The 71,307-nt window shown below is 43.7% G+C and overlaps 1 protein-coding gene across 4 annotated transcripts; it reads left to right on the forward strand.

Annotated features, from left to right (window-relative positions):
• The first annotated feature begins 18,691 nt into the window (after window positions 1-18,691).
• Ddx6 (DEAD-box helicase 6) lies at window positions 18,692-55,445 on the forward strand. Of its 4 annotated transcripts, none has more exons than XM_059267721.1 (14): window positions 18,692-18,818; window positions 21,386-21,854; window positions 25,007-25,070; window positions 26,283-26,387; window positions 38,899-39,028; window positions 39,779-39,925; window positions 42,046-42,140; window positions 43,683-43,805; window positions 45,870-45,998; window positions 47,421-47,537; window positions 48,906-48,969; window positions 51,096-51,197; window positions 52,734-52,916; window positions 54,399-55,445. In XM_059267721.1, the coding sequence occupies exons 2-13, from the start codon at window positions 21,655-21,657 to the stop codon at window positions 52,907-52,909; spliced, it is 1,452 nt and encodes a 483-aa protein (XP_059123704.1). In that variant the 5' UTR covers window positions 18,692-18,818; window positions 21,386-21,654; the 3' UTR covers window positions 52,910-52,916; window positions 54,399-55,445. The 4 variants fall into 4 exon arrangements, with proteins under 4 accessions (XP_059123704.1, XP_059123702.1, XP_059123706.1 ...); XM_059267719.1 differs by lacking the exon at window positions 18,692-18,818 and adding an exon at window positions 18,897-19,007; XM_059267723.1 differs by lacking the exon at window positions 18,692-18,818 and adding an exon at window positions 18,912-18,982.
• Window positions 55,446-71,307: the final 15,862 nt, after the last annotated feature.

A 71,307-nucleotide genomic window follows, 5' to 3' on the forward strand; every position in this document is an offset into this window, starting at 1 on the left:
CCACTGCAAGTTTGAAGTTAGCCTGGTGTACATAGCAAGTTCCAGGCCAAGCAGGACTATGTAGCAAGACATTGTCTCTTTAAAAAAAAAAAAAAAAAAGATGAGAGTAATCAAGAGGTTAGCAATATGGCTTCAGGAGGGAGGGGGGAAGGGGGAGGGCTTGTTCTGCAAGCCTAGGGACCTGAGTTTAAATTTCTAGCAGCCACAGAAAAAGCCAGGCATCATAGCATGTATATGTAACCCCAGCTCTGGGGAGCAGACACAAGTGGATAGGGACAGAGGGGTGCCCATTGGTTAACCAGTTTAGCCAAAATAAGCTATGGAGCTCTGTAACAGACCCTGCCTCAAAAAACAAGGTGAGGAAGCAATTGAGAAAGGCAATTCCTACATCAATTGCTGGCTTCCAAAATCACCTACACAGGCAAGTGCATCTGCACACAGGAATAGCCCCTCACCACACACACACACACACACACACACACACACCAGTAGCTAGGCTGTGGTGATATATTGTGTACCCTAATAAATTTGCCTGAGGATCAGAGGACAGAGCCAGCCACTAGATTAGACATAGAGGTCAGGCAGTGGTGGCACACACCTTTAATCCTATCACTCAGGAGGCAGAGATCCATCTGGATCTCTGTAAATTCAAGGCCACACTGGAAACAGAGCCAGGCAGTGGTGGCACACACCTTTAATCCCAATACTGGGAATCACAAATGCCTTTAATCTCAGGAAGTGATGTCTGGGCAGAGAAAGGTACATAAGGCTGAGGAAACAGGAACTCTCTCTGTCACTGTGTGTCACGACATGGTGTGTGGGTTCTCACGGGTCCATGGAATGAAGACTCAGAGGCATCTTAAAAATGAATCTAGGGCTGGAGAGATGGCTCAGAGGTTAAGAGCACTGGCTGCTCTTCCAGAGGTCCTGAGTTCAATTCCCAGCAACCACATGTTGGCTCACAACCATCTGTAATGAGATCTGGTGCCCTCTTCTGGCCTTCAGGGATACACGCAGACAGAGCACTGTATACATAATTAATAAATAAAATCTTTAAAAAAAAAAAAAAAAGGGCTGGAAAGATGGCTCAGAGGTTAAGAGCACTGGATGCTCTTCCAGAGGCCCTGAGTTCAATTCCCAGCAACCACATGATAGCTCACAACCATCTGTAATGAGATCTGGTGCCCTCTTCTGGTGTGCAGACATACATCCAGGTGGAACACTTAATAAAAAATGATTTATAAAAAAAAAAAATGAATCTAGCCTTTCATGGCTGCAAAGGGGTCCAGCCTCGAAGGACTGAAGCACTATCCCCTGCCCTAGGGCATTTTTATTTCTCTCTAATTACAGTTTAGCCAGTTAATTTCCGAACCTTCAAAGCAACATAAAAGGAGCTCCCAGAGACCAAATGCCAAGTGCAAATTACTTGATTTCTCAGGTTCCTCGGTTTTCCAGGTTTCCTGAACCAAGTTTTGCATAGGCCTTTGATCCCTGGGAGACTCTTTGATCCTTGACTCTCAGACAAGATTCACATAGGGCAATAAGAGAAACAAAAGGTGTGGTTGAACAAAGGAAGGATTAGGGCTAGGTGCTACTCTCTGGAACCAGGCCAGGAGCTCAGCAGGAATACACTCACTACATTTCTCTTTAGGCTGAGGATTTCGTAGAGGTAAGAACTAGTGGCTGGCTGTTCTGCTTCTCTGATCAGCTTTCACTCTGATATCTGGCTCTGTGTTTTGTTTTTTTTTTTAAATTTTTTATTAAAAGACCATCTAGATTCAAATAACACTAGGCATAGTGCCATATGTCTATAATCCTAGCACTTGGAAGTTTAAAGATAGCCTCAGCTATTTAGTGAGTGTGAGTTCATGAGACTTTGTCTTTTTTTTTTTTTTTCTTCGTTTTTTGAGACAGGGTTTCTCTGTATAGTTTTGGTGCCTGTCCTGGATCTTGCTCTGTAGACCAGGCTGGCCTCAAACTCACAGAGATCCTCCTGGCTCTGCCTCCCAAGTGCTGGAATTAAAAGCGTGCACCACCACTGCCTGGTAAGACTTTGTCTTAAAAATAAAGCAATGCTGGGCATGGTAGGACATGCCTTTAATCCCAGCACTTGGGAGGCAGAAGCAAATGGGTCTCTGTGTCAACTTCATCTAGAGTTCCAGGACAACCAGGGCTGTTACACAGAGAAACTCTGTCTCAAAAAGCCAAAAAAACAAACACCAACAACAATAAAAACACATACCACACAATAAATATTGCAAGTATTTGATTACTGCTCATCTTTATGATTATTAATTAATTGTGAGATAGGTTTTCACCCTATTGATAAGTTTGAATCCTCCTGAAGGCCTCTCTGCTGACACAGCAAAACGAATCAGACCGAATTGGAAAGCCCAGGTTTAATGGGTAAAACACTCCTGGGCGATTCCCCAGCCCACAGAGAGGAGACTGGGACTGGAGACCAGAAGAACCGTGTGTCTTTTTTCTGCTTATATACCCTGTGGGAGTGGTCTTGAGCCTCTCTGGGGGAGGGCTGTGTTTGGTGGGCTTTGAAGAGGTGGGTTTAGGGAAAGAGATGGGAGGGGAGTTGAGGTGGATCTTCCACCAGCTCCTTCCAAACACCTATAGCCCAGGCTAGCCTGGAATACACTATGTAGCTCAGGCTTGCACTGAACTCAAGATACTTCTGCCTCAGTCTCCCAAATGCTGACGTACCAGGGATCAGTACCACACTCATCTTTGATTGATTTTTATTTTCAATTAATAAATGTATTCTTTGGGCTGGAAAGATGGCTCAGTTGGCTGCTTTTCCAGAGGACCCAGGTTCAATTCCCAACACCCATATGGCAGCTCACAACTATCTATAACTCCAGTTCCGGGGGATCTGAAACCCTCACACCGACATACGTGCAGGCAAAAGACTAATGCGCATAAAATAAATAAATCTAATAAAAATAAATGTATTCCTTAAGCAGCTTTTGGTGGGTCAGGCCCAGAGATGAGTTTTCTATACAGACCATATCTCCTTTCATCTTCACAGTAACTCCAGAACTAGATACTTGTTATGGTTTGAGTCTAAAATGTCCCCTAAGGTTTAATACTCAGTCCCCAGCTTGTAGCTGTTTTGAAGGCCGTGGAGCCTTTAGAAGGTGCCATGAATGATGGCATAGGTCCCTAAAGGTGGGATTCTGAGAGTTCTGCCTGCATTCCCAGCTTCTGCCTGGACTTCCTGTTTCCTGATCCATGTGGGAACATCAGTCCCCATGCACTTATCTCAGTGAGCCCTGCCAGGCTTTTCCTGCCGTGACGAACTGAATCTCTCTGAACCAAAACAGTCTTTTCTTGCCTTAAATGGGCTACAGAGAGCAAAAGTTACTAATGCAGTCCTGTTGTATTGATAATAATTTTTTTTTGGTGTGGAAATGGTCTTGGAAATATATAGCAAATTACCCTAAATCATCTAGCTATCAAATGACAGATTACAGACCCAAGTATAAGTTTCTGTGGCCACGCCCCCTGTACTTTCAACTGTTTGAGCTGTCACTGTCTCCCTCACCTATTCAATGTGTCTCAGAAAACAACTATTGCTCTTTTCTTTCTTTTTTTTAACAGATTTTTTTTGAGACAGTCTTTTTTTTTTTTTTTTTAAGATTTGTATTTATTTATTATGTAGACAGCATTCTGTCTGCATGTATGCCTGTGGGCCAGAAGAGGGCACCAGATCTCATTACAGATGTTTGTGGGCCACCATGTGGGCGCTGGGAATTGAACTCAGGACCTCTGGAAGAGCAGTTAGTCCTCTTAGCTGCTGAGCCATCTCTCCAGCCCCTATTGCTCTTTTCTGGACATCAGGCTGGACCTGGCTTGTCCCAGTTCTCTGACAGATGACCTCATTCTCCCCCACCCTTGTGTACAGGCTCAAAGGTGGGGCAGCATCCACATGGTATTGTGTAGTTGGTTGGTTTTTTTTACTCTTTGCTCTTTTTTCTTTACTTTTTGCTCTTTGGGAGGCCCACTACCCAGCTCCCAAATAACTCACACATGGAGACTTTTTATTACTTATGAATGCCTGGCCTTAGCTTGGCTTATTTCTTGCCAGCTTTCCTATTCTTTCTTTCTTTCTTCTTCTTCTTTTTTTTTTTTTTGGTTTTGTTTTGGTTTTTTTTTTTTTTTTTTTTTTTTTTGGTTTTTCGAGACAGGGTTTCTCTGTGTAGCTTTGCACCTTTCCTGGGACTCACTTGGTAGTCCAGGCTGGCCTCGAACTCACAGAGATCCATCTGCCTCTGCCTCCTGAGTGCTGGGATTAAAGGCATGCGCCCCCACTGCTCGGCTCTTGCCAGTTTTTCTTAACTTAAATTACCTCCATATACCTTTTGCCTCTGTGCTTTTACCTTTCTCTATTTCTACATATCTTTCTTTCTTCTTACTCCGTGGCTTTCTGTGTAGCTGGGTGGCTGGTCCCTGGAGTCTTCCTCCTTCTCTTGTTCCCTGATCCTCTCCTCCCAGATTTCTCCTCCTATTTATTCTCTCTGCCTGCCAGCCCCACCTATTTCTCTCTCCTGCTCAGCTATTGGCCATTCAGCTCTTTATTAGACCAATCAGGTGTTTTAGATATGCAAAGTAACACGGCTTCACAGAGGTTTAAACAAATGCAACATAAAAGAATGCAACATTAAAACAAATGTTCCACAGCATAAACAAATGTTTTTTTTTTTTTTTTTTTTTTTGTTTTTTGAGACAGGGTTTCTCTGTGTAGCTTTGCGCCTTTCCTGGAACTCACTTGGTAGCCCAGGCTGGCCTCGAACTCACAGAGATCCGCCTGGCTCTGCCTCCCGAGTGCTGGGATTAAAGGCGTGCACCACCACCGCCCGGCAAGCATAAACAAATGTAACACATCTTAAAGTAATATTCCATAACAGTATTACACAGCTTCCCCTCAAGTGGTGCTCTCATATTTAGCAAATAAAAATATAGGGAAATGATTTAAATTAAAATTTCAAATATGGGTAGGAGGGTTGGCTCAGTGGGTAAGAGTATTTATTGCTCTTGCAGAAGACCCAGGTTTGAATGCCCTGTTCACATGAGTCAGCTCACACCATTTATAACTGTAGTTCTGGAAAGTCCCACCCCCTCTTCCAGCCTCTGAGAGCATTGTATGCATGTGGTACACATAAATTCACGTAGGTACACATGCATACACATAAATCTTTTTTCAAATAAACAACAAATCTTTTTCTCGTATATCTCCATTCATTACAATTTAATTTTTTTATTTTTATTTTATTTTATTTTTTATTTATTTATTTATTTATTTTTTAGTGCTGCGAATGGAACCTTTGGCCTTACACATGCTGGTCAATCAAGTGTCCTATCATTGAGCTACATCTCTAAATCCCATAATTCAATATTTGAAACATATTTATACTGAAAAAAACATTATTTGTGTGGAATTCCAGTTTAACTGGGTGTCCTGCATTTTGTGTGGATGCTTTGCTGCAGCTCTGCCAGCTTCTCTGAAAGGTTGGTCGTTCATTCAAAACAGTTGGCCTTCTGCACCTGTGGGTTCCACCTCTGCGGTCAACCACCTGAAGTTAGGCATATTTCAAAAAGCAATTGCATCAGTACTAAACACCTACAGACCTTTCCTCTTGTTACCATTTCCTAAAAGTAGAGTACAACACCTGATTACATGTCACTTACATTGTATGAGATGTAAATGATGTAGAGATGACTTATACAACAGGATGTACATAGGCTCCACACAATAGTACGCCTAGGCACTGTGGAGATATATTGTGTACCCTAATAAAATTTGCCTAAAGATCAGAGAGCAGAACAAGCCACTAGATTAAACATAGAGGCCAGGCAGTGGTGGCACACACCTTTAATTGTAGCACTTGGGAGGCAGAGATCCATCTGGATCTCTGTGAGTTCAAAGTCACCTTGGACTACATGAGATTGATTTAGTCTAGGAGAGAAACAGAGCCAGGCAGTGGCGGCAAACACCTTTAATCCCAGTACTTGGAAATCACATGCCTTTAATCCCAGCACTAGGAAGGAAGTGATATGGCTGGGCGGAGAAGGTATACAAGGCTTGAGGAGACAGGAACTAAAGCCCTTTTTGGCTGGACCCCCTTCGGCTGAGGACTCCGAGACATTCAGTTAGAGGACTCGCGGAGTTGGCGAGGTGAGAAGTAGCTGGGGCTTGTTCCTTTGTCTCTCTGCTCTTTCAGCATTTACCCCAATATCTGGCTCTGGGTATTTTATCATAAGACCATTTTAGAATTTGTGCAACAAGGCACTCAAGTGTTGTCTGGGTTATGCCAGCACATGCCCTACAGGGGATGCTAAGAACTCACTGCTTTATAACTATTTTGCCCCCTTACTATTCCAAACGGTAACCCCACTCTGAGTATCCAACCATGCACTAACCCACAGCACCCCAGAATAGCACCCTGCCAAGTCCGTTCCCCCTTCCACCATCACTTTCTTTCCCTCTGCTCAGCCAAGATTCTTGAGAGAGTGACGTCATTTCTGTTCTAGTCATTTGAAAGACAGGATGATAAAGAGTCGTCACAACAGGGCTAGGGAGATGGCTTAGTGTATAAAGCAAGTGCGGAGCCGGGTGACACAGCTGTAACCCTAGCACCGAGGGGGAGAGGCAGGTGGATCCTGGGGCTTGCTGGCCTGCCAGTCTAGCCAACGAGTTCCAGGTTCAGAAGAGCCCCTGTTTAGAAAAATAAATGATAACGAAGGGATTGAGGGAGACATCCGTTGTCACTCCCCAGTCTCCACCTCTCCTGCAGGGGTGAGGGCCTGCACATGCACATTCCCCCACACCACCCCCACACAGAGTAGCAGTTTATAGCTGTGGTGCAGCTCAGTGGTGGAGCGCTGCCTAAGAAACAACAAAACCAAGAGGTATGCCGGAGGAGGAGGAACACAAAAGCGCCTTATTATATTTTATTTTTCACCAGAGCAGCTCAAAGGACTGTGCAGAACAAAATTGGGGAAATACGGCTGTGGAAAAGCCAAGAACTGGGTCATCTGCCCCTGGATGCACATCAAAGTCACCGATGGCACCAGTCAGCACGGCTCCCTTTGGGTACGTTTTGTGGATGAAGTCTAGCAGAACCTGCTCCCCGTGGCACTTAGGGAAGAGGAACGGGGCAGAGGCTTGGGTGCAGGTAGTGGGGGAGACAAGGTCTGCAGAGGCGTCTCTTCGGTCTAGGCAGTCAAACTATTCGAATGTTCAAATGAAGAGATCAAGCTGGGCATGATTCAATGGTGCAGCCTTTAATCTCAGTACATGGGAGGCAGAGGCAGGCAGATCTCTGTGAGTCTGAGGCCAGCCTGGTCTACAGAGTGAGTTCCAGGCCAGGTCACGGTGCACAGAAAGCAAAAAACAAAACAACACAAGTAAATAAATGAACAGAAATGAATAAATCAGAAAAGCTACACAATTTGCAATTTAGGATAGCTAGGGTTAGAGTCCTTGTAACTGTTTGGCTAGAACCTTCTAGGCATTGGGACAGAATACACTTAGTCTTTGCTCTCCTGAAGCTTATTCTCACAGGGCAGACAAATGACAAGCAAGTCAGCAAATGAAGAAATAAAATAATTTGAGGTTTTGGTTGTGATTTTTTTTGTTGTTGTTGTTGTTGTTTTCAAGATAGGGTTTCTCTGTGTAACAGTCCTAGCTGTCCTGGAACTCACTTTGTAGACCAGGCTGGGCTCTGACTCACAGAGACAGAGATCCGCCTGTCTCTGCCTCCCAAGAGCTGGAATTAAAGGCGTGCGCCACCACCATCCCACCAACAACTTGAGCTTTTGATGACGATTTTAGAAAAACCAAATCTCATAAGAGACAGACAGCAGGGTGAGGTTTGGAGTCTGTTTCTTTGATGAATGAGATTTATCTGGAAACCTAAAGACCAAGGAGTGGAGCGGGATGCTGCAGGGAAAGACAGCACGAAGGTCCCAGCTGAGAGAGCCGAAGTGTGAACAGGGCCCTCAGTGGGAGGGAGGCAGGAGACTCAGGAGGAGGCCTCAGTCAGAACACTACAGCAGCAAACAGGACGACTGTGTCCGAATGTAGGTGGGGACAGCTAGGTGAGAGGGACTGGGTGGGCTCAGGGCATTAATTTTTTGTTTGTTTTGGTTTTGTTGTTGTTGTTTTCAAAACAGGGTTTCTCTGTGTGACAGTCCTGGCTGTCCTGGAATTTGCTTTATAGAGCAGGCTGGCCTCAAACTCACAGAAATCTACCTGCCTCTGCCGCTGTCTCCCTAGTGCTGGGATTAAAGGTGTGCACTACCAGGCTTAGCTAATTTTTAATTTTTACATGTATGTGTTTTGCCTGCATGTATGTCCTCTGAGCCACTCTCCAGCCCCCAGAAAATATTTCAGAGATGAACCCCAACAGACTTAGTGCTCCAGGAGACTAAGGGGAAGGAATGAGTAGCTGATTCATGAGCCCCTTAAAGTAAACATGTACAGAACATTCAGCAAATGCCAGGGCTTGTGTATGCTGTTGGACACAAAAGTGTGTAAGACACAGAGGGAGCCAGTCCTCATAGAGGGCAAATATATAGTTTTACCCCGGATACCGATTGATCTGCACAGTAATAGAAATTTGCTCACTGGCTCTACAAAGGTGAGAGTGATTAACTCCTGCTTGTGTCCCTGAATGAAGTGATATCGAGGAGAGAGGTAAGGCTAGATTCCATAGGAGATGGGTCTAGATGGGAAGCAAGGAAGTGGAGAAACAGAATTCCAACACCTTGATTTTTCCCTTTGGGCTTGGGACACCCATCTGCTTGGAGGAGGTCACAAGTCACGAGGCTTAAAGGAATGGTGTGTCTTCTTGGCTGTGCTCCAAACCACTGATGTGGCTGAATTTACACCTTAAACATCTGGCTTGATGACCTGATCCTGGCTATGGGGCATTCTATGCCAATGTGAAGGCAGACATAGCTCCCAAAGTCTTTATCTCCCCAGGATATTTAATATTATTCTATTATTCATTCAGTAGCATTAGATTTCTTTTTACATGTGTTTATTTGTGTATGTATGTATGTGTGCCTTGGGATGCATGTGGGGGTCAGAGGACAATTTTCAGGAGTCAGTTTTCTCCTTTAACCAGGTGGATCCTGGGATCAAACTCAGGTCATCGGGTCATCAGGTTTGGTGGCAAAATGTCTTCACCTTTTGAGCCATCTTGCTGGCACCGTCCAAAAACATTTACCAGCACTAATTGTTTACTTGGCAGAGAATACGTAACTGATGATGTAGAGAGATGGCTTACGTGTTAAGAGCACGTAAGAACCCCGACCTCAGATGGTTCATAACCTGTAACAAAGGCATCTGACACCTCTAGTCTCCAGGGGCACATGTGTGAGTGCGCGCATGCACACACACTCACGTGGGAGCATACACACAATTAAAAATAAATCTTTTTAAAATGCCTGATGAGTGAATGACAAAAGCATGAATGGTTGAATGAATAAGTAAATAATTATAGCTTGTTGATGCTAGAAACAAGATTTAATTGAAAAGTTGAGAACGTCATTGCAAAAGCTAGCTTCACCTTTAGCATCAAACCAGCTTTGAAGCCATCTAGATGGCCCAGAGTCAAAATGGCCATTGCTTATACTGTGGCGTGCAGTGAGTCAGACTCCATGCTAAGCATGCCACATGCTTTTCTCGCTTACTTTCCTTACACTCCACCCCCCAGAAGCACGTGTATCAGCCTCATTTCACAGATGAGCGGACAGGCTTTGGGAGGGCTTATTACTCCGTGATTCTTCCCCTACTTCCAAAAGACACCGTTCTGCCGTGAAGACTGCTTGTCTGTTCGCACCTGTGTTCTAGCTACTGCCAAAGGCAGCGGCAGTGCAGACATCTGGGGCTCCCGCCTTGGGGGCTGGAACACCAAAATAAGTGTTTTCAGGTAGAGAAATGACTGTGGCACCTAACCAGAGTCCACCTTCATCATTTCGCTCCTTCCTGCAGAGTAACCAGTGAGCAACCGTAGAAAAGCTCTCCACAAACCAATTTACAAAATAGAACCTGTGTGGGGCATGGGGTGCCTGCCTGTGGGATCCCAGCACCAGCCAGCAAGGCTGAGGGAAGAGATCGTGAGTTTGAATACAGCCTGGGCTACAGAGTGAGACCCTGTCTCACATCAAAACAGAAAAAAAAGGGGGGGGGCTGGTCTGCTAAGAGAGATGGAGAACTGTAAGACACCACGTCTAGATTTAAAACAAGCATCAAATCTACGATAATCTGCAACAACACGGGAAACCCAGAAAAAGCAAATAAAGCAGTGTATAGGCCAGGTACAGTTCGACAAGGAGCTTGGGAGAAGACATGCCATTTGGAGCCATCTGAGAGAAGGGAGACCATCATCTGTTGAACTCTAAGAAAATAACTAGCCGGGTGTGGTGGCTCATGCATTTTTTATTTATTTATTTTAGATTTTTGGGACAGACTTTCTTGGTGTAGCTTTGGAGCCTGTCCTAGAACTCGCTCTGTAGACCAGGATGGTCTTGAACTCATAGAGAGCTGCCTCTTCTGCCTGCCTCTGACTCCGGAGGAGTGCTGGGACTAAAGGTGTGGCCATTGCCAGGCTAGCTCATGCATTTAATTCCAGCACTTAGAAGGAAAAGGCAGGCAGATCTCTGTGAGTTCAAGGCCAGCCTGGTCTACAGAGTGAGTTCCAGGCCAGCCAGCGCTGATAGTGAGACTTTGACCCCAAAGATTAAATAAATAAATAAATAAATAAATAAATAAAGCATATTTATTATGTGTTAGACATCATGAAAGACTCTTCAAGTACATTATTTTGATTAGTCAATCAATTCACCAAACATTTCCTGAGCTTCTACTATACGCATACAAGGCCCCTTACTGTGTGTCACTGGCAAAAGAAAGATCATCATGATTTTGTTCCTGTCCTCAGTGTGTTATAATTAAACATGTTAGCCAGGTGGTGGCAGCGCGTGCCTTTAATCCCAGCACTTGGGAGGCAGGAGCAGGCAGATCTTTGTGAGTTTGAGGCCAGCCTGGTCCTCAAAGCAAGTTCCAGGACAGCCAAGGCTACACAGAGAAACCTTGTCTTGAAAAGCCAAAAAAAAAAAAAAGAATTAAACATGTTTATGAACAGCTATGGCACAAAGCTATAAACACAGTAGGCCATATAACTTATTGTTCAGTCCACACTGGAAGACTTTAGAAAATTACCAGCTGCACTATTGACAATTGCCCTGGAAAAATCCAGTCTTCTGAGCCAACCTGCCAGGAGCACCTTAGCAATAAAAGAACCCCGTGTAGCAGGAATGCGGAGGAGCACTGGGGACAGATCAGCAGTCCTCAGTGGGAGAAGTGGATCTGAGTCGGGCTGGCCAAGCCAATAAGCCAGACATTTCAAATAAATGGCACACAGAATGAGGGGAGGGCACAACTTCAAATCCCATTATGTATGCACGCAATTGTGCCAGAATGCAGGGAGGGGCGTATTTGTGATCCCAGCACTTATGAGGCTAAATAAAGTAGGTAGACCAGGAGGTCACTGTCAGGCCTACTGAATAAGACTTTATCTTTAACAATGAGAAGAGAAAGGAAGGGCTGGAGAGATGGCTCCACAGGTAAGGGCAATGGCTGCTCTTTCACAGGATTCAGGTTCAGTTCCCTATGTCTATATGGGGGCTCACACCCACCTGTAACTCCAGCTCCAGGGACTCTGGTGTCCTCTTCTAGTCTCAGGCATGCAAATGGTGCACAGACATACAGACAGGCAAAACACTCACATAAGTAAAAGAACTCAATTTTTTTAATCATGAAAATAGTCTTAGCAGTAACTCAGAGCAGTAGGTCTAGTTCCACTTTTGGAGCCTCTTGCTTTGAAGAGAGATGGGGACTTCATTTTATTCTGTCTGTAATAGAGAATCATTTTAAGGCCTTTGGAGCTGGCTGGTGATCTGACTGGAAAATTCCTGTGGCTTTATGTGCACAATGGGCTAGAAAGGGAGAGGGAGAGGAAGTCCAGGAAGCTACCTAAAAAATCCAAAGAAGAGAAAAGAAAAAAGAAAAAAAAATACTCCTGGCTTGGGATGGTGGCAGCAATCATGGCCGTGGAGATGGGGGTGGAAGTGATAATATAGAGGAAAAGTTGCAAGGCTTTTCCCCACCTGGCATAGCTGCTGTTCCTGGGAGACTTTTAGCAGGGGCTGAATGAGGGAGGGAAGATTATTTCAGTTTGTTGATTGAACGGAGAAAAACCTGTGGAAAGTCAAGGGGGCTCAGTTCAGGGTCATCTGCAGTGGAAGAGTTGAGGGTCATCTGCAGAGTGAGAGTTGAGGGTCATCTGTAGAATGAGAGTTGAGGGTCATCTGTAGAATGAGAGTTGAGGGTCATCTGTAGAGTAAGAGTTGAGGGTCATCTGTAGAGTGAGAGTTGAGGATCATCCATAAAGTGAGAGTTGAGGGTCATCTGTAGAGTGAGAGTTGAGGGTCATCTGCACAATAAGAGTTGAGGGTCATCTGTAGAGTAAGAGTTGAGGGTCATCTGTAGAGTGAGAGTTGAGGGTCATCTGTAGAGTGAGAGTTGAGGATCATCCATAAAGTGAGAGTTGAGGGTCATCTGTAGAGTGAGAGTTGAGGGTCATCTGTAGAGTAAGAGTTGAGGGTCATCTGTAGAGTGAGAGTTGAGGGTCATCTGTAGAGTGAGAGTTGAGGGTCATCTGCACAATAAGAGTTGAGGGTCATCTGTAGAGTGAGAGTTGAGGGCCATCTGCAGAGTAAGAGTTGAGGGTCATCTGCAGAATAAGAGTTGAGGGTCATCTGTAGAGTGAGAGTTGAGGGTCATCTGCAGAATAAGAGTTGAGGGTCATCTGTAGAGTAAGAGTTGAGGGTCATCTCCAGAGAAAGCTTCAGGCCAGCTTGGGCTACCTGAGACCCTGATTCAAATAAAGGAAAGAATGGAGAAAATTTTGAGCATGAATCCAAGTTGTGGGGAGATCTGACAAAGTGAGATTCTAAGAACTAGAAGGAGTAACAGAGTATTTAAGAGAGAGAGAGAGAGAGAGAGAGAGAGAGAGAGAGAGAGAGAGAGAGAGAGAGAGGCTGGGCATGGTAGTGTATGCCTTTAATCTCAGTGCCCAGTGAGGCAGAAACACGTGAACCTTTTTGAGTTCCAGGATAACCATAGCTAAATAAATAAATAAATGCAATAAGAGATAGATTGGGGCCAGCAGAACAGTTCCTCGGGTAAAGGCGCTTTGCTCTCAGTAGATGCAAAGTCAGCAACTGGAATTTAACTCTGGAGCCCAGGTGAAAGTAAAAAGAGAGGACTGAGCCTACAGAGTTGTTGTCTGATCTGCACAAATGCACTGTGAACATCTGCACCCTGCATACACACAAAACAATATCATTTTATATATATATTTGAGACAGGCTCTCTCTAGTTTTGTAGCTCTGGTTTTCCTGAAAATCCCAATTAGACCAGGTTGGCAAAGTCTTAGAGATCCGCCTGACTCTGACTCCCAAGTGCTGGGAATAAAGGTGTGCACCACCACCGCCTGGCTTCAGGCCTCATTTTTAAGATTACAGTTCTACTTTCAGTGGCTGGGCATTCTTCATGATTGTTTGAGCGCTTTGCTGTCCACTCAGAGAAGAGTATTCAGAAACAGCATCTCGTCACAGGCTCAGGTACAGCTGGGACCTGGGACCCATCCCGGCATCCCAGCAACTCAACAAAGTCACAATGTTATTTGTCAGGAACTGTTCCAGAATTAACTTGGAAAGTCCCCAAGGGGACCAAGGCATCTGGCACGAGGACCCTGTCAATTTTTTCTTGATCTGAATAGACCAAAGTAAATTTATGCCTAAAAAGCTAGTTTCCAGATTTCACTGTCTTTTCAGCCACATGATATTTTCAAATTAATAGGTAAAAACTAGTGATGCATAGTAATCTTATGAAAACGAAAGAGCAAAATGAACAACAAGACCTCTGGGCGATGAGCAGACCATAACATGTGCCCTGAAGAGGCCCAAAGACACCTGGTAGGCTGAGCCGGCTAGCTGGTGGCCGTGAGGGGATGTTACCGGTCATAGAGACTAAAACTCTGCAAACTACATCTGGCTGTTTGGGGAAATGTGGCTAACCCCTTTCCATCCTTGTTTGTCCTATTGCTAAAGTACTTTTCTATTTGTTTACCTTGGAGGTGAATTTCTGAATCATTTTCCTAAAAAAAGTATCTATTTTATAAATGTAAAGATACTATATGCAGCCAGGCGGTGGTGGTGCACACCTTTAATCCCAGCACTTGGGAGACAGAGCCAGGTGGATCTCTGTGAGTTCGAGGCCAGCCTGGGCTACCAAGTGAGTTCCAGGACAGCCAGGGCTACACAGAGAAACCCTGTCTCGAAAAACCAAAAAAAAAAAAAAAAAAAAAAGATACTATATGCATTAGCAAATATCTCATTTTTAGTTTCACTTTTTATGTGTATGAGTGTTTTGCCCGAATGTATGTACAGGTGTGGTTGTGCCTGGTCCAGAAGAGGGTGTCAGATCTCCTAGAACCGGAGCTAGTCAGTTGTGAGCTGCCCATGTGGGTGCTGGGAATTGAACCCAGATGCTCTGCAAGAGTAGCAGTTGCATGGGGCAGTGGTGGCACACACCTTTAATCCCAGAATTTGGGAGGCAGAGGCAGGTGGAGCTCTGTAAATTCGAGGCCAGCCTGGTCTACAGAGTTCTAGGACAGCCAGGGATAGACAGAGAAACCCTGTCTCCAAAAACAAACAAGCAAACAAACAAACAAACAAAAAAGTAGCAATTGCTTTTAACCTCTGAGCTATCTTTCAAGACCCTCCTTTGTATTTTTTAAAATCACTTTTAATTTTGTATGTGGGCAGACATTTGAGGTTGAGGACAATGTAAAGCATTAAGTTCTGGTACTGGGGTCAAACTGAGGTTGTCAGGTTTAGTGGCAACATCTTTACCACTGGGCCATCTGGCCACAAACCTTTACCTGATTTTTTTAAAGATAGGATCTCACTGTGTAGTCCTGGCTGGCCTGGAACTCACTGTGTAGACAGGAAGGCCTCAAACTCCCAGAGATCTGCCTGTCTCTGCCTCCTAAGTGATGGGAGTAAGGGTGTGAACACAAGCCTGGTTCAAAAAAAGTATTTTTTTTCCAAAAAAAAGTATTTTTTAAAGATATTAATGGATTTAAGGATTCACCTTAAAAATAAGAATATGAGGGGGCTAGAGAAATGGCTCAGAGTTTAAGAGCACCAACTGCTCTTCCAGAAGTCCTGAGTTCAATTCCCAGCACCCACATGGTGGCTCACAACCATCTGTAATGAGATCTGGTGCCCTCTTCTGTATACATAATAAGTAAATAAAATCTATTTAAAAAAATAAGAATATGAGCTGGAAGTTTAGCTCAGTGCTAATCTGAACTAAGGAGAAAATATGCATTGTGACCATTTGACGTCACAACCAGTAAAATTGAACCCACACCAAAAGAGTCCAAATGGAGACTGGGAGGTGGTCATGTATGCCTTTAACTCCAGCACTGGGGAGGCAGAGGTAGGTGGATTTGTGAGTTCTAGGCCAGCCTGGTCTACAGAGCGAGTTCCAGGACAGCCAGGGCTACACAGAGAAACCCTATCTCTAAAAACCAAAAAACAAAGGTCTGTGGTGGTTTGAATGTCATTGGCCCCCATAACCGCATAGGGAGTGGCACTATTAGGAGGTGTGGCCTTGTTGGAGGAAGTCTGTCACTGTGGGGGTGGGCTTTGAGGTCTCATGCATGCTCAAGATACTGCCCAGTGTTTCAGACCTCTTCCTTTTTGCCTGCAAGATGTAGGACTCTTCAGCTATTATTCCAGCACCACATTTCCCTGCATGCCGCCATGTCCCACCATGATGATAATGGACTGAGCCTCTGAACTGTGAGGCACCGCAATGAAATGTTTTCCTTTGTAAGAGTTGCTGTGGGAAAGGTATATAGGCTTGAGTATACAGGAAGTAGCTCTCTGGAGGCTGAGGAGTTGGTAAGGTGAGGTTGGCTGTGGCTTGTTCTATTCCTCTGATCTCTCAGCTTTCACCCCCGCCCCAAAAAAAAAGAGTTGCTGTGGTCATGGTGTCTCTTCATAGCAATAGAAACCCTAATACAAGGTCCAAATGGTGCCAATTTAAGTGTGAACCTCCTATTCTTCCCACCAGAAAAGGGCTGCCATAGACAGCTAAGTAGAAACAGTATTTGACCACCTTAAAAGTAGGCCAGCTGTTGAAGGGCTAGCAGTAGGGCTCCTACTGAGAGGGGATAGCTATTTCATACAGCTTATTTCATTTCAATTGCCTCCTTCCTTTAGTTTTTGTCATTACTCGAACCCAATTCCCTTTGAAAATTTGTGAAGGTTAACACACACACACACACACACACACACACACACACACACACACATCTGCCGCTGCATTTTTTTTGGGCGGGGGCCTGGTCCCATACCTTGAATGGGTATAGGTAGGGGAAAGGGACCCCACAAGAGACAGAGAGACAGGCGTCCTTCCAAATCCCTACCACTTAAGAATGGGACAGACAGGGGCTGGAGAGATGGCTAAGCGGTTAAGTGCACCACCATGGGCTGCACTTGCGGAGGATCCTGGTTTAGTTCTCACTCACGTGGTGGCTCTCAATCATTTGTACTCCAGCTCAGGCGATCCAAGGCCCCTTTCTGGCCTTCTCAGGCCCCAGGCACACATACGATGCACAGGCATACACGTAGGCAAAACACCCATACACATCAAATAAAATACATTTTATATTTTTGGTTGTGAGCCTAGCCTTTAACAGCTGAGCCATCTCTCCAGCCCCAAAATACATTTTAAAAGAAAGAAATAAAAACAACTTTAGGCCCGGCAGTGGTAGCTCACGCCTTTAACCTTGGTACTCGGGAGGCAGGCCCAGGCAGATCTTTGAGTCTGAGTCAGTCTGGGCTACAGAGTTCAAGGAGAGCAAGGGCTACACATAGAAAACCTGTCTTTAAAAACCAAGAACCAAAAACAACGACAAGAAGGGACAAAAAAGGCCTCATACTTCTTCTTAAGGGATCATTTAGCTCACTTAGCTTCTCTCCAGGTGCGGGCCCTTGCATGAGTAGCCATTTTAAAATCTGTGTGGGAGATGTCATGCTTTAAAAACTCAGACTTGTAAAAGGTAAAATAATAATAATAATAATAATAATAATAATAATAATAATAATAATAATAATAATAAAGTACTTAGTGTGGTGGCACACTCTTGTAAATCCCAGCCATGAGTTCCAGGCTAGCCAGAGCTACATTGCAAGAAGCTGTCTTGCAACAAAGCACAGTGTTATAGAACTAAATCAGAATCACCAAATGACAACAGGCTGTTATTTGTTCGGGGCTTGCTACGGCAATGAGGTCAGCAAGCATCCACTGGCGTTTGGTAAAGACTTGAGCCCTCAAAGAGGGGAAAAAAAAAGTTAAGCGCTCTTGTAAAAGAAAAAATTGGGGTGGGAGGGAAGAAAGGCTTCAGGCTTATTCTGATTGGATGTTGTTGGCAAGAAAGCAGGAGGAGGGCTAGAAGCAGGGAATCATTGGTTTAGAGAACATATTTGGCTCTCTCTGATTGGCCTCAAGTTGGAAGCAGCGCCAAAAAAAAAAAAAAAAAAAAAAAAAATGGGAGCTGCCAGTTAGTGACTAAGTATTGACTGTCCGGGGCCGTTAATGTCGGTGTTTGGGGATGGAGTCTATTGTCACATATGGTTTGGCCATTGTCCGTATTTCCAGCCTACCAGCTGCGTGAGACTCAGGATTTTACTTTCCCTTTGGCCCAGCTCAATTTTATCTCTAAATGCTTGTTGTACTTGGAACAAGACGGCTTTTTCTGTTAAGACCTTAGGATCTGAAAACCATAGAAACAAATGCACAAGTATCTCTGCAGTGAGGGTCAGACAGGAGAAGCTACGGGTTTTCCATTTCCACAAGTGAGTCCTCGCTGGTAGAGGCGGGCTGCCTGCCCTTCTTTCTCGAAGAGTGTCACTGCGGGCAGGAACAAAGGGTCACCTCGCCTGCACTCTGGGCTTAAGTAGCCCACGACCGAGGGCGCGCTCCCGGCTCCCGCTGTTCCCGGGAGCGGGCTCGGGGCCAGTGCCCCTTCCTGCAGCGTCCCCGACAGCGTGGGCCCCGCCGGTCCCACTTCCGCGCGTCCCTGGGTGGAGGGTGCGCCCTGGCCTCGCAGCAGCCAGCCTCCCGGCCATCTCAGGTCAGCTTCCCGGCCCCGAGCCCGCGCAGGCTGCCCTCGGAGCGCGTCCTGGGTCGGGAGTCAGCAGACCTCCCTCCGGCCCCGACCCGCGAGCCAGCTTTGGAGGGACGACGACAAGGACGACTGTCCCCGGCCACCATTCACTCCCCAACTGTGTCTCCTCCGCTCTGCAGGCAAGGCCTCCCCGTCTGTCCGTCCGTCCCTCCCGGAAGGCAGCCCCATGTGTCCCTGAGCTCGGCCCCGGCAGAGAAGGGTCTCTCCCGACCCTCGTCCGCCGCACCTAGGAAGCCGTGACGCCGCGGTGGCGGCGGCGGCGGCGGCTGCAGCGGCCGAGCTCTCGCCATCTTGTAGGGAGGAGGAGCCGCGGCCGCCGCCATGCGGAGAGGCTGGGAAGGAAGGAAGGAGGGAGGGAGGCGGCGGCGGCGGCGGCGGCGGCGGCGAGCGAGGGAGGGGGCACAGGAGCAGAGTCAGCTCAGCCCCGCGGCGACTTCGGGGGCGCCGACACACGGGGCCGCGGCCGAGGTAGCGCGGGGTGGCGGCGGCGGCGGCGCGGGCGGCAGGCGGCGCGGCGGGGGCGGGGCGGCGGGCGGCGCGGCGAGGGGCCGGGTGGGGGCGGGCGGAGGTTTCCGAGGAGGAAGGAGCCGCCGCCATTTTGGGAGCTTCGAGTCAACAATAAAGGACCGAGGGTGCGGAGCGGGAGTGGCCTCGGTGGTAGGACTCGGGCCCGAGCCGCGGGGCGTGGGGTGAGGCGGTGTGGTCGGGGTCGGCAGGGCCCTGAAGGTCGCGGGGAGCCCCCTCGGGCGGGCGTCGGGGTACGCTTGGGGCGGAGGCCCGAGGCCCAGGCCGGGCCCGCGGAGGACGGGCGGGCGGGCGGGCGGCCGCTGAGTGGAGCGGGGGAGGCGGAGAGGAGTGGAGCCGAGGAATTGTGTGCGGCCCGGTCTGGAGGAGGAGCGGCCGAGTGCCCGGGGCCAGCCGTGTGGCCGCGGGAGAGGGAATGGAGCCGCGGCGGCCGGGACTCGGCTGCCCTGTGGGGGGCGGCAGGGCTGTGCTGTCCAGAGACCGGGCTAGGAGAGGACCCGCAGCTCCTCGGCTGCAAGTAGGCCTTGCAGGTCGGTGGGAACTGGGGGCTTTAGGGAGACTCAGAGGGAAGGAGAGGCTTTTTTCCAGTTTGGGGGTTCTCTTCCGGGCTTTCCGAGGGGAGTCCCTATTGTTTCCTACTCGCGGAGCTGGTTCCGGCTCGTGTGGCGCAGATAGGATTGCAGGGCACCAGACCCTTTTGCGTTTTGATGGGAGAGAACTGGATTTGAAGAGTGGGGTTGGGGGAGGGGGCGAGGAATTACTGCCCTACGGTTACCGGACTCCAGTCCTTGGCTTGGCTCTTCCCTTTCCCATAGCCCCCTTTTCCTTCAGAATAACCCTAACTTCCTGCTGAGGCTTTGAGAAATTGCGCTGCATTTGCAAACAAAAGCCCTTGTTGGAGCTGATGATACTGTCTTGGGTGTGAAACTGTCAATTGCTAACCTCGGTCTGGGAAGTGCTGTAATTAACTCCGCCAGGGGCTCCTCCCAGCTAAGGCTACGTGCCTTCGTGGATTTTTTTTTTTTTTAATGTGGGAATATAACTTGCAAATCTAAATTGGGAAAGGTAGGAAGAATATTTTCTCCCCTGAGATGTAAAGCTGCGTGCAGGTGTCATTTTAAAAAGGGAGCAGTCTCACTTTGGATTTAAGGCAATAGGAGATCTTACTGTGCATGATTGACAGTAATGATGGTGTCCTTTAGTATTCAGAGATTGCCCCCTTCATCCTCTTAGCACTTTGCAAACAGGTAAGCCTTCCTGTTGGACGTACCTGATACTGTTGATCATAATATGAACCTGTCAATACAGAAAATACCTGTTAACAGAACAAATAAACAACTTCATGTGATAAGCCACATTTGTGAGCAAGTTGATGTATAAAGTTTTTTGTTTCATTTTAGCAACCAGTATTTGCTAACAAAACTTGAGATTTCTTTTGACTTTATAATTTTGGATGTGGGATACATTGGTGTATGGCAAAAAAAAATAACCAGCACCGATTGAGCTAGTGTTTGGGAAGAGGGTAAAATGTAAGGGAGTTACAAGATAAAACCAAAGAAGTCGTGCTTGTGTTCTGGTCCTTGGCAATTCTTTATTTACTAAACCTTGAGAATTCCATTTGGAGAACAGTTTAAAATAGAGGAGGTTGACCAACTCTTTCTTAAAATAACTGTTAATTAGACTTAGTACTCTGGGTATTTGGGAGAATTTTATTAAAGTTACAATTTTGTTTAACCCCCTGGAGTTGCCCCTTAACTACAGGAAATTTCTTTTTTTTTTTTTTAACAATGTTATTTTAAATTAGGATATACTTTCTGAAAAATGTTGTTGAAAGGCAACACTAACAGTTTTTAGTTTGAGGGTTTTTGTTTCGTTGGTTGGTTGGGGTTTTTGTTTGTTTGTTTGTTTTTGTTTTTGTAGTTAGAGGGGGTCTTAGTTTTTCAAGCAAAAGATTTTTGACGTGTAGATTGCTCCATACAGATCTTTTGACTGCTTCATTTATTTTGATAAGGACAAAAACTTAATTAAAAAGACAGCTGTGGTTGAAACTGATAAATCTTTTTGTATTGTTTGAAACAGTTTTCTCATTTAAGATCTCGGTTGCTGTCAGAAATTAAATGTTAGTGAATTGTCTTGCCTTGTTCAAATTTACATTGAATAAATTGTTTCAAGTCTTAATATAATTAAATGTAATGATTTTTGGAGGTGGTAGTACTTGGAGAGAATTCATCAAAGAGATTGAAGACCAGATTGTTATTTGACAGTGAATTTGAATTTTATCCTTAGTATCTTTATGCCTCATTTTCTCTAGGCTGCCTTGATCTCAAAATTTTCAATATGTGAGGTTGGAATCCTTGTAGACTGGGTTTTTAAGGCAGTTTCTCACTCTGTCTTTCCTATCTCAACTAGTGATTTGGCTTATGTGTGGCTGTTAGGAGTTCTTTAAAAGGGAACAGCTTTTCACCCTGACTTTGCTGTTTGCTAATTTAATTTTTTTTTCTTTGTTTCAGATTGAAGTGAGTGAATTCAGATATAATTCAAGCTTGTTAGAGGGCTTAAAAAAAACGTTGATCCGGTGCATGAGAGCAAGTTAACTCCTGCTGCTTACCATTCAGAGACTCACAGGTGCTTGCCTGAAATTGCAATAAAGGACTCATATATTGAGCAAGACTTATTTATCTCTTCATTTTGGAGAGCCTCATAAACTGTTATTACAGTTTCTCTACTGACTTTGAAAAGTTTTGAAGTTTGAAAGAGACACCTTTGCAGTTAACAAAGCATGAGCACAGCCAGAACAGAGAACCCTGTTATAATGGGTCTGTCCAGTCAGAATGGTCAGCTGAGGGGCCCTGTGAAGCCCAGTGGTGGCCCTGGAGGAGGGGGCACACCGACACAGCAACAGATGAACCAGTTGAAAAACACCAACACAATCAATAATGGCACCCAGCAGCAAGCACAGAGCATGACCGCCACTATCAAGTAAGTGTTAAAGCAAAGCTTGGAGACCTACAGTTTCTGTGTATTTTTGTTGTTGACTGACTCATGCCTTAAATTAACCGTTTTGATTGCAGATGGAGGGCGGATGACTTTGTTATGGCCAGTAGGTATTTGTAATAGAATAATGTATTTCTGCCATAATTAATTGAGCAAATGATGAACATAGGCATCTGTAAATTACTATGTTTAGAAATAAATGTGCTGTTTGTTTAAATGTGAATAAAATGATTCCATTCTGGTTTTTTGAGACAGGCTTACTCTGAAGCCCAGGCTGACCTGGAAGTTGTGGCAATCTTCCTGTGTCAGTCTCCCAAGTACTAGGGTTACAGGTGTGAGCCACCACCACACCTGACTCTTTTTTTTCCCCCTCCTTTTTGGCTTCTAATGTTACCACTGCAACTTGCCCTACTTTATACAACAGTTAGAGAGGCTGTTTGAAAGTTTGAAAAATAAAATTTGTTTAAAGTAGCAAAAATTTTTTGTTTTGAAATTGTATGTGCATGGGCATTTTGCTGCATGTATGTCTCTACTGAAACGAGTTGCAAATGGTGGGGAGCCTCCTGGTGGGTGCTGGGAATTGAACCTAGGCCAGCGCTCTTAACCAGCCCCCCCCCCCAAAAAAAAAGCAAATTTAAAGGTTTTTTTTTTTTTTTTTTTTTTGTTTGTTTGTTTGTTTGTTTGTTTTTTGGAGACGAGGTTTCTCTGTGTAGCTTTGGAGCCTGTCCTGGAACTCACTCTAGCCCAGGCTGGCCTTGAACTCACAGAGATCCGCCTGGCTCTGCCTCCCGAGTGCTGGGATTAAAGGTGTGCGCCACCACCACCCAGCCTCAGACTTATTTTTTAAAGACCAGAGTCTCACTGGGGGTGGGGGAAGTGGGATGGGGCAGCAGCGGCAGCTTTAATTGTAGCACTCAGGAAGCAGAGGCAGGCAGATCTCTGTGAGTTCTAGGCCAGCCTGGTCTACAGAGCAAGTTCCAGGAAAGCAAGAGCTACACATAGAAACCCTTTATTTGGGGGGGAGGGGGGCTGTCATTCTAAAGATTGATTTATAAGGAATTAACATTAAAACTGCACCCCAATGGAAGTTGGGCTTCTGTTAAAAATACAGACCTGCGTAAAATGGTTTAACATTTACAAATCTTCATATAGTAAGTGATACTTGGTTTATTGACTTGTGTTTTTGTTTTTTGTTTGTTTTGTTTTTGAGATGGGGTCTCTGTAGCCCTGCCCTGATTGAATGCTGGGATTATAGGTGTGTGTCACTATACTGAATTTGAACTGTATTATGGATCTTTCTGGGAAAAGTAGTCTTCCCTGGCCCCGGCTACTAGAATGTATAACTTATTGCTGTGTGATTTACTGTTGGTCTCTAAGAATTCCCACTGTTTTGTTACAGGACCACACTACGTAACCTTTAACCTGGAACTCTGTCTGTAGACCAGGCTGGCCTGGAACTCAGAGATCTGCCTGCCTTTGCCTCCCAAGTGCTGGGATTAGTGGCACAGTGGGATTAGTTTTAACTAGTACAGAAATGAGAATATTTTATAAATGAAGTTTATTTTAACAAAAATAGGAAAATTTAGGCTCCTTTCAGTTCCTAAGGGCAGATATGTACTTCATTATGAAAGTATTGTTCACTTAAAAGTTTAGATTTGAGATGACAGTTTTTCTTCTGGCATTTTCTAAGCGTGTATCTCTTGGAAGTATTCTGGTTTGGTCAGCTGTTTCAGAACTCTTCAGTACTTACCTGTGTCACCTCTTTCCTCATTTTGCATTCTCACTTTTAAGATATATCTGAGTGTAATTTGTGGGCCAGTTTCTGTGTTATATCTTACATATCATGCATTGTTGAGTTTGACTGTTGCAAGCTATTTTACTAGGTTGTTATCTGGTGTTTTTGCTTAGAAAGTTCAGTGGTGTCTGCAGAAGCAGAGGATCATGAGTTCAAGGCCAATGTGGGCTATATAGCAGGCTTTTATTTAAATTAAAAGAAAGGTACCTGTGTTATACTGTTTGCTCTTTATGCGGGCTCTAGCATTAGATAAATCAAGCTAAGTTCTTATTGTGTTAGTGCTGACTGTTTTACGTAAATTACCTAACTTGCTTTTTTTGAGATAGCACTTCATGTAGCCCAGACTGGCCTCCAAGTAACTATGTAACCAGGGGTAACCTTGAACTCCTAAACCTCCTACTTCACCTCCCAAGTGCTGGAATCACCTGGTGTGTGTCATCATTTCATCATTATATAAATTACTGATAAAATTATTAGTTTGTGTGTGAGAGAATAGAGGGTTGGGGAAGTAATTGGTGACACATCACAGAAGGATAAGGAATAGAATCAAGACAACATCTGTTAGAAATGTCAGGACTTTGTGCTTTCGCATTTTGAGTCAAGGTCTTCCTGTTGTTCAGACTAGCCTGGAACTTCCAGGCTCAGGTGGTCTCTCTGCCTCATTCTCCTGGGTAGCTGGGACTACAGACATTCTTGGTTTTAACAAGAATCAGCTAGTTAGCAGAAGTTACAAGCTTGGATGATGGAAGGTACTGTGCTGAATTAGAAGGTACTTACTGTTGAAAAGCAGCACCTGTTGATTTTCAGTTCTGGTTACTAGGTTGCCCACTGGGAACTCCCTGGCTTTTCCAAGGACCAGGGTTCAATTTCTTACGATTAAATAAAGAAGGAAAAAGAAAAGGTTATAGTTACTAAGTTCTGCCGAACTGTTACCATACAAGAACTTGAAACATTATTGCTAAGGTGTGTCTCCCTAAACTGTTGTGGATTTGGCAGTTTTTCAAGAAAATCCAGAAACTGAGCTTTTTCATGAAATCTAGGTGTTAAATGTTTGTGGCTAATTAAAATTTTTTAAAATACCAGTAGATCAAATAAAACATGTTTTGACAAACACACTTCTAATCATAGGAGGATGGATGCTCTCAACCCTTCTGTTTGTAAGGTCATCCCCCTTAGATGATTTCCCAAAGAGCATGTTCGTTAATGCTCTTGTTAATTAAGTACAGGAGTGTATTAAACTTAACTGTGCTTTTTAGAGGGGTGGTACTATTTGAAATAAACATTTGCATTAAGAAGGAAGCTATGAATTGTGATAACTTTATGTTTACTATATTCTCTCTAGACCTGGTGATGACTGGAAAAAGACTTTAAAACTCCCTCCAAAGGATCTAAGAATCAAAACTTCGGTAAGTTGGGTTGTAGAATTCAAAAATGGGAGAATGGGACAGTTAGAAGTAAAGTAGTTACATGAAATGACACCATGTGTTTAGTCCTTTTCTTGTATTTTGTTTTATTTTGAGATAGTGTCCTATATAGTCCAGGCTTACTGCAAACTCTGGGTTCTCCTACCTCAGTTTCCTTAGTGCCGAGAGTCTAGTTAGGCATGTCCCAACAGTCTAGCAGATAGATTTTTTGAGCATCTTCAGGCTTTTCAAATAGGATTTCACTATGTAGCTGAGGCTGTATAAATTTAATCTTAAAGCAGTTTGAAATGGTTCAAACTATAGTTAATAGGTAGATTGACTAAAAAAAAAATTCCTACCAGTCTTTGGGATTATGTAATAATAAGGTGTTGCATATATTAAAAGTAATGTGTATATGTATATGTGTGCATATTCATATCTCTGTTTTTGTTTGGTTTGGTTTTTGTTTTTTTGAGACAGGGCTTCTCTGTGTAGCCCTGGCTTTCCTGGAGCTTGCTCTGTGGACCAGGCTGGCCTTGAACTCAGAGAGATCCACCTGCCTCTGCCTCCTGAGTGCTGGGATTAAAGCTGGGCACTACCCCTTCCCCACCTTCCAACTGCATATCTTAGCCTAGTTTTCTAAGTTTTTTTCCTCAGCCTCTCAGTGAGATATTCAGACTAGGTATTGTATCCACTGTATATGAATGTGTAAAAACAGGCATTCAGAGTTCTTCTATCCCAGTATTCTCAACTAAGGGTGATTTTTGTAACCAAGGGAACATTTAACAATAGCTAAGAGGTATTTTTTTGTTATCACCTCTGGATCCATATAGAATAGCCTCAAAACAATTACTGGCCACAAATATCAAAGCTCTTTGCTTCAGAAACTCAGACATAGCCAAGATACTGTTAGCTAGTGAGTAGGAGAACTAGGATTTGATTTTATATCTTGTAATTAATTGAATGTTATTTATGTAGGAATATTCTGCCTTAGACAGTGGTCATAGGTGCCTTTTCCCAAAGCTCCATTTTTAAGTGGTTTGTATTTGTTGAGTTATTCTCCAGGGAAAGCTGAAATAGAAATTAAAGCAATAGTAATATGTATTTGTAAGATGAAGTAGATAAAAGGTTCAGGTCCATCAGGCACTTTTTTTAAAGCATGCTAACTATGAAAGAACCAGGATTGTATTTTATTTTATTGGTTTGTTTGATTAGGATGTGACCTCCACAAAAGGAAATGAGTTTGAAGATTACTGTTTAAAACGGGAGTTGCTAATGGGAATTTTTGAAATGGGCTGGGAAAAGCCCTCTCCTATTCAGGTATGTTTACCCTTTTTGTTACATGAAAGTTATGTATCATGAGTTATACACTTCAACAAACATTTTTTAAAATACTCATTTTATAACTGGGCGGTGGTGGCACATGCCTTTAATCCCAGAACTCAGGAGGCAGAGGCAGATAGATCTCTGTGAGTTCAAGGCCAACATAGTCTAGAGTGAGTTCCACGACAGCCAGGACTACAGAGACCCTGTCTTGATAAACAAACAAAAGTTATACATATGGGTGTTTTGTCTGCATGTATGTCTAGTACCTGCAGAAGCAAGAAGGGGGCCTCAGAACTCCTAGAACTGGAGTTAAAGATGGTTGAGCCACCATATGCATGCTAGGAATTTAAATGAGTCCCCTGGAAGCCTAACCAATACTCTTAACTATTGAGCCATCTCTTTAGCCCCTACTTGATTTTTTTTGACCTGTGGGAATAGTGTGATTGTGTGTGTGTGTGTGTACATGTACAGTATTTTCCTGAACGTTTTTTTTTTTAGGCAGGGTTTCATCTAGTCCATACTAGTCTTAAATTGGAAGTGTAGCTGAAGCTGGCTTTTGAGCTCTTGTTTCTTGCCTCAGCCTCCCAAGTCTAGGATTACAGGCAAACATCAGCACTCTCAGCCTTTTCTTGAACTTTATATATACATATATATGTAAAGAGAGAGAGTTACAGACAGTTGTGAGCTGCCATGTGGGTGCTGGGAATTGAACCCAAGTCCTCTGGAAGAGCAGCCAGTGCTCTTAACTGCTGAGCCATCTATCCAGCTCCTTTCTTGAACTTGTACAGGTTAAATTATAGAATCACTTCCCTTTACTTGTGAGTCTCTTGGTATATGTTTCCTAAGAATAGGGATGATGTGTGTGTGAGAGAGAGAAAGAGAGCTTTTTTGTTATTGTTTGGTGAATTTAAATTTATTTTTTTGTTTTCTCGAGACAAGATTTCTCTGTGTAATAGGCTTGGCTGTCCTAGAACTCTCTCTCTGTAGACCAGGCTGGGATCAAACGCATGGGCCACCATGCTCAGCCTATTTAATTTTATTTTATGTGTATGACTGTTTTGCTTGCATGTATATCTGTATACTGTGTGCATGCAGTGCCTGAGGAGACCAGGCAAGGGTGTTAGATCCCCTGGAACTGGAGTTAAAAGTGATTGTGAACTGCCATGTGGACTCTGGGAATCAAACCTGGGCTCTTCTGGAATAGCAGCCAGTGTTTTTAACACCTGAGCTGTCTGTTCAGCCCTTAGCTTTTGATTTAACATTGTGTGTGTGTCTTTAAGAGCGTGCGCACAGATGTGTGGAGGTCAGAGGACAACTTACAGCAGTCAGGTCTCTTTCTGAGTAGGAACTGGGGATCATATTCAGGTTGTTGCACTTAGCATCAAGTACATTTATCTACTGGACCTGTTGTTTTTTAGACAGGGTCTCATGTATCCCAGGCTGACCTCAAACTCTGTGTAGCCAAGAGTAACCTTAACTTCTAATCCTTCTGTACAAGAAAGTTAGGGTTATAGGCTTGTAAAACTTTATATTGTATTTATATAGTTCTGGGAATCGAAGTCAGGGTTTTGTGCATGCTTGGAGAGCACTCTACCAATTGAGCTACATCTCCAGTCTCTTCAATTTATTTTTTTAAACAGACATCTCTGATGAGTCCCTGTGATTAGGCTCAAGTCATGCTTTCTCAGCAAAAATACTGCAAAACTTGTGTTACAGTTTTCTCAGGGTATCGAATTTGAAGGTGCATATAGTCTGATGGGTGATGTCATTAATTTGGATTATTTTGTCCAAGTGTTGTCTGATTTTTTTTTTTAATCCATAATGAATGATGACAACTACTTTTTGCCCCCTCCTAGTCAACATTCTAGAGAGTATTTAAAGACCAAACAAATTATCATTGTCTTTATCAAACTTTCTTGATTATTGTATTTTCCTAATTACCATCCTTACTCATGATTTCATCAGTCTGGGTTGTACTGAGTTTTGTGTAGTAAGTTTCAGCTCAAGCAATCCTTCCACATTTGGCCCATATAAAGAAGAACTTGCCCTTATACATGCCTTTAAAAGAGTGTTTGGAGTTTGTGATGTTAGGAGTTGAACTCAGGACCTTGGTCACACTAGCCAGGCACTCTACCACTGAGATTTACTACTAGCCTTTCTCCTTCCTGCTTCATGTATATTTGTGTGGACTCACGATTTTCTTTAAAAGCATGTTTTTGTGTCTCAGTTGTTACAAATTTCACTCTTTCAGGGTGGTTCATACATGTATTTGTGATAAACTCTTCATTTTTATTGAGCAGTTCCTTTTGGTGTAACATGATAATTAGAATTATTTATCTTATGCTTATTATGCTCTGACCTTGGAATCTATGAAGTACTGATTCTTTTTTAGTTTTTCAAGACAGGGTTTCTGTGTATAGCCCTGGCTGTCCTGGAACTCTACTGTAAGACCAGGCTGGCCTTGAATTCAGAGATCCACTTGCCTCTGCCTCCAAAGAGCTAAGATTAAAAGTCTGTGCCATCACAACTGGCTAAGAACACATAATTTTAATATTATACAGTGGGTACCTTTTTAATTGGAGTTGTTTGCATTATCATATTATATATCAAGGAAGATAGGACAGCCTAGAAATGATCTTCTAAGATAGTGGTTTTTAACCTATGGGTGATGCCCTTTTTGGAGGGGGGGGGTTGTCGAATAACCGTTTCACAGGGTTGTCTAAGACCATCAGAAAACAGAGTCACATTGGGCTGAAAGATCAGAGAAGCAGAGCAGCAGCCACTAGAGACTTATCTCTATGAGTCATCTGACCCATTTGGGGGAGGAGGGCCTTGTATTCCTGTCTCCACCTCCTGAGATTAAAGGCCTGAGCCTCCCAAGTGCTGGGATTAAAGGTGTGAGCCTCCTAAGTGCTAGGATCAAAGATGTGAGCCCCCTAAGTGCTGGGATCAAAGGTGTGAGCCACCACTGCCTGCCTCTATAGTTAACTAGTGGCTAGCTCCATCTTCTGATCTCCAGGTAAACTTTATTTTTCAGAATACAAACAAAATATCACCCAACAGTGGCTTCTTTGTGGTTTGAGACAGGGTCTCCCTGTGTATTCCTGACTGTCCTTGTTATGTAGACTAGGCTAGCCTTGAATTTAGAGATCCAGCTGCCTCTGCCTCCTGGGTTCTGGGATTAAAACTGTAGACCACCACACCTGATGCGAGCACCTGCCTGCATGTGTGAGATATTAATTTATTATTAGACAAAAAGGAGCCTTGTTTACTTCTGACTTTGAACTCCCTATGCAGCCAAGAATAACAGTAAACTTTACAACAATTTATGCAGTACTGAGGATCAAACCTAGCATCTGTGGAAAGCATAAAATAGTGATTCTTAGAATCATTCAGAATTAAGAAAGCAATATGAGAATTCTAGATCCAAAAAGAAATTTGTGGATCACCTAATACAGGAGTCCAGCCATACAATAAATGGGCTGTCTTCTACTGTTCATTTTTCTTTATACAGAATCTTGCTGTAGAGATAAGCTAACTTAACTGAAGACCCTCCTGCCTGCCCAAGTGCTAGAATTGAAGGCATGGACCATTGGGCCTCGTTCCTACCTACCCATATTCATTCCTTACTCCTTTTCTTATTTCGGCTTTTCAAGACAGGTTTTGTGTGTGTGTAGTCCTGGCTATACTAGAACTCATTCTGTAGACTAGGCTGGCCTCAAACTCAGATCTGCCTGCTTCTGCTGGGATTAAAGGTGTGTAACACTGTGCTCAGCTGTTATCCCATTTTCTCGTTTTCCTTTCTTAAAATGAATGATCATCTTTTTCTAGTATTTAAGACTGCAGTTGTTTCATTTTTCAAAGTTTGTTTTTTAATTTTATGTATGTGAATGTTTTGCCTGCATGTATGTAAGTGCACACTGTGTGTGTGCACCTGGTGCTGGCTAAGGCTAGAAGATGGCTCTGGATCCCCTGGAACTGGAGTTATAACCAGCTAGTTGTGAGCTGCCATGTGGTTGCTGGGAATTAAACCTGGTTTCTCCAAAAGAACTCTTAACCACTGAGCTATCTCTCCAGCCCCAAGAATATAGTTTTAAAGGACATGTGTTTATTTATTTTATGTGTGTGACTTTGCCTGAGCCCTGGGTATGTGCACCATGTTCAGGCCTGGTCCCAGAGGTCAGAAGACAGTGTTAGATTCCTTGAAACTGGAGTTGGAGATTCTATGGATTCTGAGAACCCAACCTGGGTCCCCTGCAGGAGCAGCAAGTGTTCTTAACCACTAAGCCATTTAATGGATATCTTCCCCCAAAATATTAAAGCCTTTTATATTAGATGTTTATGCTGTCTATATTTGAATTGTGGGTTGGTTTCCACCCCCCACCCCCCACCCCCCACCCCGTTACTGGTTTTTTTCTTATTGCTGTTCTGTGTGTGCTTGAAGACAGGGCCTTACTCTGTAGCCTGTACTGGCCTGGAATTCACTGTATAACCCAGGTTGTCCTTGAAATTGTAATAATCCTCTTGGCTTATCCTCCCAAGTACTGGGATTCCAGGTATGAGTTATCAGTTCTCAGATAAACTTTCTGTTGTGTGTGTATGCACAGGCCAGAGGGCAGACTTGGGTGTTACTCATCACTTACCATCTACCCGTTTTGTGTTGGTGTTTGAGACAGGTTTTAGAGTCACCAAGTAGGCCAGACTGGTTATCAGTGAACTCCGGGAACCTGTTTATCCTGCCTCCTTAGGAGGTACAAGACCGGGCTGTCACACCTGGCTTTGTGGTGGTGTTGTGTTGGTTTTGTTTTTCACTTTTTCTGGATTGGGCTTCTCTCCAGGATAGCTTTGGCTAACTCATTCTGCAGACCAGGCTGGCCTCAAACTCAGAGCTCAATCTGCCTCTGCCTCCTGAGTGTTGAGATTAAAGGTGTGCACTACAGCTGTCTAGCCTCCTGAACCATTTTTGAGAGATGGAATTTAGTTAGGAATTGGCTGTAAGATTGTTGGAGAATGAGGCATATGAAATTGTCTTCTCTAGATGTAGCTATCTGTGATGCATATGAAATTGTCTTCTCTAGATATAGCCATCTGTGATGGGTGCTCACTCTGAGCCCTGTGTCCAGAGAGTGATTTTATTTTAAAGGTAGAGCATACTCCTTGGGAGGGCCTGGGAATCTGCTCTAGCTAGCTCTGCACTAACTTTTGAGATTCTGATTGTGTGTGTGTGTGTGTGTGAGAGAGAGAGAGAGACAGAGACAGAGAAGAAAAGAGAGAAATGAGATGTGATGTGATATGTGGAGATCAGAGAACAATTTTGGGTGTCGGTCCTTGTCTTTTACTTTAAGGCAGAGCGTCTCCTGTGTCCTCCCCCTAATTGCTGTATATGCCAGGCTAGCTGGACCTTGAGGATTCTCTGTCTCCTCTCATCTCACCATAGAGTTAAGGAATTACAAATAGGGACTATGATACCTGGCCTGGCTTTTTTTTTTTTTTTTTTTTTTTTTTTTTTTTTTTTTTTTTTTTTTTTTAAGATTTATTTATTTATTATGTATACAGCATGTATCCCTGCAGGCCAGAAGAGGGCACCAGATCTCATTACAGATGGTTGTGAGCCACCATGTGGTTGCTGGGAATTGAACTCAGGACCCCTGGAAGAGCAGTCAGTGCTCTTAACCTCTGAGCCATCTCTCCAGCCCCTGGCCTGGCTTTTATGTGGGTTTGGGGGATTCAAACTCAGGTCTTTGTGCTTGGTCATGTTAGTTAAACACTATCACTAAACTAATATTTACACCCTGAATTTATCGGACAAGGCAAAGAAATGATGGTCCATGATTGAGAGGGAAATGGAAACTTCTTACTGTTAGTATCAGATTTCCATACTAGGTCAAGAAAGTTGGATTATTTTGTCAACTAGGTCTAACAAGGCTGAATAGCTTATACAACATGATTACAGCCTTCTGAATCCTTTAGTGAGTTGTTACTTGAGCTAATCCTGGGTTGAAATAAGGGCTAAAGAATGAAATTCTCTGTCTTCAAGTCCAGCATTTCTTTATTGTTGTCACTATAACAAGTTTGGATTTGTTTCTCTTTTTGGTTTTGGTTTTGTTTCTGGTTTTTTTGTTGTTGTTTTTGTTTTTTGTTTTTTTTGTTTTTTTCGAGACAAGGTTTCTCTGTGTAGCTTTGGAGCCTGTCCTGGAACTTGCTCTGTAGACCAGGCTGGCCTCGAACTCAGAGAGATCCTCTTGCCTCTGTCTCCCGAGTGCTGGGACTAATACCTAGCTGAAGTTAAGATTCTTAATCAGGATTTGAGAGGAAGCATTTACTCCAAATGCAGATAGATGGGCATTTTGAACTTTGTGGATGCTACTCTATTCTGAAGCATCACTTAATATTAGAGAATTGGGAATTGTACTATTCTTTAATTGTAGCAATAGGACACTAACAGGCTCTAACTTAAGGAATATCAGGAACTCAAGATGAAGGAGAAGATGAACTCATAAAACTTCATTTGTTTGTTTATTTATATTTTATGTGCATTGGTGTTTTGCCACGGGTGTTGGGTCCCCTGGAACTGAAGTTACAGACAGTTGTGAACTGCCATATGAGTGCTTGGAATTGAGTCCTAGTTCTCTGGAAGAGCTGAGCCATTTCTCCAGCCCCCAATGCATACCCTTTAAAGAACTTTGTAGCCAGGCATTGAGAAACCCTCAATACCAACTATCTTAACTTTTTATTTGTGTTTTTGCAATGTGGGGAATGGGTTATATCCCCAACCTCAGTCTTAATTTTTTTTTTAATGCTGTGGAATCAAGTAGTGTGTGGGTAGCCTGTTAAAAACTGCAGCCTGTGGTAATAATGGCAGCTTCTGATACAACAGAAGATTAACAAAATAAACTCAAAGCAGGAAGAAGGCAATAAGACCAGAAGGCAATCCCAACTCTCAAGAGGATCAGAAGTTCACAGTCATCCACAGCTACATAAGGAGGCCAAATTCACGGCTTTTCTTGTTGACTACTGTGTATAGTAAGCAGACATTAATGCTGTCTGTGAAACTAAACCCAAAGCATTATCATCTGATGCCTGTGACTTGGATTGTAGGTAGAAAATATATCATTAAGGACTAGGGATGTAGGGAGCTTGCTTAGCATGTCTGAAAAGCCTTGGGTTTATGACCAGTGTCACATAAACCGGGTGGCCTGACACTGTCAGCCAGGTCTAGTGCTACATGCTTGCAATCCCAACACTCAAGAGGATCAGAAGTTCATGCCATCCACAGCTACATCAGGAGGCCAGCTGGGCTACATGTGATCCTGTCTCTAAAAGAAAGAAAAAAAAATATGGTAGGGGATGGAAATCATGGCTGTTTGTGACTTATTCTGTAATAATTTTAAAACCATAGAGCTATTTCTTTTGGTAATTGATATAGGCATAGATCAATGGTTGTGACTCTGTATTTTCCTGGCTTTTGTTTGTTTTTAGTTTTAAAAATTAGAAGTTCTGTATTTCCTTTTAACATGTAAGTATGTAGTTTAAATATATTTAACTGTCCGTTGCAGTTTAATTCCAAACGAGAGAGGTGAATGGACTTTCCTTACTCTGTTTTATCACTTTGAACAGGACACTTGTCACTGAACTTTTTTTTTTCAGCATTTTGTTTTTTTTTGTTGAGATAGTGTCTTAATAGCCCAGGGTACCTCAAGCTCATGGCAGTCCTCCTATCTCTGCCTCCTGAGTACTGGGATTAAAGTTTTGAACCACCGGGCTGGAGAGATGGCTCAGAGGTTAAGAGCACTGCTTGTTCTTCCAAAGGTCCTGAGTTCAATTCCCAGCAACCACATGGTGGCTCACAACCATCTGTAATGAGATCTGGTGCCCTCTTCTGGCTTGCAGGGATATGTGCAGGCAGAACACTGTATACATAATAAATAAATAAATCTTTAAAAAAAAAAAAAAAAAAGGCGTGCGACGCCACCGCCTGGCATCAATTGCATTTAAAAAAAAAAAAAAAAAGTTTTGAACCACCATGAGTAACTTTTTTTTTTTTTTTAGCTTTTAGGGTTTGCTAGAAATACTCCTGATAGTGGGCTGTGGAGGTGTGTGCCCTTGTAAACTCAGTAGCCTGGGTTTCATGATAGCCTGGGGTACATAGTAACATAACAACTGTCTTAAAGAAAAGCCTGTTGGTAGAGCTCAGTGATGAATGCTTTCCTTGTGTGCACCAGGCACTGTGTGTCAAGTGAAGAAAAGCCACCTCCACCTAGGGTTTTAGCGTGTAGTTCTGGCTGGCCATAAACTCAGAGATCCTCCTGCTTCTGCCTCGGTGCTGGGATTAAAGATGTACACCACCACCATGCCACACCTCCATGCCCACCCCCATGAATTCTGTTTCTTAGCCTTTATCAACAAGTATGAGTAGGAATTCTGTCTTTTTTTACAGTGGCATGGTGTATTATGCTAAAGGATAGCTCATTTTTTTTTCTAATTTCATTTATTATTGTGAATGTGAGCATATGGCTGCCATGACACACATGTGGAGGTCAAAAGGCAGCCTTTAGGAGTTGGCTCTTTCCATGTATGTTCAAAGTCAACAGGCAAGAACTTTGACCCACCCCAGCCAGCCCTGTCTCACTGGACACTGTATTTCTTTTTATTTTATTTTATTTTATTTTGGACACAAGGTTTCTCTGTGTAGCTTTGGAACCTGCCTGGATCATGCTCTGTAGACCAGGCTGGCCTAGAACTCACAGAGATCTACCTGCCCCTACCTCCTGAGCACTGGTATTAAAGGCATGTGCCACCACCACCTGGCTAATCTTTTTATTTTTAATTTCTAAAATTTTTATTTGTGTGTTTGTGAGAGAGTGTGTGTGTGCATACTTTCCATGGCACACATGGAAATCAGAGGACATGTTTTGGGTATGGGACTCAAGTCAGCAGGGTTACACATGCAAAAGATAAAAATCTGTTTTTAAGAAACAAACAGAGCCGGGCGGTGGTGGCGCACGCCTTTAATCCCAGCACTCGGGAGGCAGAGCCAGGCGGATCTCTGTGAGTTCGAGGCCAGCCTGGTCTACAAAGTGAGTTCCAGGAAAGGCGCAAAACTACAGAGAAACCCTGTCTCGAAAAACCAAAAAACAAACAAACAGAACTGTTCAGTATTTGTATTCTCAGAAATACTATACAAGTGATCTGTCATCATTTAAGATATGGTTTAATTTTTATTTTAGTAATGATTAATGAAAACTTTCTGTGTTTTGAAAGGGGCTCTTCCCCTTTTTTTGTAGAAGAGTTTGAAGAAAAGCTGTCATTTAAAAATATTTCTCACTTTTCTGAATTACTCAGAAGAGCATAATTTACCATTTTTCTTTGTTCTGTATCCTTGTGGATAGGGAGAGTTCGAGACAGGGTTTCTCTGTGTAGCCCTGGCTGTCTGGAACTCGCTCTGTAAACCAGGCTGGCCTTGAACTCCGAGATCCGCCTGCCTCTGGAGTGCTGGGATTAAAGGTGTGCACCACCACCACCTGGCTTCCACTTTTCTCTGAAGCCTCTCTGTTCCCCCTGTGGCTGACTTTTTAAATTCCATGGCCCTTTTCCTCCTTTCTCCCAGTAGTTGCTGAGGTTCACGACTGGCCTACTCGGGGTTTGTGTTTAAACTTAACAAACTGTCCTTGAGCTTTACTTTAAAAAGTGGTCATATGTATATATTTGTTTCTTTCTTTTCTCTCTCTCTCTTTCTTGGGCTGTGACTCAGTAGAGTGCCTGCTCAGCCTGCTTGGATGTGCCCCTCCCACCCCCCCACCTCAAAGAATTGAGCCTGCTCAATGGTTCTGGAGCTCCAAATTCAAAATATTGTTTTTGAATAAAAGGCCAAATATAGTAATTTGCTAATTATACCAAATATATTTTATATTATCTAAATTGAGAATAACCATCTCTATATGGCTTTTGGAGGGGAGGGAGCAAAGGGTCGCCTGTAGCCAAGGCTGGCCTCTTAACCTGCTACGTAGCACAAAACGACCCTAAAATTCTGATCCTCCTTATCTCCATTTCCCTGCTTTCCTCCTGGGATCCAGGGATGGGTCGGCAGGCTTGTACAGTAAGGGCTCGTCCTGACTTTTCTGAGCCTGTTAAGTTATAAAATAAACTCTTAATTTACTCTAGGAATTGTCAGGGGTTGGGGTGAGGCTAAAGGCTCTGAAAACAAAATACAATTTTCTAAAACATTGTCTTTGAACTATTTCACTGAGTTTGGCAGCTCATGCCTGTAATCTTAGTACTCAAGGCGCTGAGGCAACAGGCTCCCCAAGAGTTTGAGACCAGCCAGGACTAGAGACTGAGAGAATCCATATGAAAGAGACAAATCAGGGGGCATTGAGTGTTTCTCACGCTTTGACTTTTTGAGATGAGTAAGGGAACAGAAGCTTTTGTAAGGAAAACAAGTCTCTTTTCTCCCACGTGTGAAGGGTTCTATGCCTAAATATGTCTAGCTTCCACTATTTTTTAGTAACCTTGTCTTTTTCTAGTGTTTCTAGTGTTTCTAGTGTTTGTCTCTGAAGTGCAATGATGTTGAGCCATTATATGAAGCTTGGGGATAAGAAATGAGAGTGTTTTACGTGGTTAGCTGACTTGTAATGTCAGTTTTGAGGGTGGCAGAACATAGTTGTTGTTTCTTTTGAGACTGGGTTTCTCTGTGTAACAGCTCTGGCTTTCCTGGAAGTCACTCTGTAGACCAGGCTGGCCTTGAACTCACAGAGATCTGACTGCCTCTATCTCCTGAGTGCTGGCATTAAAGGCGTCCGCCGCCACCATTTTTTAAATTTAATTACTAGATTATTACATAGATATTTGCCTTAAGAAAATTATAGAGAATTTTTTTTCTGAATTTTAAAAACTTTGGTTTTTATGGAGCTGGAGAGAGATGGTTAATGATTAAGAGCGCTTGCTCTTGCAGTGGACCTCAGTTGGGTTCCCAGTACCTACCTCAGTGACTCATAACTGCCTATAACTCCACCTCCAGGGACTTGGACACTCTCTTCTGCAGGGACACACACACAGAGACACACATACACACATAATTTAAATTTTGTTTTTAGTTTAGTTATTTTTACATGAACACTTTCTAACCACCTTGTCTTACAATACTCTTGTCAAACTTAGAGCTCATTAAGTGACAAGTTTGTGAGCAGGTTGTTTGTAGGGAATCTGTAGCTGAACAGTGGGGTCTGTCTTAATTTGTGCCTATTTCCCTTTCAGTTTCTATGTGTGTGCTTAGTTTTCAGTCACTTGGTTATCCTTTACTGTGTTCCAGGTAATAAGTGTTATTTTTGTTGTGGTTATTGAAAACGGACATGACACAGTAAGCTCAAAAGTGAAAGTGAGGCGAGCAGTGGGGGCGCATCCTTTAATCCCAGCGCTGGGAGGCAGAGGCTGGCGGATCTCTATGAGTTCAGGGCCAGCCTGGGCTACAGCGCGAGATCCAGGACAGCCAGGGCTATAACATGGAGAAACCCTGTCTTGAAAAACCAAAACAAGAAAATGAAGTTTCACTTCAGTGATGCGTCTTCAGTTGAACATGATTCAGGACGAAGAAGTTGGGAAAGACACTGGAGGTTGATAAAATAAAAAATAAGTGCCTCCTAGGACCCAGGGATAAATGTTTTTAGGTTACTGCTATATTTCTATTTCGTGTAAGGAGAAGCTGTCTAATCTACAATTTTTTTCTTGCTTTGGGTTTTGTTTTTTTGTTTTCTTTGTTTGGGTTTTTGTTTTTTGGGTTTGTTTGTTTGTTTGTTTGTGCTTTTGTACTGAGCATTGAACCAAAGACCTTGCAAATGGCTAACCATGCATTCAGTCACTACATCTCCAGTCCAGTTTTTTTCCTGGCTTTACTGGCCTGAAAATAGCATATGCTATATACTCTTTCCTTGGAGTTGTTGGTGTGATTTTTTCACACAGGCTCTTAAATAAGTCAAACTGGTCTTCACCTCCTGCCCCTCCTGCCCACTGGATTACAGGCGTGAGCTACTGTGTCTGGCTCTTTGTTTCAGGTCTGTTACAGCTCTTTGAGATCTCCTTTTCCTCTGTTACTTTCTTTGTATACACATACAGGCACTCTGTTTTTTGTTTGATTTTTGAGACAGAATCTTTCTCTGCATAGAGAGACTGTCTATGGCTGTCAGGACCAGGCTGGCCTTGAACTCTGATCTGCCTACCTCTGCCTGTGGCATGAGAGGTGTGTACCACCAAGCCTACCTCACTTGCCCTTTCTGTTACTCTGGGATTAAACTCAGAATATTTTCTGTGAACAGTTTTGGCAAATTTTTGGTTCATAATGGTGTTAATGATCACTGCTAATCCACTTGGGTCTTTGCCGTTCATGTAAAATCTGAACAGTACACTTGAAAGCAGTATGGAGAAGGGTATTTATTCTTCAGTGTAACTTAGAGAAGAATCTGGTTATGGATTGCATTTATTCACAAGTAATTTTTCCGTTGCCTTGTTTTAGGAGGAGAGCATTCCCATCGCTTTATCTGGTAGGGATATCTTAGCTAGAGCAAAAAATGGAACAGGCAAAAGCGGTGCCTACCTCATTCCCTTACTTGAGCGGCTGGACCTGAAGAAGGACACTATTCAAGGTTAGTTGGACAGAGTGTGTGAGAGAGAAACTGTCTGGTTACACTTGGAGCGTTGTAGGTTTTACTCTTGGTCCAAATTTATGCAATCCAGACTTGTTACAGACTTTATTCTGTTCTTACAGTATTTGGCCTAATTGTCTAAAAGTGATCCCAACTTTTAAAGGGGATTTCCCACTTTCAGGGTACTTTTATATGGCACACAGTTGAGAATATCCATGTGTGATAAGAAAAGTAAGTTTTATTGCCCTCTAGTTAAGAAAACTGAATTGTTGAGAGGTTAAATGAGTTGTTATTGCTTATGGCCTATGAAACTGAATTCCCTTGTGGGAGCTGTGTAAGCAGGGCTCCTTGTAGAAACACTAAGTGCTTCTGTTGTAAAGGCTTGAGCTTTGGGAGTTTTAAGAGCTTAGACGATGGAAGAGAAGCAAATTTCTATAGTTTTCTCTGGATTCATTTCCTATAATTAAGATTTCACCTCTAAAGCTTTCTTAAATTTTCCAACTTTAAGTTTATAATTATCTCACTTTACTTTCATATGATGTAAGTAGAATCTGAGCAGGAGGCATTTACTATAGTTTAGTGAATCTCTTCTGTCAAATGTAGTTTAAGACTCTTAGAAATATTGTCTTATGTTATGCCTGCGTGATTAGACTTAATACCCCAGTGAAACTATTATTATAGCTTCTTAAGCTTCTAAAATATGACATGTTCTTCCTCCCCCCCCCCCCCCCCTTCTTGGGTATTTTCTAGCTATGGTGATTGTTCCCACTAGAGAACTTGCTCTCCAGGTCAGTCAGATTTGCATCCAGGTCAGCAAACATATGGGAGGGGCCAAAGTGATGGCGACCACAGGAGGAACCAACTTACGGGATGACATAATGAGGCTTGATGACACAGGTAGGGACGGCTAACGTATCAGCACTCTGACCAATTGCAGTCACAAGTGCCTCTTGTTGACTGATGTTTTAGATGCGTTTTTAATTATGTGGGTGTAGGGGGTGGTTGTGCACACATGTGTGCAGGTGCCCAGTGGGGAAGGCACTGAATTCCCTGGGGCTAGAGTTACAGGCAGTTGTGCACCACCTGATGTAGGTGCTGGGAATTGAGCTTGAATTCTTTGGAAGAGCAGTACAGACTCTTAACCATCTCTAGCCCCCAAGTGTTTTCTTTTAGAAAATAACTAAAAAATATTTTTAAGAATTAACAGTGGGGAGGCTGGAGAGATGGCTCAGAGGTTAAGAGCACTGCTTGTTCTTCCAAAGGTCCTGAGTTCAATTCCCAGCAACCACATGGTGGCTCACAACCATCTGTAATGAGATCTGGTGCCCTCTTCTGGCCTGCAGGGATACACACAAACAGAATACTGTATACATAATAAATAAATCTTTTAAAAAAAAAAAAAAAGAATTAACAGTGGGGCCCAGTGGTGGTGGCACACGCCCTTAATCCCAGCTCTCGGGAGGCAGAACCAGGTGGATCTCTGTGAGTGGTCTACAGAGCGAGTTCCAGGACAACCAGGGCTACACAGAGAAACCCTGTCTCAAAAACCAAAAAATAAAAATAAAAGTTAACAGTGGGACTAAGGGTGGCTCAGTTGGTAAAACACTTGCCTAGCATATACAAAGCCCTGGGTGTTCCTGTCCGCAGCACCAAATAAACTGGATTTGGTGGCATGTGCCTGTAATCCTAGCACTAGGGAAATGAAAACAAGAGGATCAAAAGTCAAAAGTTGAAGGACATCCTCGCCTACATAGTGAGTTCGAGGCCAGCCCAGAGCACATGATGCCCCGTCATAACAAAACAAGGAATCCAGGATCAGAAGTGCTGCAGTAGAAAATGAACAGTGGAAAAACATTTCTTTGAAGAGAAATAAATGGATAACTAAAAAGGATACTTACCTTTATTAGTATTTTCAGGTTTTGTTTTTGAGATAGTATCTCTATGTAGACCTGGCTGTCCTAGAACTTGCTATGTAGACCAGGCTGTTCTTAAACCTCAAACTCCCAAAGATCTGCCTGCCTTTGCCTCCTGAAAGCTGGGATTAAATATTTTTTAGTATTCTTTAATTTGGTTCAAAGTACTGAATTTATATTAAAATTGTTCTAATTTTCAAGGCTAAGAAGTATTAGTTATCAATAATGCACATTTGTGGAAAGTAGGCTGTGTTATAACATGAGTGTGCAATATACATGGCAGAATATTTCAGATTATGGATTTCTGTTTTCAAGTAACTGGGTAAATAGGCTATACACACACACACAACATTTTTGTGTGTGTATACATACACACATAGAAAGTTGTTTACTCTGGTGTGGTTTGTAGTACTCAAAAAGAAGGTAAATTTAAATATTTTGGGAGATTGGCTAAATACAGTGAGGTATAGCCTGAGTGTTGTTTCACAGAGTAAGTAAAGAATGACTGACTTGTATTCAGTTTTCATGAAAGGCTCTCCATGGTATAATGCTGAGTGTAAAAGAGTCAACAAAATGGCAAGAGCACATTTAAAATCAAGTATGGTCAGAATATTAATATGTATTATTTATTATTTGGTTAACTTGGCTATATTTTTTAATTGTACAGTTTTTGTTTTTAGTAGCCATTCTGTTTTCCCTTTAAAACAGTCTGAGCAATATTGCCTAGATTGAAGGCCTGTCTTTTGTATGGGAAACCCTGTGGTCTGGCTGTTATTTCTTGCAGATTATCGTAAGACAAAAGCTGTATGCCGCTTAGTTGGAATTGGTGATTTGGGAAACTAGCCTACTCAATGTAGAAATGAAACAAATATTATCTAGCTGTCATGGGGTGAAATGGGAATATACAGCCCAAAACACATCTTTTTAACCTTTTTGTATTAATTTGTATCTCCATAAACAGTGTTTAGAATGATAAATACATACTATAAAATTATGTAGATTTTGTGTGTGTGTGTGTGTGTGTGTGTGTGTGTGTTGTGTGCAAGATAAAATTAATAAGAATGTATGTTTCCTGAATCTCTTTTTCCTGTAAATCTCGTGTAGTACATGTGGTGATCGCTACCCCTGGCAGAATCCTGGATCTTATCAAGAAAGGAGTAGCAAAGGTTGACCATGTCCAGATGATAGTATTGGATGAGGTAAGTTTCTTCATTTAAAAGGACTTTTCTGTGCTATCAGAAGCTTTGCTTACAGTTTTCAATGAATAAAGCAAAAGCTGTTTTTGTTTGACCTTTCAGTAAACATATCCAGATATTTATGTTACCAAATAACCAAGCCAAGTTCATTTTAAGTCTTCCTATTCAGTGATACATTTTAAAAGCATGTAAGGCCTATCAACCCTTTTTTTAATCTGCTACTTGATATTGTTCGCTCTTTTTGAAATTTGTTGTCTCTTTAGGTTATAACCTAATATAAATTCCTTTTAAGAACTTAGTTAACTGAGGCCAGGTATTTCACCTGAGAGGCAGAGTCACATGGGTCTCTTGAGTTGGAGGTCAGCTGGTCCACACAGCAGGTTTCAGGCCAGTCAGGGCTACATAGTGAGGCCCAGTCTTAAAAATAAAAACTTACTCAACTGTGTGTCTCTTGGATCTAGCAGTGCTTTATGCATGTAGCTTGTCAGTATTAATGTTTTGGAATATTTTCCTGTTTGGTTTGTTTTAGATTACTGACTGACTAATGAGGAATAGGACCAAATATTATGTCAACATTAAGTACATCGTAACATGCTTTTACTTATTTTTTACAGTCTGATAAAGTCAAGGTGTCTTAGAAAGTTGTTATGGGCCGGGCGGTGGTGGCGCACGCCTTTAATCCCAGCACTCGGGAGGCAGAGCCAGGCGGATCTCTGTGAGTTCGAGGCCAGCCTGGGCTACCAAATGAGTCCCAGGAAAGGCGCAAAGCTACACAGAGAAACCCTGTCTCAAAAAAAAAAAAAGAAAAAAAGAAAGTTGTTATGGGATGTAGACAGCCTGTTTGCAGTTTCAGCCCAAATGGTTGGAATTCAGAACCTGGTTTGGTTTGGTTTTGTAAACTATGACCACGCCAGCTCTTATAAACAAAAACATTTAGTTGGGCTGGCTTAGAGTTTTCAGAGGTTCAGACCATGATCATCATGTTAGGACACGGTGGTGTGCAGGCAGACATGGTGCTGGAGAAGTAGCTGAAAGTTCTGCATCTTGCACAGGCAACAGGAAGTGGTCTGTCTCAGTGGGCGTGGCTTGGGCATGTATGAGACCTCAAAGTCCATCCCCACAGTGACACACTTCCTCTAATAAGACTACACCTACTCCAACAAAGCCACACCTCCTAATAGTGCCACTCCCTCTGGGGATCATTTTCTTTATTATTTTAATAATTTTCTTTAGGTAGGGATTATAGCCTCCTCTCTCTCTCTGTTTTAAGACAGTTTCATTGTGTAGCCCAGACTGACCTCAAACTCTCAGTTCTTCTACCTCAGCCACTTGGGAACTGGGATTACAAGCATATGCTACCATACTTGGCTCCTTTTCTCCTGAATTACTGAGGATTTGTCTAGGTAACCTTGGATACTGTATGTATTAAAGAATTTATGTTCATAGCCAGGAACAGCCTGTAGGTTGTGGTTTGCCCTTTGTTTATATGCTAACCAAAACTTTTAATGCCTTACTCATTAAAATTGCCTTTTCTTTGTATTACAGGCAGATAAGTTGTTGTCACAGGATTTTGTGCAGATTATGGAGGATATTATTCTCACACTACCTAAAAATAGGCAGATTTTACTATATTCCGCTACTTTCCCTCTTAGTGTACAAAAGTTCATGGTAAGTATTAAATCTGTGCTTGGAATCTGTGTGGTCATGATAGTTAGGAGTGTGTGCTTTTACCCGTAATTATATCTTATTATCAGAGTGTATGCTTTATGCTATTTCAGGATTTTCTTTTCATGTGGTCAGTAAAGATTGGTTCATGGCCAGGCGGTGGTGGCGCACACCTTTAATCCCAGCACTCGGGAGGCAGAGCCAGGCGGATCTCTGTGAGTTCGAGGCCAGCCTGGGCTACCAAGTGAGTTCCAGGAAAGGCGCAAAGCTACATAGAGAAACTCTGTCTCGAAAAACCAAAAAAAAAAAAAAAAAAAAAAAAAAAAGATTGGTTCATGGATTTATTATAATTGGGGGTAGCTGAAGTTTTCCTGTGTCGCAGCCTATTGGCAGTCGTGACAAATCTCTCCCACTTGCATTCTCCGAGTAAACACACAGAGACTCATATTACTTATAAACTGTAGGGCCTTGGCAGGCTGCTTGCTATCTGTTCTTATATCTTAAATTAACCCATTTCTATTAATCTATAAGTTGCCACATGGCTCGTGGCTTACTGGTATCTTACATGTTGTTACTCATGGTGGCGGCTGGCAGCGTCTCCAACTCAGCCTTCTTCCACCCCGCCTTCTCCTCCCTCTTTGTCCCGCCTACACTATCCTTCCTGCCTGGCTGCTGGCCAATTGGCGTTTTATTTATCAATTAATCATAGCAACATATATTCACAGCATACTGGACATCCCACAAACAATTGAGTTTTTGTTTTATTTTTGAGACAAGGTCTCACTATGTAGCCCTGGCCAGGAGGCTAGCTTCCAACTCACAGAGGTCTGACTCCCCCTTCTAAGTGCTAGGATTAAAAGTATGTGCAACCACATCTGGCTCATATTTTTTTTTTTAATTAAATAAACTGGATCTCCATGAGTTCAAAGCCAGCCTGGTGTTCCAGCCATTCAGTGCTACATAGTATCATAGACATTCTCTCTCTCTTTTCTTTTTTCTTTTTTTGGTTTTGGTTTTGGTTTGTTTGTTTGGTTTTGGTTTTTTTAAGACAAGGTTTCTCAGGCCGGGCGGTGGTGGCGCACGCCTTTAATCCCAGCACTCGGGAGGCAGAGCCAGGCGGATCTCTGTGAGTTCGAGGCCAGCCTGGACTACCAAGTGAGTTCCAGGAAAGGTGCAAAGCTACACAGAGAAACCCTGTCTCGAAAAACCAAAAAAAAAAAAAAAAAAAAAAAGACAAGGTTTCTCTATGTAGCCCTGGCTGTCCTAGAACTCACTCCAGACCAGGCTGGCCTTGTACTCAGATCTGCCTGTATCTGCCTCCTGAGTGCTGGGGTTAAAGGTGTGATTCACTATGGCCTGGCTGTGAGACTCTGCCTCAGAGAGAGAAAGAGAGATCTAATTTTATTTATTTAGTTCTTCATGCCAAGGTGACATATTCCATAGATGCTGGGTAAATCTTGTACACAAAACATGTCCTGGGAACTACCTCTGTGGTCATGGTTATCTTCCTGTCTCAGCCTTCTGCATGGTCAGGCATGTACAACTACACCCATCTCTAACATAGTTACATTTTGAATCTGAGATCTACCATTTTAGGTTAATTTGTTTATTTTATGAATACTTGTTTTGAAAAAAGATGCATCCATTACAGCAACACACACACACACACACACACACACACACACACACCCCAAAAAAAGATAAAAATTTAGGGTAAGAAATGAGTTCAGACACCCGGCAATGGGAGGCAGCACTCGGAGACAGAGGCAGGTGGATCTTTGAGTTCCAGGCCAACCTGGTTTACAGAATGAGTTTTAGGATAGCCAGGACCACACAGAGAAACCTTATCTCAGAAGAAAAAGAAGAAGAAAAAAGAAATTGAGTTCAGGGGTAAAGCTCTTTACCTAGCATGCCTGAAGCCTTAGGTTTAATTCCTCAATACCTCCCCACCCCACTCCCCAAAAAAAGCAAAAAAAAAAAAAAAAAAGTAATGCATGCATTTTCAATTTAATGGAGAATCCCAGTATTTACCTTAAGACTTCCTTTACTCTCCTCCCGCCCCTCCAGAATTCCCATCTGCAAAAACCCTATGAAATTAACCTGATGGAGGAACTAACTCTGAAGGGAGTGACCCAGTACTACGCATATGTAACAGAGCGCCAAAAAGTACACTGCCTCAATACGCTTTTCTCCAGGGTAAGTAGTGGGCTTTCCTGCTGAGTCTTGTCCTCCACTAATTCCCAGTAAATCAGACAGTTGTACTACTTCCCCATTATCTTCACTGTCAAAAAGTCTTAGTAGTGTTTCCTAAAGACAGCTTTGATTGGTTTAAAGTTAAAGCTGATTGACACAGGTGCTTTACTTTTATTGTTAAATAATTTACCTTTATTGCAGTTCATCCTGATTGTTTAGATTCAATCTTTGTGAATACACCTAATTGCTAAAATTATTTGTGACCTCAAAATCAGTACTGAAGGTGTTTTGGTCATTTTGTAGACAATGTGGGGGAAAAAAAATTGGTCCCCAATAAGGTCCAAGAAGAGGACAATCTGCCTTCTTGTCTTAGTTCTCACACTATAAACAAGCATCCGTTTTTCAGTCGTTGGGCCTTTTTCAAATTTTGGTGCTGTTCATGATTTCATCTAAAATGGCCCTACACTATTGCTGAAATGTGTCCTGTCCTCTTCAGCACAAGAAGGCTGACAGACTGTGTAGGGAAAATAGGTATTGGGTAAGCTTTTTGCAGTCATGCAAAATATATAAAAGTCATATAGTTTGAGACTATAGATTATTAAGTAAGACATGCTTAAAGAAGTGAAAACACGTGAAATTACATGCTTATCTATTGACAAAACATAACCAGAGGCTCACAAGTACCTAACTCTGTATTTTCACTAGAAACAGTAGTTCTTTTTATTCGTTATGTGTATGTATGAGTCTGTGTCTGGGTGGGGTTATATGCACATGAGTGCAGCTGCTGGAATGGAAGAGTCTAGAAAAGGGTATCAGAGCCCCTGGAAGTAAAGTTATAGCAGTTGTGAGTCCTAAGGGGTGTGTGTGTGTGTGTGTGTGTGTGTGTGTGTGTGTGTGTGGAGAACTGCACTTGACTCCTGCAGAAGCCGTGCATGCTCTCCCCCGCTGAACTCTCCAGCCCCAAAGCATTGGTTCTTATTTGCTGATTCGGTGTTAGCAGTGGCTTTATAGGGCATGATTTCTGTGACCACTGAGTCTGTATTTTTGTCTGGGGCAGTTAGGTGGCCCCTATCAAACACTCTGCTGCAACAAAACCAATTCCTAGCGCCAGGCGGGCAGCAGTGGTGCATGCCTTTAATCCCAGCACTCAGGAGGCAGAGCCAAGTGGGTCTTGGTGAGTTCGAGGCCAGCCTGGTCTACAGAGTGAAATCCAGGACAGGTACCAAAACTACACAGAGAAACCTTGTCTCAAAAAAACAGTTCTTATCAGCAACTGTTTACTAAATTTTTATATTTTTTTTACAACTTCCCATCTCTCTTAGGAGACTCTCAATTTTAGACTTCTTAAAGTTTTTGCTAGATAATATTTTCAAGATTGGCAAAACAAGTGTTTTTGTCTTTCTCCTACTCTTCTTTTGTGCTCAGCTTCAGATAAACCAGTCCATCATTTTCTGCAACTCCTCTCAGAGAGTTGAATTACTGGCCAAGAAGATTTCTCAGCTGGGTTATTCTTGCTTCTATATCCATGCTAAAATGAGGCAGGTGAGTGTAAATTTAGAACTTGCATAGATTTAACCCCTTCCAAAAAAAATTGTTTTAAGTGTTTATGTTTTCTTATGTTTGACGTTCCATAAATGCCTGTGTTTAAGAATATACTGCTTGGCTTAGGGTGTAGTGATAGAGCCAGGTCCTGAGTTCCAATCCCCCATACCAGGAAAAGAATGAACAAAAGAACTATTCTTTAGTAGCCTAACAACCACCCTTCATTTAAACCACCAAGTCGTAAAGAACAGTATAGAAATGGCAGATCTCTTTGTCTATGCTTGAAATCCTGGCACTTAGAGGATGTAGAGAGGAAATGAAGAATTCAGGTCATTCTCTGCTACATAGTAAGTTTGAAATTAGCCTGAGCTGCAGGAAACCCTGTGGGGAGGGGGAGGGCACAGGAAGAACACAGTGGAATTCATTCTTTCCCAGGTAGTTTCTGCATTTGTTCTGTTTAATGCAATAACCTTAATAGATAGCTCCATGTAGCCATTTAAATTAGTTAAAAGCAACTACAATTTAAAGTTTTTTTCCTCAGTCAAATTAGTACATTTCAAAGTTTCTGTTGGTTCCCTGTGGCTAATGACTCCTTTATTGGAGGATAACAATACAGACTTTTTTTTTTCTTTTTTTTTTTTTTTTTCTTTTTTTTTTTTTTTTTTTTTTTACAGAAAGTGTTGCTGTAGAATTCAATACACAGTAACTTCTCCTTACTTAGGATATCTTGAAATCATAAACAATACTAGATTGTATATGCATGTGTACTATGATATGGTTTAACTATTAACTATAATAAAAGGTTTACTAGAATAAGGGTTAGATGTCATAAGGGTTAGATGAATGTGATCTCAGCATATCTTATACCTATCCTCCTTGGGCTGACAAAATGATAAAATGCTTGCCTGATGAAATGAAGAAGACCACACAGACATAATGAGTGATGCAGTTTTTGACTGCTACAGAAAAGTTACTTGAACACTGATAACTGTGACAGTTTATCTGATAACCAAGATAGTTAAAGGACATGGGTAATGTCTATACACTGTAGATTCACTGGACACAGTGATGATTCACATCGTAGACAAAGGGGGATACAAATTGCATCACTCCTTAGAAGTGTGTCCTTTAAAACTTAGGGATTATTTCCAAAGTTTTCAGACCAAAGTTGATTATGGATAACTGAAATCAGAGAAGTTAAAAACAAGGATGAAGCTAAGCTAGTATATATGTGGTCTGTCTGTAAGCTGACTTTTTTTTTTTAATTGTAAAAAAGATACTTAGTATGAAGAACTGATTGGGTAGTGGTGGACATTTTAAGTTGTATATAAATATTACTCAAATAGTTTATCCTCCCTTTCCCCCCAGGAACATAGAAATCGTGTCTTTCATGATTTCCGAAATGGCTTATGCCGTAATCTTGTTTGCACTGGTAAGTGTTTTGTATTTCTTGGGCCACTGTTCTCTGTATTGTCTGGATTACTTTCTGTAACATAGTGAAGCCATGACATTGCAGGTCTTTTTTAAAGATTTATTTATTATGTATACAATGTTCTGTCTGCAAGCATCCCTTCAGGCCAGAAGAGGGCGCCAGATCTCATTATAGGTGCTGTTAGCCACCATGTGGTTGCTGGGAATTGAACTCAGGACCTCTGGAAGAGCAGCCAGTGCTCTTAACCTCTGAGCCATCTCTCCAGCCCAGACATTGCAGGTCTTACCTGGGCAGTCATATTATTGAGTGGTTAACTTTTTTAAATTGCAGTGAAATATTTGTCTGTTTATAGATGTATCCATTATCTTTTCCCCTGCATTTGGGAAACCCATAAAGTAGCTTATTGATGAATGTTAAAGTTGTTCATCAAATTCAGTTTACATAAGAAAATAGAAACTAGGCTGGGCAGTAGTGGCACATGACTTTAATCACAGCAATTGGGAGGCAAAGGCAGGCAGACCTAGCTCTGTAGTCTACAGAGCTAGATCCAGGACAGGCTCCAAAGCTACACAGAGAAACCCTATCTCGAAAAACCAAAAAGAAAAGAAAAAATAGAAACTGCATTTCCATCAGGCACCTCCCCCCTGTTTTTCCACTTTTAAGTAAAAAGTTGGGGCTTAGGATCTATGAGTTCAATCTCTAACGCTAAAATAAAGAAAAGGGAAGACATTGATAGTAATTAACAGTACTTATAAAATACATAAAGTACTACACTGATTAATTGGTTTTATTTATTTATTGAGTCAGGGTCTCATGTAGCCCAGGATGACTGCTTTTCTTCTCCTGAGTGCAGGGATTATGGGTATGCACCAATATGCCAAGTTTTACTGGATGCTGGGAACCAATCCTAGGGTTAGGGTTTTCTGCACGGCACTCAGTCAGCCTGCTTATGTGTGGAATGTAGAAATAGCCATATATAAAATCCTACCCGTTGGGGTGATTGAGGCAGTGTGAGGCCAGCCTGTGCTACAGATTGAGATCCTATCTCAAAAAAGCAAAGTAATAAATACAAATAAAATGCTACTTCTCCTTTAAGAAATGGTGATTTATTCAGAAAATATGGAATTAAAGCAAAGTTTGCATACCATATAATCTTCAATCTTGGAAGTACTAGGCTTTGCCATCACAGCTCAGATAGAAGCCTTAAAATAGTATACAAATGAAGGGACAGTAAAAGGAAATGTTAAAAATGCGAGTTGGTGCCAAGTGTTGTCATCAAGCACTGGGATGGAGCAGGTTGTTATTTCAGGTTCAAAGCCCACCTGGTTTGCTAGCAAATTCAAGGCCAGGCAAAGCTACAGAGTGAGTGAGGCTTGTCTTAAAAATTGAGCTTGATTGACAAGGGAGTAATGTGGAGTGTTTAATATTACTAGTTCTGGTGTTTATTAGAGTATAAAAGTCATTGCAGTTTCAGATGAGATGCTGTATTGATTGACTTTATAAACTGGGTAAGTTTGAGATGTGGAGAAAAGGGGATTTCAGGTTTGAAGACTTGGGTAAAAAATGGGCCATAAAGGTCTAACAGGGTATGGCAGTAAGTGCTTGTATTCCTAGCATGAGTTCAAGACTAGCCTGGGCCACCAGGGACCTTATCCAAAAAAGGAAAAAAAGTGACATCGTGAATGGTTTTGGAAGGGGATGCAGAAAGAGGCGAGGGGACTGGACCGACCCAGTTATGACCCTGTTTGAGGGTTTGTGATGGGTGGGCACTAGTCATCGAGATTAGTGGGTGAATGACTTCTAGAATTCCCTTTCTGAGCTATACTGAATTTGTAAGTCTCAGATTAAAAAGACAGTAGAATAAGAAAACCATTAGTTATTCAATGTAAGACTCATTTATGCAATCATCTTCCTGCATTGCTGTTCCCTAGATAGTTTTTGTGACTTTTCTTTTACAGGAACAGAAAGTTGTTTATAATAATGTATGTAATCATGGAAGAGTGCCAGTAGTAACTGAATGAAGTAATAAACACAGGATACATTAGAAATCAATGCATTGTGGTTCCAATTGTTTCAATTCAAAAATAAAATGAAAATTACTGATTTTTTTTTTTTTTTTTTTGAAGATCTGTTTACCCGAGGTATTGATATACAAGCTGTGAATGTGGTAATAAACTTTGACTTCCCAAAGCTGGCAGAGACCTATCTTCATCGTATTGGAAGATCAGGTGAGTGAACAGACATCTTGATGACAAATATAATCACTAATTTTTCTTTTGTAAAGTATAATAGCTCTGAGAGCAGTGAATTCACAGAAGTTTAGTTGTCTGATACTTTTTCATTAGTAAATCTTTGTGTCTAGAGACAAAGTTTGGCTACTTAATTAACCCAGGCTGTCCTGTAACTTAAAATGCACCTGACTCAGCCTCCTAAGTCTGATTACAGCTGTATGGTGGCTTATGTCATTCATTAAAGTTAAGCTGGAGGCCGGCAAGGTGGCTCAGTGAGTAAAGGTATTTGCGGCACAAGCCCAGTAACCTGAACTCAGTCCTGGAACTCATAGTAGAGAGAGAGCCAGCTGCCAGCACACGTGCATGCACACAACATACACATAATAATAAAATTAAAAAGTGCTTTTGAAAGTAGGCTGGCTAGATGTGGTACACTTGGGAAGAAGAAGCAGGTGATGTCTGCATCAGAGGCCAGCTGGGTTTACATACTGATCTGAGGGCAGCCAGGACTACATAATTGAGAACCAACCCCCGCTACACACCAAAAAAAAAAAGTAAACTCAAACTGACATGGTGACACATACCCTATCATCCCTGGGCTTAGGAGGCTGAGGCAGGAGGACCGTGAATAAAATTGGGGGCGGGGTTAGACTGGAGAGGTAAGAGTTGCTGTTAAAGAACCTGTAAAGCTCTTTAGTTTGATTCCCACGCCCACATCAAGTAGATAAAACCACCTGCAACTGCAGCTTGTTAACACAAAGTTAGGCTGCGTAGTATCTCACTCCCCCCCAAAGGAAAAAAAAGGTTAAAGTAATTACTTCATGCTTAATTTGAAATGGAGTACAAGAAAGCTGTGCTGATTGGATGGGGTGACATGAGTGTTCTGTTGAGTTGTGTGTTTTGAAATGGGAATACAAGAAAACTATTGATTAGATGGTGTGATGTGAGTGTGCTGTTGAGTTGTGTATTTTGAAATGGAGTACAAGAAAGCTGTGCTGATTGGATAATGTGACGTGAGTGTGCTGTTCAGTTGTATAATTTGACAGCTGTGCAAACAAACATCCATTTTGTCATTTGATGAAAATAACTTAAGTATAGCGCTATCCCTTAGTGTTTGTGTGAAATGGGTTCCAGGACCTTTGCCAGCATCCAAGTCTGGTACTTTCAGTCTCTTTAAACATGTGGTATTTGCATATAAGTGGTGCACATCTTACACATAAGGACTTCTTTGCAGTAGCTTGTGCGCTCAAGCTGACTTTGTAAGCGGTTGTTACGCTGTATTGTTCAGGGAATGGTGCCCCAGAAAAGTCGGTTCCTGTTGAGTACAGTTGATGAACCAAAGGAAAAACCATAAGTTGTTTTGTTTGTTTTTTCTGTCTTGTTTCTACCATTCAGAATGTCACCAATTGAAAATATTAATGCTGTATGTTTTGGCAAATTACAGACTTGAACATACATGTTGCTTTAACTCATTTTATTTACCACTTTTTAAATTTTTTAGCATAGTTTAAATTCATTAAACACTTTTTTTAGGTCGCTTTGGTCATCTTGGCTTAGCCATCAACTTGATCACATATGATGATCGATTCAACCTGAAAAGTATTGAGGAGCAACTGGGAACAGAAATTAAACCTATCCCAAGCAACATTGACAAGAGCCTGTATGTGGCAGAATACCACAGCGAGCCTGTAGAAGACGAGAAACCGTAACAAGCACGTATGTATCTGACCAGAGTAATCAGCACCTTCAGACGTAGGAAAGAAATAAGGTCGTCCTCCTCCTCCTCCTCCTCCTCCTCCTCCTCCTCCTCCTCCTCCTCCTCCTTCAGGAGCTATGCCCAGTGTCAGAAATAGGAATGAGAACCAAGACTCGCTTGGGTGGGGCAACCATGTCACTAGAGACTAAGCCAGTGCTGAGTATGTGGATAGGAGTGGCACCTGACACAGATTCGGTTCTCAGAATAATGAAAAGCAAAGGGCAGTGGCAGTCTCGGTATAAAAAGATTTCCTGCTCCCCTTTTTTACAAACCCTGTCCTTTTTTTTCTTTGGATGGGTGCATTAATAAATTAAGTCAAATTACCTGTAATACCTTGTTATCAAATATGTAACACATTATAGACATGTCTTTTTAAAATGCCCCTCTGGTTTCTCACATTGCATTTGTGGCTGTGCTCAGGTGTGAGGCAAAGTTTTCCTTAGAGAGAGACGCCTTGACTGGGCTTGACGCCTCACTTTGCAGTCACAGTGCAGACCTTTCATGCTGGAGATTGAACCCAAGACAGAGAGAGCACTGCACGACCACAAATTTGCAGTCCTGCAGGAAGAGGAGGGTTAACTGTTACTGTGGCTTCAGGGATCTCCCGCCATGTGCTGTTGGGAGTGCCTGCAATGCACTGGAGACTACATGTACAGTTGTGAAGTTGAGTCATTCTGGGCTACATAGCCCTGTCTCCAAAATAAAATGAAAGGCAGTTTTTGTTTGTTTTTGAGAAAGTTCAGGGAGCCAGAAGTGCCTTCAAACTCTTCATCTACTGTAGGATGGCCTTGAGAACCTGATCTTCATGCTTCCACTTCCCAAGTGCTAGGATTAAAGATGTGTAAATACCACCACACTTGACCTCTTAATTTTTATTTATTTATTTATTTATTTTTTGTTTTTGTTTTTGTTTTTCGAGACAGGGTTTCTCTGTGTAGCTTTGCGCCTTTCCTGGAACTCACTTGGTAGTCCAGGCTGGCCTCGAACTCACAGAGATCCGCCTGGCTCTGCCTCCCAAGTGCTGGGATTAAAGGCGTGCGCCACCACCGCCCGGCTGGCCTCTTAATTATTATTGTGAAGTAGACTGTCATTCATTCTTCTATCAGAATCCTAGGGCATGTGGGGAAAGTTGTTGGTTGGTTGATTTTTTTTTTTTTTTTCTCCCCCCTTTTCTTGAGACAGAGTCTGTAGCCCTAGCTCGCCTAAGACAAACTCATACCTTGGTCTCTTGACTCAGATCCTCTTGCCTTGGTCTCCTGAGTGCTTAGATTTATATGCGTGAGCCACTATATCCAGCTGAGATTCTTGCAGGGAACTAGTAGACCCCAGTAGTTTCAGGAGAAAGTACTGAAGAGAGTTTGGGAGGGGTTGTGAAAACATGTCTTTTTGTTTTAGATTGCTTTCATGGGTGTTAATTTTAAATTTCTAAACTTTTTCCATAGGCTTTGACAAACTGCAAAAGGCTCCTTGGATCTGTGACACATCATTTGGGGGGGGGGGTGCTCTTCTCTTTGTGGGTTTTTTCATCTTTATTTTGGAACTATGAAGAGTTATATGAGAGCTCAGACATTTTTCTTTTTTTTTTTAACTGGTAAAGAGAAAATGAGAAGAAGAAGAAATAGACGTTTTTTGTTCCACTTGTTTGCACTGTGTGCTGACTGAACATTCGTTGCACTAACTGCTGGTTTTTAAAGATGTTTTCTGGGGAAAGGGGACACGAAAAGAGGAAAAAGAAAAGGAGGGAGAAACCCTGAAAAGAGAAGAACCTTGGTGACCACACACACCTGTCTACAATTCTCCAATAGTTGACTCTACTGCATTTCAACTTCTCCCTGATTAGTCATCCGTTTTTTAAGCCTGAAGAGCTTATTACTTATTTGTGCGAAGTGCCTTATGCTACGAGACCATTAAGAATATCATCTTTACACACAGCCCAAGGAATCAACAAAGTCATGTTCTATTTTCTTTTCTTTTCTCTTTTTTTTCTTTGCCTGTTCATTTTTGTTTCAAGTTGAAGTCTCTTCCTGTTGTACCAGTCCTCATGCCCAGGGCCGGAAGGTGGACTAGTGATGGTAGCGCCATTTTTCTTTTCTTTATATGGAGGAGTTGATTCACAACTGCAGTCCATCCACACTGTAAATACATGTATTTAAAAAAAAAAAACAAAAACAATACCAAGTAAAATTTTCTTCTGGGCTGAGTAGACGCACCATCGTCGCTCCCAAAGGAAAGAGCAGCCTCTCACTGCAGGAGCCGTATGACAAGCCTCTGCTCTACAGCAGACCACCACCCTGGCTCTCACACCTCCATGAGCAGTGTGGCACTTGACGTGGAGACGTGTCAGAGCCTTGACCCTCTTTCCTCTGTGGCAAAGCGCGTCCCGTAGAAAATTGGATGTGTATACTTGTATAAACTTTGTAAATAAGTTTTTTTTCTGGGTTCATATATATATATATATATATATATACATATATATATATTATTTTTTTTTGGATGAAGGTTGCTGGGATTAAGGGGATTAGAGTGATTATGGGAGCAGCTAAAGATGAGAGGGGCTCAGTTTCCTGCAACACTAAATTCTAAAAAGTGCTTTGGCCTCTGACTCTAGGAAGCAGACCTCTGTGGAGCCCTGGGTTGGGAAGGGGCCCGGAAGCCCAGGAGGCACTGTCTACCACCACACTGCTCTTGTAGTGCAGAGAGCAAGGAAGATCAGAAATCTCTGATTCCTGAGAGCTTTGAGGAGCTCTGTGAGTTGGTTCTCCTGCTCTAAAAGTTTGAGGAACTTCCCAAGTTCTGCATAGGGGAACAAAGATTAATCTTCCTTGGAGTGGGAGAAGGGTATGGAGTGCAGTTTGAGAGCAGAGTGTGGTGTGTGAAGCATGCATTTGCACTTCAGAGGACCAGCCAGTACCAGCTCCCTGGGCTTGGTGGTGGTGAAGCTTAGCTGTCTTCAGTCACCTGCAGGGTGGGAGTTACCCTTGGCCCACCTTGATACATACACTTTGGCAGGGATGAATGGGCGACCCTGAACACTCTGACGTCATTGCTGCAGAAAGCTGTTTGCCATGATTCTGTGCTGCCGCCTGTCACCCTGCACTGTAAGTCGCTGGCAGATGCTCTAGGTGGGAGTGTTGCTGTAAACCGTGCCCCTCCCAACAAGCTCGATGTTTGGCCTGATCTCCAGGCAAAAGGAGTGAGATGAATCAACCAGTGAGCTTTTTTTTTTTTTTTTTTTTTTTAATGTTTTTAATTCCCTTTTAACCCAGTGTACTAGGTCAGTCAGGAGGCATCTAGGGAACAAAAAAAGCAAAAAACAAAATTTAAAAAAATACTGATTTCCATATTCCATCATTTTTCAAAACCTTGGAACTGACAAGGTATGTGTATGCTTTCATGCTTAACTCACCTGAATAAAGGAATCAATTATTCAAAGATGCTTTTTGACTTTGCCTAGCTCTAAAACAAAACTATTTGTGACTCAATCCCAAGTTCCTTGGGAATGAAAATCCTGCAGATGCCTCCTGATGAGACATAACCCTGACTCCGTAACAACTGTAGCAAGAGCTGCACAGTACAAACCCCAGAAGGCAAGTCCAGTATATGTTGGTTACTAAACATAAACCAAATTAAGGAAGTCACTTTTTTAGGGAGGGTGGGGGAGGGGTCTTAAAAAATATACTTTTGACCAACAGATCTTGCCCTTGTACTGATGCGGCTCTCTTTCTTCCTGCCTTTGGCGAGATGAGAGGGATCATCCATGTAGAACATTGCAGGAAAGGAGTATAAATGCATTTCGTATCTCGCCAGAGGGCATGTGGGTGAGTCAACAAAAAATGCAGCCTCTTGCCAACCTTGGGCTGCTCTGCCAGGTGCCACATGCCTACAGGTCCCTCTTAAAGCACAGACTCCACATGGAGAGCATTACTGAATACAGCCTCTGATGAGTTGTGGCACTTGGACTAGCTGGTACCACCGCAGGACAGTGGAGAGGCTGTGGGGGGTGTGGTGCTCAGCTCACACGAGCTGGTCATGGGAAGATGCCCTACTGACCGGGTCAAAGCCTGGTCTGTATTTTTTTGTTTTTTTAAATCCCTCCTAATAAGGAACATTGCTACTATTGGAGATTGTCTTTCAGGTTCTTTCCAGTAATTTTTAAAGTAATGGTTTTGTTTTTTCCAGTGGTTCATTTGGATGAGAGAACTACATCTTATTTTTAATATTCAGACTATATCCACCTCAGTGGTTTTAGCTTCTGGTCATATAGTTGTGTAATAAGTTATAAGACGGTTACACACCTTACTGCCTCAGGGCCTGTTTTGTTTTTCTCTTCCTTTATGTTCTGAAGGTGAACAAAACTTTCCGTTAGGAATGGAATACATTTACCATAAAATGATTTTTCCTGGAAAGGAGAGCCTAGCTAGTTCTAAATTATTTCCAAATGGGTACTGTCATCGAAATCGTGGGTTGGCCCAGAGGGGTGGGGTGGGGTGGGGTGGGTGGTTGTCATAATTCATCTTCAGAATGAGGTGAGGGCATCTTTCCTTGGCCACTTGCTTTGTGTTGGATACCATCGTGCTCAGTTAGAACAGAGCGCAGCACAAAGCTTTGATGAAAAGTGTTGGAAACAAAACATCTCATTCTGATTGTTTGATTTCTTTTTTCTTTTTTTTTTTTTTTTAATAGGGGTGGGGGGGAGGGTACTGTGTCCCAAAAGGGAGGGAGTCTGCACTAAGGATTTAGAAACACTTTGGAAGCTCGTAACCTCATGGGAAACTGCCTTTAGCCACACTCCTGACCTTCAGATGAGTAACAAAAAGATGAAATAAGTTCTTGGGAATTAAGCCATGTTATTTTAATTGGGTACATTTTTTTCAACTTTCTGTGTATCTTTAAAATTGTTACTGTGGAATGATTTTCTTGCCAAGTGTCTTTATCAGGCAAAATGATTGGCCTCATGGGAGGTGAAATAAGCCAGCTTTGGGGTGAATTTATGTGGACTTTGGTGAGTTTGTAGTTCTGCTTTATATTCATAAAGATAGTTTTTTAAAACTCCCAAAGCAAATCTATTTTCTTCTCTGATATAAAAACTCATCTTTGGAATAAAGAGTTAAGTGTCCAAGGGTTGTAACCGGTTTGAGGTCAGAGGGAGCTGGCCTGGCCTGGACTCTGCCCCTCCACAGCTGACAGACTCCAACAGAAGTGTATTTAAATCTCCAGTAGACAAAGCTGGGCAGGGAAAGGGAGGGGTGGGCCTGGGTTAGTTAAAGATACAGGCTGCTGTATTTTAACCAATGGTTCTTGGGAAGGGTGCCTGGAGAAAACAAAGTCACTTCCCTTATTTGAAGCAAAACAAATTAGAAAAAAATTACAATTTTTGTTCAGTAAAAAAGAAAATTCTAATGTCCCTAGCCACAAGGGACCAGTTCCACTTTCAACAGTGGGAACTTAAAATTTCGAAAACATTTTGGGGAAAGGGAAAATTGGCTTTCTGTTTAATTGGCAACTGTTCCAGTGGGGGTATGTTTTTGTTGGGATGTGTTACGTTGTATGTACATGTCTAGGACCCGAGTCTTCACAGTTTATATGTGGTTCAGAAAAGATGGTTGGTAAAATCTTGATTATTTCTTTTTGTTAATTTATCTCAATAAAAGCCCACTGGAACTCCAAGTGTGTCTTGTATGTATGTTCTTGAAGCAAGTTGTGCCCCCAGGAATCCTAGAACATTTTATTGTGGTATTTGAGGTTGTGAATCAGCAGGCTTCTTGTGTGCCTGCTTCAATAAACCTGTAGACTTCGGTCATCCACTCTAGATTTCCTGCCTCACACAGTTTTCATAGTACAGGTGAAAGGCAAGATCAGTTGGGATTCGAAGTCATCAGCTCCCAGAATCATTGTCAAGCAGAATGTTCACGAGTCTTACAGAACTACAAGGAAAGTAGATGAGATGCCAAACACTCCGAAGACAACCTTTGCCAGTCTTCCCTCGGAGCTGCTAAGATGCAACAAAATCTGCTAGTGAAAGATCAACCTCAGGTGGAGAGATGGGGTGGGGAGAACAGGACTGGGAGGCAACCCCGGTCACTGAGTGTCCTTAGTTTGACTCCGTCTACATTTCCGGTCTTCACACACTTGTATAAATACCCATAAACTGACAGACTATGGGTGGGCATGCCACAGCAATACTGTATATATACAAGAACAAATGTCGGCTCGGCTGAAAGGTAACTGTCCAGAGCATTGTAGGATTGGGAAAAAAATAAGCCCCAAAGTAGATGGCACAATTTTGCTTTGCTTATTGCAAAAGCTTCAGTATGCAGCCCAAGCTGGGCTTCAGATTCCAGGCATGTGCCACCACACCAACAATAGATTTTTGACATTGCAGAGTTTTGTGGAAAAAGGATAATCAACAAAGAAGGCTGAACTATTGGGTGTCCATACTGCAAGAAAAGGTCTCCATCTTGCAAAGTATGGCACAAAAATGGATCATGGAAAACAGCGTAACACCCCAAAGTTTCAGCTGCTTTGGAGGTTGTGGCAAAAGGATCCCAATCACTTTTCTCCATCTCCTTTACCCCTCCCCTCAGAAACTCCGGATCTTGCTGGATTTGGCCTGCTAGGCGTGATTTGGAGTATATATAGCACAAGTGCTGGCTTAGAAAAACAGTTTAGTTCGGGATTTAAATCAGTTTACCAACATTTACAGTTCTTTGTGAAGTGGTGGTGGTGGTGGTGCATGCCTTTGTTTTGTTGTTTTTTTTTTTTTGAGACAGGGTTTCTGTGTAGTTTTAGTGCCTGTCCTGGATCTCGCTCTGCAGACCAGGAGGCTGGCCTTGAACTCACAGATCCACCTGGCTCTGCCTCCCAAGTGCTGGGATTAAAGGCGTGTGCCACCACTGCCTAGTGTAATACTTTTTTTTTTTTTTTTTTGGTTTTTGGTTTTTGGTTTTTCGAGACAGGGTTTCTCTGTGTAGCTTTGCGCCTTTCCTGGAACTCATTTGGTAGCCCAGGCTGGCCTCGAACTCACAGAAATCTGCCTGGCTCTGCCTCCCGAGTGCTGGGATTAAAGGCGTGCGCCACCATCGCCCGGCCTGGTGTAATACATTTCTTTATGAAGGCATGGTGACCTGTGCCTCAGCCCTTTTGAGATTGCTGTAGGGCAGAGCCCCATGCTGTAGGAGGGTGTGGATTCCATGGCCACACTTCCATCCTCCCCTTGAGTCTAGGGTCCAAATGTCTCTGCCTCCCAGTTGCTTCCACAGATTGACTTGTGGGAGCTGAGTTAGCATCAGATCATTGGCTTCCATTTAGACTTGCTTGCCAGGGATTCCCAGCCCCCTTACCACCCCCTCAGAAATTTGGAGGCAGGGAAGAGAATACAGCCCTCTTGTAACAGTTCCTTTTTGGCAGGATTCCTTCTGACCACTTTGTCTCGAGATCGCAGACTCAGTTTCCCACCTCTCTGTCTGTTCTCTTGCTAGGTCCCCTATGCCTACTCATAAGTCCTCCTCACAGGAACCTGTTAGGAGGAATGTGTCATTTGTTTCTTGTCGGGATCCAGATTGATGGGCACATGGTATTAGTGGCCCCAGGCAACAAACTGAGGGGAAAAAAAAACAAAACTAGATTCTAGCTGGGTGGTGGCGCACACCTTTAATCCCAGCACTTGGGAGGCAGAGGCAGGTGATCTATCTCTGAGTTCCAGGACAGCCAGGGATACACAGAGAAACCCTGTCTTGAAAAAATCAAAAAAAGGAAAAAGTAAATGAGATTCTAGAGTTAAGTTACATCTGATGAACACAATAAGCTTATATGTGCTTGTGGGAAAGAACCAGGCATACAACTGGACAGTCCATGGCACACAGTGATAACCTCAGTTCTAATTGTGGCTGGTGGTCAATGACAGGGCATGAGGAAGTTGGATGAGATTTTAGCAAGAAAATTAAGAGCATGCGATCAACATCTAGCGAGTGTATGTAAGAAGACCTGGGAATTTTAAAGAAGGGTCCTTTCTTCATCTGTAGATAACTTTAGCTAATTGATTACCTTGCTCTTAGGCCTGAAATGGATGGCAATCTACAGAGGTTTTACTTCATTTGTATAAGCAGAGGTCCAGGCAGTGTGGTGGGAACTGACAGCCTCAGCTAAGTCTACAGATGAGTCCTTTGTCCCCCGTAATAAGGGACATCCTGATAGAAAAGTCCAAACAGAAGCTGGCTGTGGCCCCCATCTTTAATCCCAGCATTCCAGAGGTAGAGACAGGCTGCTGAGTTTGAGGTCAGCCTGATCTATGTAGCAAGTTCCAGACCAGCAAGGGCCACATACTGAAACTATCTTGAAAGAAAGAGAGGTGGAGGGAGGGAGGGAGGGAGGGAGGGAGGGAGGGAGGGAGGGAGGGGGGGGGATGAAGGGAAGAGATCCAAATGGAAGCCACCAGAACTGTCAAAACAGTAAACCAAAAATAGCACATTCTGCCGAAACAAGATTGAGAAGATGAACTACTACCATATCTCCATCCCATGCATGTATTTGGTCTGTGCAGAAGAAAATTCAGGAGAATGACAGTGGACTATTGTAAACTCCAGCTGCCATTCCAGATGTGGTATTCGGGGTTTTGGCTAGACCAAAGCTATATACCCTCCACCACCTGATTTAGTGAAAGCTTTTTGCTCCAGATGGACAACTATTTTCAGAACAGCTCACTTTCAGCTGATGCCCCCCTCATGTGTGAAGAGGCCTTACTCACCTCTGGATCTATGGGACACCGTGTTGGTCTACTACACCAGATAAAAGAAGTCCTCCACCAAAAATCATGGACTTGCTTCTTCAGTGACATTTCTAGAAACCCCGTGGACTGGGACATGTTGCAACATCTCTCTGAGGATAAGACAAACTGCTCCGCTGCCCATCCCACTACTTAGAGACACAAGGTCTACTGAACTTGTATGGCTTCTTCTAACCATTTGCTGAAAAATCAGAGTTGTTGCTGGTTTTGAGGGTGGTAGAGGACAAGAGGGGACTCGGCAGCAGGGACAGGCTGTATCAGATGTGCATTTGCTCCTTAGGATCCATCTCAGTGTCTGTGACAGGGAGGGATGATGCTCTATGAAGCCTTTGCCAGAATCCCTTAGGTGAACCACAGCATAGACCCTGAGGATTTTGATGGACAGCTATGCCATCTTCTGCATATATTATTTTTCTTTTTCTGAGACAGGGTTTCACTGGTGTAGCCCTGCCTATCCTAGAACTCCCTCTGTAGACCAGGCTGGCCTCAAACTCAGGGATTTGCCTGCCTCTGTCTCCCAAGTGCTGCGATCAAAGGTATGCCACCACGCCTAACTACTATTCTGCGCTTGAAACACAGCTCCTAATTTGCTATTAGCAAAACTTGAGCCATCAGGTACTACATTAAGAATGTGTTACCAAGTCAACGTGCTTTGAGCTGCCCACCACACACGACATATCACCTAGTTCATTAAACTATAAGGCAGCTTTGAGCTTTGTTGGTCCAAAGTTTTGGTTCTCATTGGAGGAATACCTCCATCAAGGGATTTGATGTTGGCTCCATTAAATTAACAGATTGTTCCCTGCCCACTTGGGATTAAGGAACCAACAGGCAAAATAAACACTATATTCAGTGGCCATTCTTGATTGGAAAAAATGAAACTGGATTGTGGCTGCCCTCAGAGGCTGTGACAAGGTAGGTCCTCAGGGCTCCCATCCAATAGGATGACCGAAGTGACCCTGTCTTAGAGTAGCCTAAACAGCTAACAGCCCAGACGTCTCAAGGAGGAAAGTTTCACCTGAGATATATCTTACTGGCAGAGTGCTTGCCTAGTGAATGCAAGTCCCGGGGTTTGATCGCCAGATCTGAAAAATTATTTTGTTTTTTATTGTTTTGGGTTTTTTGAGACAGGGTTTCTCTGTGTAGTCCTGGCTGTCCAGCTGAGCAGGCTGGCCTTGAACTCACAGACATCCACCTGCCTCTGCCTCCCAAGTGCTGGGATTAAAGGCGTGCTCGCCGCCACCCCCCTTCTTTTTAAGATGTGGGTTGTTTCAACAGGCAAGGCTTCAGGACAAGCCAAATACTCAAAGAAAGCAAAGTACAGAGAGCGTTTCTGAGCGCCCTGCCAGCTGCAGAAATGCGGCCCACTGTATAGTCCTGAGTGCTTCTCCATTATTCATTTATCATTCAGTTCTCTTCTCCCCCCTCTCCCACCATGTCAGCTATAATAATAAAGATTAGCCTCTCTTGCTTTTAGTCAAAGGTTTTAGCCTCAGCCAAAAGAGGCTTAAGCATGGACTGAGGAGAAAGCAACATGAAAGAACTGGCATCTGCTCCCACAGCGAGGTTTTGCAGGTTTTTAATATTTTGTTTTGTGAGACAGTCTCATGTGTCATTAGGCTTACCTCCAGCTCAATATGTAGCTAAGGATGATCTCGAACTTCAAATCCTAATGCCTCGTGTACCAGGCTTTTTCTTTGGGGCCACCAACCAGCCCCCAAATAATGACACAGAGACTTACTAGTTTTGAATGCTCGGCCTAGTTTAGGCACGTTTCTGGCTAGCTCTTTTACATGAACCTGTTTCTCTTTATCTACCTTTTGCCTCGAGCTTTTTTTTTTTTTGGTTTTTCGAGACAGGGTTTCTCTGTGTAGCTTTGCGCCTTTCCTGGAACTCACTTGGTAGCCCAGGCTGGCCTCGAACTCACAGAGATCCGCCTGGCTCTGCCTCCCGAGTGCTGGGATTAAAGGCGTGCGCCACCACCGCCCGGCTTGCCTCGAGCTTTTTACCTTTTCCTACTTTCTTGTGGTCTCTATGTCTGGCTGGCTGACGGCTACCTGGCTTCTGACCCTCTTCTTCCCTCCTCTTGTTCATCTCTTCTCTCAAGCCTAGATTTCTTCTCCTATTTATTCTTTCTGCCTGGCAGCCCTGCCTATCCTTCTACAGCCTAGCTATTGGCCGTCCAGCTTTTTATTAGACCAATCAGGTGCCTTAGGCAGGCAAGGTGGAACAAATGCCACACACCTTTACATAATTAAACAAATGCAGTATAAACAAAAGTAACACACCTTTACACAGTTAAAGTAATGTTCTGCAGCATAAACAAATGTAACACATCTTTGCCTAATTAAAATAATATTCTACAGCAGCCTCTCTGTCTTCCAAGTGCTAAGATTATAGGCATATGCCACCATACCCAGTTTATATGGTTCTGAGGATGAAACCCAGGCCTTTATGCATGCTACAAGCTGAGCTATAGTCCCAGTTGAAACTTCATTTGTTTATTTGTTTATATTTTAGATCCAGTCTCAGTAAGTAGCTTTGGCTGGCCTGGAACTCACTATGTAGCTTTAAACTTGATGCAATCCACCTTTCCTCAGCCTCCCAAGTACTGTCACGGCTACACATTTTCATCTTTCGATGAATATGTTGATCAGAAGCATTATTTTTCTATTGTGTTTATTTGGAAGCTAAAATATGTTTTGGGGGTCCTGGGGTGATGGGTCCATTGGTATAGTGCTCACCATACAAGCATGAGTATCTGGGGGTGCCTGGTGAAAAAGCCCGGTGTGGTGGCACACGCCTGTGATTCCAGCCTCAAGGGGTGGAGACCAGAGACTCCCTTCGGCCTGCTGGCCAGCTACCGTCACTCAATCTGTGAGCTCCAGGTTCAGTGGAGAGCCTGGATCAAAAAAAAAAAAAAAAAAAAAAAAAAAGTGGAGATGGATTTAGGAAGACACATCAACCTCCAGCTTCCACTCACACAGGGCCACACATATGCACCAAACATACACGCAGACACTGTTTCAGAAGAGATGTGAATAAATGCTGGGTAAGCAGGTGTAGAATATGATGGTTTTGTCATCTGGCCACTTGAAATCTACATGTCGTAGACGCCAATTTAGCCAATTCCCCTAAATCTCCTCCCCTCCTTGCTTTTGGATCAAAATTGGCCGGAAGAAAATTTGAGCAAGATTTAGAAAACGGAACTTGTGGGAGAAGAAAATGTGGCGAACGATGTCACTGTGGCCTGAAGGTCACACTGAACCAGAGGGAAGTAGAGAGGAACCAGAGCTACACAAAGCGGCCGTCCAGAGCTTCCTTACCCAGAAGGTAAGAGGAGGAGAGAAGAAAAGGGGAAAACAAAAGGCGTGAAAAGACAAATATACAGGCACTGGCTGCCAAGTTTTCCGACCGAATGAAAGACACAAGGCCCCGATTGATCCAATAATCATGGCAACGCCATCTTCTCTCTCCCCACCCCGTCTTTCTTTTGACAGGGCCATGCTGTGTTGCTTAGGCTGGTCTCAATCTCTGTTCGCAGAGGTCCCTCTCACTCTAGTAGCAGCTCCGGTAGCTGGGACCACAGGCATGCACCCCACCGCCACCGGGCTAATGCTTACTTCCAAGTTATGCTGCTGTGCGTCTTTTCAAGCAGCTTTATTGTTTGCAGGGGGTGGGGCATCGGACAAGATTAGATAAATATAAGCTAATTAAGTGAAAATAAGAAAGCCAAATTGGCTGGGCATGTGCCTTTATTCCTAACACTTGGGAGTCAGAGGCAGGAGGATCTTCTGAGTTCAAGGCCAGTCTGGTCTACACAGTGAGTTCAAGGACAGCCAGAGCTGTTACACAGAGAAATCCTGTCTTGGGGAGAAGAGAGAGAGAGAGAGAGAGAGAGAGAGAGAGAGAGAGAGAGAGAGAGAGAAAGAGAAAGAGAGAAAGACAAAGAGAGAGAGAGAGAGAGAGAGAGAGAGAGAGAGAGAGAGAGAGAGAGAGAGAAAGAGAAAGAGAGAGAGAGAGAGAGAGGAAGAGAGAGGAAGAGAGAGAGAGAGAATGCCAAATTGCCGAGACAACCTCCTTCCCATCAAAATCTGAGACACGTTTGCTTACCCCACCTCCACAGTTTTTGGTGGTGGTGTTTTGTTTTGTTTTGTTTTGTTTTTTTTGGAGTGGGGAGTTGTTGTTTGAGGTGGGTTTCTCTGTGTAGCCCTGGCTGTCCTGGAAATCACAATGCAGACCAGGCTGGCCTCGAACTCACAGAGATCTGTCTGCCTCTGCCTCCTGAGTGCTGGGATTAAAGGCGTGTGCCACAACATCTGACCTATTCTGATTCTGCTGTTTTACCTGTTCATTTGGTCTCTCCTAATCTTTCCTTACCCCTGGCCTTGTCCCTCCCCCTTCCTCTCCTCTCTCCTCTCTCCTCTTTTCTGGGTCTGTATTTCCCTCCTGGGCTGTGGCTCCTGTGGCCCTAGGCATCCCGAGCTGTCCTTTATGCTGTTTTGTTCTCATGAGTAGTTGAGCTAAGAGGACACTGCGGGACATTGTCCTGCACAGTGCTTTGAGGCTGCTCTTTGCTCACCTGACCCGTGCTGTCGAGGTGCCCAGGTGGGCCCTCTTATGTCTCAGGCCACAAGCTGGTGTCACATAAGCAGGAGGGTCCAGCTTTGTGGTGGTGGCTGAGAAGGAGGTTCTCCTAGAGAGACCTGTCTGTCTTAGGTAGGGTTGCTACTGCTGTGATGAAGCCCATGACCAAAGCAACGTGGAGAGGAAAGGGTTTATCTGGCTTACACTTCCACATCACTGTTCATCATCAGAGGAGGTCAGGACAGGAACTCGAACAGGGCAGGAGCCTGGAAGCAGGAGCTGATGCTTCTGCAGAGGGGTGCTGCTTACTGACTTGCTCCCCATGGCTTTCTCAGCCTGCTTTCTTTTTTTTTTTTTTTTTTTTGGTTTTTCGAGACAGGGTTTCTCTGTGTAGCTTTGCGCCTTTCCTGGAACTCACTTGGTAGCCCAGGCTGGCCTCGAACTCACAGAGATCCGCCTGGCTCTGCCTCCCGAGTGCTGGGATTAAAGGCGTGCGCCACCACCGCCCGGCTCAGCCTGCTTTCTTATAGAACCCAGGATCACCAGCCCAGGAATGGCACCACTCACAATAGCCGGGGCCCTCCCCCATCAATCACTAATTTAACAAATGCCCTACAGGCTTGCCTGCAGCCTGATCTTATGGAGGCATTGTTCCCTCCCCTCCCATGACCCTAGCTTATGTCAAGTGGACATAAAACTAGCCAGCACCCTGATCATGCCTTAAACATACCTTCTCTCAAGCCAGTGGAATATTCTCCAGCCACGTGACAGGCCTGCACAATGGGGCAGGAGATTAACCGGAGCATCTCCACCCCCAAACAGAACAGATACTTCCCTCAGCTGGCCCCCTGCGGACTGCATCACAACAGCCTTTGAAGAGAGCTATTCTTATTCCCACTTTGCCAAAAGAAAAAGAAAGCCAAGGCTCCAACGAAGTCTATCTGACTCGTCTCTACTTATGGAGAACAAATATGGTGGAACCCAGGCCCGTGCCTCTGAGGCTTTCACTGGGGGTAGCCTTAACCTCAGCAGTCCCAGGTGGGTGGTCTGGGGATGGGCTTGGCTGCCCCCCTGCGCAGGTGTCTCTGTGGCTTGAGGGGCTATGACCCAGGTGGCACTGATTGACATGAGTGGGAGGTGTGAGGCCATAGCAACCTCAACCACAGGAAAGAATTGTCACAGTCAGGACCAGCTTGGCCCTGATCTGCCTTTGTATTTCTTCCACTGTTTCTCACCACAACAGAAACTTCTCATCTGCAGGTGCACAGCTATTCTAGGAGGGTGAACGGTGTGTGGCTTCCTATTAGCGCTCAGGGGATCAGTCATACCACCCGACCTGCCATCCCACGTCCCTGTCCCCTCCCATCACCGGATACCCACAGCTCCTCAGGCTAGAAGCTGCTGTTCAGGGCCAGCCTGTGGCCACACAGGCCCTTTCCCCTCCTGTCAAATGGGGCTGAACCCCCAGCTTGGTAGGCTTTTTTAGTTTTCAAATGACTTTCCATTGGCTACATATAGCAGGACACAGGACAGTGCGTGTGACACATGTGGCTGCTGGTTACCAGATTCTTTTTTTTTTTTTTTTTCCTAGTTTTCCGAGACAGGGTTTCTCTGTGTAGTTTTGGAGCTACCAGGCTGGCCTCGAACTCACAGAGATCCGTCTGGCTCTGCCTCCCGAGTGCTGGGATGAAAGCCATGCGCCACCACCGCCCGGCCTGCTTAACCGAATCTTATAAGCAGACACCTTGTCACTGGTCAGGACATCAACCGTGTCAGCACTCCAGGGTTGGGAAGACGGAATCAGGTCATTCGGGGATCCCTGCGTCTCCAGAAAACTAGGAGCTCTTTGCCCGAGAATGCCGTGAAGGGCAGGTAGCTGGACCAGGTGCACACGTTGTGACTGGCGAGTGTGAGGAAGACAAGCAGCCATGTTCTGCACCACCAGAGAGGTGGCTGACACATTCTGTTTTGTTTTGTTTTGTTTTTTCTTTTTTTGAGACAGGGTTTCTCTGTAGTTTGGCACCTTTCCTGGAACTCACTCGGTAGCCCAGGCTGGCCTCGAACTCACAGAGATCCGCCTACCTCTGCCTCCCGAGTGCTGGGATTAAAGGCGTGCGCCACCACCGCCCGGCGACACATTCTTATGTAGACATCATGGCCTTTAAAAAAAATTATTTCTTTTGTTTTTTGAGATTATAATATCATCGCTTCATGTTTCCCTTTCCATTCGTCCCTCCAAACCCTCCCATATACCCCCCCTTGCTCTCAGATTCATGGCCTCTTTTCCTCATCAATTGTTGTTGCATACTTACATGTATATGACATATATATGTATATATACACGTTTTGTGTGCGTGTGTGCTCCTAAATACATAAATACAAACAACCTGCTCAGTTTGGATAATGTTACTTGGATGTATCTTCTCAGGGCTGGCCGTTTGAATTCTTCCTGTACCCTCCGCTGGGCACAGTTAAGGCGGCAGGCAGGCAAAGATACTGAAGGGCTCCAGGGGAGGTGGGGGGCTCGAGTGGGGACCTAGGTTTGGATTTCCAGCACTCTGCCTGCAGTCCCAGTGCTGGAGAGGCAGAGGCAGGAGCATCCCTGGGAATGTCTAGCCAGCCAGTCCAGTCAAATCGGTGAGCTTCGGGTTTTGTGGGCAACCCTTCCTTAAAATTAAAATAGAGAGCAGTTGAGGAAGACAGCCATTCTGACTTCTGGCCTCTAAGTCCATGCAGGGGTTGAGGGGATGGGGCGGGAACATTAGCACATGGCTAGAAAGGTCATGGAGATATGAAGGACGGGAAGTTCTTTTGGTTGGTTGTTTGGTTTTTGATTTTTGAGACAGGGTTTCTCTGTGTGGCCCTGGCCATCCTGGAACTCGCTCTGTAGACCAGGCTGGTCTTGAATTCAGAGATCTGCCTGCCTCTGCCTCCTCCTTTAAGCAGCAAAGGGGTTTGTTTGTCTCATTTAACAGGAGTCTAGGACTATTGTGAGTTAAAGAGGTTGTCTAGTGCAAAGAGGCTGAAGCAGGAGGATTGCTGTGAGTTTGAGCAAGCCTGGGATGCTTAGTTCTTGGCCAGCTTGGACTATGAAAACTTGTCCCAGAAAAAAACAAAAACATGGAGCTAGAGAGATGGCTCAGTAATTAAAAGTGCATGCTGCTCTTCCAAAGGACTTGGTTTGCCAGCACCCTGTCAGTCAGCTAACCTGTAACTCCAGCTTCAGGAATGCCCAATGCCTCTGGCCTCCAAAGGTGGATGTGCAAACATGAGCACAAACACACACACACACACACACACACACACACACACACACACACACACAAATAAAAAGAATACTTTTTTTTTTTTTTAATTTTCGAAACAGGGTTTCTCTGTGTAGCACTAGTTGTTCTGGAACTCACTCTGTAGACCAGGCTGGCCTTGAACTCAGAGATCCACCTTCCTCTGCCTCCTGAGTGCTGGGATTGAAGGCATTCACCACCACCATTTGGCAAAAATAAGCCTAATAAAAATAAAACCCAGCCGGGCGGTGGTGGCGCACGCCTTTAATCCCAGCACTCGGGAGGCAGAGCCAGGCGGATCTCTGTGAGTTCGAGGCCAGCCTGGTCTCCAAAGCGAGTTCCAGGAAAGGCGCAAAGCTACACAGAGAAACCCTGTCTCGAAAAACCAAAAAAAAATAAAAATAAAAAAAAAAAATAAAACCCAGTAGGGCATGATGACAAATACCTTTAATCCCAGCACTCTGGAGGCGGAGGCAGGTGGATCTCTGTGAGTTCGAAGCCAGATTGATGTATATAGTAAGGTCCAGGCCAGGCAGGGCTCCATAGTGAGATCCATCCTGTCTCAAAACAAACAAAAGCAATTAGATAAGACACCCTGAAACAGTTAACAATGAAAAGTCCTGCAAAGACAGGGACATACCTGGCCAGGAGTTCCCAGCCTGTTAAGGCGTGGCCAAGTCCTCATTGGGTTTGCTAGGCTTTAGCTCTGATTTAAAATGTCCTTCTTCGACATTTATGAACACTGAAAAGAAATCTCAGGGACTGCACAGCCTGTTGGGCAGAAACGGCCCGTGGGGGCCGCTTGACTTGAGTTGGGTCACCAGGTGGCACAGACTTTGCTGACATGAGCTGTGAAATACCTGGTCTAGCAGGGAGCTGCTCGATCACTTGGGCACGGTGGGTCCCCTGACCCCATGCCATGTTCCCACGGGGTGACAGGAAGCCGCAGTGGTTGGGGTGCTAACAAGAGTTTGGGCAGGTAGAGTAGGCAGAGACGGTGCAGAAAGCTACAGATGTCTGGTGTGGGGCAGATGTGGCCTCCACTCCCTCTCTGCAAAATTGCTGCCCTGTGCAGAAAGGAAGAAGGATGCCTGAGACACCCTGCCCCACCTGCTTGGCTGTACAAGGGCTGGTTCTTTTGATCCACCGGTGGCGGCTGTGGTTTGTGTAGAGTCCTTGGCCAGATGGAAGGCTCTGCCCTGGGGTGAGGGGCACAGCATGGATCAAGCCGTCAGCCAAACCGCAGAGAAGCAAGTCCCACGTGCCTGGCCACACACCCCTGCACCCCTCCTTTTCTAGGGTTCAGGTATAGCTCTCCTGCACCCCTGCCCTGTAAGCCTTGCCCTGTCCAAGGAACATCCCAGCGCAGGACACAGAACTCCAGGAGGTCCCACCACCAAGCAGCCGCTTCTGCCGCCAGGTTGTCCACTGAAACAAGTCCCCATTGCAGACCTTGGACAGTCCTCTGGAAGGGGAAGCGGCAGCCTGTTGGCTCCCTCAGGCACCAAACCTTACACCTTGGGACAACCTATAGCCACATGAGGCCTTAGGGCTGCTGGCCAGAGCTCACCCTCTGTGCTAACAACCACAGCCTTCTGTCTGTGCTGCTCTTTGGACCTCCCAGGGCTGTTCTATTGTTCAAGCAAACCTTTCTTAGCCTGGGTGTGAAGGGAGCCTAGCGGGCATGTGTCAAGAGCC

This window comes from Peromyscus eremicus, chromosome 7, assembly GCF_949786415.1.
Source record: "Peromyscus eremicus chromosome 7, PerEre_H2_v1, whole genome shotgun sequence".
NCBI lineage: Eukaryota > Metazoa > Chordata > Mammalia > Rodentia > Cricetidae > Peromyscus > Peromyscus eremicus.

Excerpts from the sequence above, each read along its gene's own strand:
- Ddx6 (XM_059267721.1), top strand. The coding sequence starts at position 21,655 with ATGAGCACAGCCAGAACAGAGAACCCTGTTATAATGGGTCTGTCCAGT. Across the intron at positions 48,970-51,095 it reads CCGTAATCTTGTTTGCACTG|ATCTGTTTACCCGAGGTATT; the intron begins GTAAGTGTTTTG and ends TTTTTTTTGAAG. Across the intron at positions 51,198-52,733 it reads TCATCGTATTGGAAGATCAG|GTCGCTTTGGTCATCTTGGC; the intron begins GTGAGTGAACAG and ends CACTTTTTTTAG.